At 38.4% G+C, this 72,089-nt stretch overlaps 1 pseudogene; it reads left to right on the top strand.

Annotated features, from left to right (window-relative positions):
• The first annotated feature begins 35,561 nt into the window (after positions 1 to 35,561).
• On the top strand, positions 35,562 to 38,008 carry LOC102905254 (neurabin-2 pseudogene; annotated as a pseudogene).
• Positions 38,009 to 72,089: the final 34,081 nt, after the last annotated feature.

Raw genomic sequence — 72,089 nt, 5'->3', positions numbered from 1 at the left:
TACAATGGTTGAATGCTCTAAAACTAGGAGCCAAAATAAATCTTTTCTTTTAAAAAAATAATAATTAGTTTATTTTTATTTAAAATTTTATTGAAAATGGACTTTTTCTCATACAATATAATCTGTTGACAGTTTTCCATCCCTTTTCTCCTCCCAGATTTTCTCCAGCTCCCCTTCCAAACCTCTCCCCTCCTAATCTACTTACTTCCTTTCTGTCTTTCAGCAGAAAAGAACAGGAGATATCTTCTAAGAGATAACAACCATATAAAATAAAATATAATAAGATAAAACAAAATCATCACATGGAGAATGGACCATGATGTGTGATGATCCTAATTAGTCTTCTCAATAAAAACCAGGAGTCAAATATCAAGGTAAAGGCTGAAACATCAGAGAAGGAGACCAGCAGCCACCAGAGAGTTTTTACCTCTCTCAATCCTTGGACTGAGGCGAGGGGTGGGAGGGAGTTGTGTGTAGGGGGTGGCAAGATCCTGTCTCCACCTGCCTGATATTCCTGTCTCCACCTCCCTAGTGCTGGGATTAAAGGCATGCACTACAGCTGCCCAGCTCTGTTTCTCATTTAGACTAGTTCAATTTCATGAGGCCCAGGATGGCCTTGAACTCCTGATCTTCCTGTTTCCTCCTCTCAATTTCCTGCTGGGATTAAACGTATGTGCCACTACTGCCTGGTCCCTATTGTTACCTAGGGGCTAGCTCTGCCCTCTGATCACCAGGCAAGCTTTATTTGTCAGAAGACAAGCAAAATATTATACAACAGGACCAGACAACCCAACAAAAGGAAAAGACCTTCAAGAGAAGGCACAAGAATCAGAGACCCATTCATTTATTCATCAAAATACTAAGCTGAAAGCTACAACTTATATGCAGTGGACCTGCTGCAGGTCCTTGTGGTCCCTGTGTTTACTGCTTCAGTCTCTGTGAGTTGCTATGATCTTACCTCAGCTTATTTAGAGGTCCTTGTTCTCCTGATATATCTCCATTCTCTCTAGCTCTTACATTCTTTCTGCCTCCTTTTCCAAGGGGTTTCCTGGGCTCTGAGGGGAGGGATTTGATGGAGACATCCTATTTAGAGCTGTGTATTCCAAGGTCTGTTTGTCTGTCTTTTGCCTGTCTGTCTTTTTGCCTTTCTGTCTGTCTGTCTCCCCCACCTCTCTCTCTCTCTCTCTCTCTCTCTCTCTCTCTCTCTCTCTCTCTCTCTCTCTCTCTCTCTCTCTCTCTCTCTGTGTGTGTGTGTGTGTGTAAAATGACTGGCTGTGGGTTTCTACATCTATTCCCATCTGCTGCAAGAGGAAGCTTCTCTGATAATGATGGCTGAATAACACACTAAATCTTGCCTCCTTTATGGTGTTTCTCATGCATTGTGGTCTCAGACATGCAAAGGTCAATAATATAGGTCCCTAAGGGAATCATCTAACCTGGAAGAACCTTCACTGAGCGTAGTGTCTCTAAGGAGTCCTCTGAATTTCTCTTTATGACATTTAGCCTTTCACAGCAGTAAGGTATATTCTGTATTGAATTAAGAGGGGGACATTTTGATAGTCACCTCCACCTCCTTTTGGCTTTCTTATTTACTTTATGTAAGTCATCGATGTAAGCCAAATTAATGATCTATATCAATGGAGTCCATATGCTTGAAATAGCTATGTGATGAAGATGGAATAATTTCATTTACCAGATGCCTCACATTGAGAGTTTGTATGTGATGAGGGACAGGTGTTAATAATCAACTTGAGAAAAAATGGAGGGGGGTCAATGAAATAGCATCACACTTAAACTGTTTTCTGTGGAGAAGATACCACTATTGGGAGGTTTTCGTGTTAATTTAGGGCAATGCATAATTGCTTCTGACAACTTTTGGAATGGGAAAGGTCATAAAAAGATGCTACTTGAGTTATAGCAAAGGAAGAATAGCATTGCAAAGAGACATTGAAATTAAGAATCAGGTTCTAGGCAGTGTCAGGCATGGACTCCTTCTCATGGTGGGCCTCAAATTATACCAGTCATTCGTTGGCCATTTCTACAAGCTCTGAGTCATCATTGCCCCAGCACATTTTGCAGGACAGGTTATAGGTCGAAGGTTTTGTGGTTGGGTTGGTAAATCAGTCCTTCCACTGGAAGCCTTGCTGGTTATAGAAGATGGCAAGTTTAACCTCTGCATCCTCCATTTCTAGGAGTCACCCTCACAGTTTCCAGCAAGTTTCCACAGTACAAGGTTTCCACATTGACCCCCAAATATCTCCAAATTCCAAGTGTCTCTCCCAGTACTCTCTCCCTCTGTCCCTTCTGCCCCAACCTGAGTCCTACCAGAAGCTGGTTGTCCTAGAGACCTAGGGTAGAATCAAACAAAAGTGGCAAAAAAGTCAATGAAATGATTCCTAATGGTATTCTACTATACTCATAGATCAGTGCCTAGCCCAATCATCATCAGAGAGGTCTCCTCCAGCAGCTGATGGGAGCAGATGCAGAGACCCACAGGTTAACATTAGGCAAAGCTCAGAGAACCTCTCAGAAGAGGGGGAGGAAGGATTGTAGAAGCCAGAGGGGTCAAGAATATGGCCCGCAGAATAAATTAAGCAAGGTTCATAGGGGCTCACAGAGACTAAAGCAGAAACCATGGAGCCTGCATGGATCTGCCCTATGTCCTCTGCATGTAAGCTGTGGTTGTTTAGCTTGGGATTCTTGTGGGACTCCTAACAGTGGGAATGGGCCAGTCTCTGATTCTTTTGCCTGCTGTTGGGACCCTTTTCCTCCTACTGGGTTGCCTCTTCTAGCCATGATATAAGGGTTTGTGCTTGGTTTTATTGCATCTTGTTATGATTTGCTGGTTGACATCTCTGGCAGGACTGCACTTTCCTGAAGGAAGACAGAGGAGGAGTGGATCTTGGGAAGAGGGGAGGTAGGTGGCAGAACTGAAAGGAGTGGAGGGAGGGGAGGCTGCAGTCAAGATGTATTATATGAGAAAGGAATACATTTTTTTTTTAAAAAAGGAAAAGTAATAAGGTTCTATTGGGTATGTGATAAACCTATCTGATTTTAACAGGAAGTTTATTTACATTTTTTTCTGTTCCTTTTGTTGTCAGTTGCCTATTTCTGGGGTGTAGCATGAATCTCGCAGGATCCTCAGCTGGTCTTGTTTCCTCAGACTGGAGGCCTCTGAGTCCTCATCCAGAATGGCTCTCAGATGAAATGCTGCTCAAAAGCCTGAAAGCTTAACCAGCCAAATGCTTAACCAGCCAAATGCTGAACCAGCCAAATGCTTCTAGTTTCTGGTCCTCACGCCTTATATACCTTTCTGCTTTCTACCACCACTCTCTGGGATTAAAGGCTGGCTTTCTTGGATTAAAGGTGTGTGTCACCATGCTTGGCTGTTTCCAATGTGGCCTTGAACTCACAGAGATCCAGAGGAATTTCTGCCTCTGGAATGCTAAGATTAAAGGCGTGTGCTATCACTGCCTAACTAGTGGCTTTTCTGTTATCTGACCCCAGATAAGTTTATTAAGGTACACAATATTTTGGGGAACACAATACCACCACACTGGGGCTTGTGAAAAACTTCAAAGCCCTGTATATTTGTGGTCTATGAAAGGCAAAGATATAAGGTATGGAGTTAAAACTCACAGAAAGATATGTGAGAATATTCATTTATACACTGCATTGCAACCTTTCCATCAATGAGCAACCACCTATACAGTGCTGAACCCATAAGATCATGGCAGAGCTGAGAAATTCCCATTGCATAGTAGAGTCATAGCTATCCTATCATGATGGTTTGAAACACATGAGTCACATGCTCCTGGGTAATGTGATATAAATCCACTGTGCTCCTAGTCTCAAATGCACAGTACATGCGATCATGTGCAATGCACAACAGCTGATGGAGATAATAACTGTTGCTAGCTTATATGTTTACTATACTTTTTTATTACTTCAGAGTTTATTTCTTCTACTTACAAAACATAAATTTGACTGTGAGACATTGTGCCATGTTTTGCTGCCAGCAGCCTCGTGCATCTTGTGTGTATTGTACTTCTTCGGCACATCAGGATGCTGTCTCTAGTGATTGACCCACCTCTCTGGGTTCCAGCGAGCACATTTAGGATGCTTGCACTATAGCAAGCTTCCTAGACCACGAATGCATCATTGCAAGGTACAAGCTTATATTATAGAAGTAAGGCTAGTGAGTTTGGATATGAGTGTAAGAAGCTAGATACACAGAAGCAAAAACTTGAAGTTCCTTTCTCTGTAGTCCTTGCAGATCCTTCCATTTCCTTTTGGTTTATATATCTACTGACATTTTGGAAATCACAGCCAAAAACAATTCATCTGAGCAGCAGCTCAAGGCAGAAGCCTGTCTCCAAACCCAAACTTACATTCTAAATTTTAGTCAAGCAAGAATGGCATATAGTGAGTACCACTAGACAGTGATTTTACTGCAACCTTAGAATGAGAACAACCTCATTCAGACTTCATTTTCCTTTGGATTCTTGGTTAACACAATACTGGTCTCAACTTACAGCTGAAATGAAACAAGTAGGCATTCATTTTGAGTTTGCTTCATAAAATTCCTAACATTTAGTCCAGATCTATAACTGAATCCTACATGCAAAATTTTCTATTTCATGCAGGAAGAGAAAGAAAATGCTAATAAGAAAGCAAGGAGAGACAAGACATGACATAGTTTTCCTTCTAGACATTGCTGTTATATGTCGTGAGCTGATTTCAGATGAAGGTGAAGGAAAATGCTTCTTGGTTGTTCTTATCTGTCTTCTCAAGCTCTTTAGCTTTCCTGTACGATGGACAGGCAAATATTTACCTTGGATGTCTCTGCTCTCCCTTCTAGTCCCAAAGGTGACCTCTTTGTAGGCATTGCCTGGTGGTTAATGACTGGCTAGTTTAAGGGCCTTGGGCTTTGCCTCCGGCCTTAACCAGCATCTCGTTAACTGGCAAGACATGTTTCCCTTCTGTTTCTTACTTTTTTATATTCGTAATAGAACAGAAGGTACCTTGGCAGAGGCAGACAATGTTACCCTTTCAGCATCTCATTTGTAAATAACCCTGTTATGAGTAATAGGAAGTGATCCAGCTGGTTGTAAAAAGACACACATTTAATGGGCAACTCCTGGTGGACTAATGGTTTTGCTGGAAAAAACATTGCACCTGCAGGACACATTGCTCCTGTGTTTGTTCTGAACATAATGAGGCTGCGTTCAGGCAGAGATGTGCACACGCCTCTCTGGGAGTTATAAACCTTGAAATATACAAAGGGAAAATTTTTAAAAAACAAATCTAGCACATTTTTCTCCCTAGAGGCAAGCATTATTTTGTCAGAGCATCATTCTTTCTTACAGTTCAGTAATTTCCAGGTGCAGGGTAGAAGTGCTTTTATACACAGTGTAATACCTCTTTAAAAATTTACAGAGGGCCCATACAATTTATGAATATAGTGTGGGAATATGGCCATTGTTACCTTTTATAGTCATTACCTTTGTGCCTTTCTCTGACACTTGAAGAGTATACTGAATATCACAGCTTATGGCATTTGTTTAATCAAAATTCAGTTGCTTTTTAATGGGATATCCTAATGTTTTATGCTTATTTAATGCAACTGAATAAATGTTTCTGGGGCAATTACCACGGTGATGTATTTATTTCATATAAAGCCAATATCCTTGAAGCCAGGTTCTATGTCTACATTGCTATCTTATTCCCACATCATAGCTCTGTGACTGCTGTCAGCTACTATAACATGGTAGTTAAGGGCACAAGAGCAATTGATAAAATGACAGTTCAGTGGCTTGAGAAAGCAAAAGCTTTTCTGTGCCTCAGCTTTTCTTTTTTTATTTGTAGATTTTGAAGTAACAGTATCTACTTCAAGATCATGAGTAGGAAGGAAGCTTCCGGGTGAGTACTGGTTTGATGTCTCCATGACCTGTGATGTTGTGTCTTCAACAGTACGATCTCACCATCAAGTTCTAGGTGATAAAGCACAATTGCCAATAGCCAGCATTCTACTTATACCTGTTACTGGGCTTTCTGTTTGGTGGACTTTAAAGAGCTGCTGGCCTTATCATACATAGGATAGTTTCATACTGCATATCTGATTTTCTCATCCTGGTTCCTTTCTTTCACAATCCTGACAAACGCCCACAAATGACACTTTCTTGGGAAACAAAAGGGCTCCTAAAAACAGATTCCATCATCATCATAGACACTATTATAAAACTGAAATTCATTTATTGGAATGAAGATAATGAGCTCCATTGAGAATTACTCAGTAATTTTGAGTCAAGCATCCTTGAAGGTTGCACTGGTAACCTCCCTCCCTGAACTGGCCATACCAGTATACTCAATGAATGACATTTGATCTGTTACCTACCAGCATTATCGACTCTTCAACCTCTGAAATCTTTTTAAATCTAAAGGGGAAACCAGTTTTTTTTTAATGGGCTTGTTCCAATCTTATTTAATTTTGCTTGGGCATTTGGGGGAAGGAAAACAATTTGAAGTGTTTTTCATGACGATGTAGGTGTTAATCTTTTCTAGAAAGATGAACTGTGATATTAACACTATAGACTCAGCTAAGACTGAGCTGGGGTGGGTGTTTTAAGGACCTGGTCTCCAGGGATTTTCATGGAGTCACTGTTGCTAGTGTTTCCCTTGGCTCTTGCTGCTGATCATGACCCTTCCCCAAAGAATGAATTCTTCGCTGTTTTTCTGGAACTTAAATTTCAGATGCAGTCGTAATTATACTCTTTATTTTATACTTTTTTTAAATTCTGTCTCATTAAATCAAATCTTAATGTTAAACTTGTCCTAAGATTCCTGTCTAAGACCCTTTTGGTCTTTTTAGTATGTTTCCTTAATTGTAAAAAAAAAAAATCCATAGCATTATTGTATAGTTTAAATTAAAGGAAGTCCACATCTTTTTAATGGAAATATATATTAAATTTATTTCTATTTTTTCACAAACAAATAACAGATATAAAGGTACTATTTCAAGATTATCCTACCAACAGCTTCAGAATTTCAAATTTAGGACTAAAACATGCTGCATTTGAAGGGTTGCAGTTATAATCTTAGCTCACATTGTGTGCCTTTGTGCCACAAGATAATTTTATTTCCATTTAAACTACAGTGCTTAAAAACTACAAGGTAAATTGTTTACTCACAACAGTTATATGTTAATTATAGACAGCAGTGGAGAGCCGAACTGAAGAAAAGACTGATTCAGAGTAAAGGGTGGCTGAAAATATGAAAAGGAATGCAATGTCTGTGTTTCCAGTTCCTCTCATTTAATTGATTTGTCACTAGAAAAAACACAGACAAAACATCCAGCTTTGCCTAATGGATATTATGATAATAAATTAACTCTTACTGAGAATAGTGTATCATGTCCTTTTCAGAGGAAAATACACAAACTAAGATTCTTTTTTTTTTTTTTTTTTTTTTGGTTTTTCGAGACAGGGTTTCTCTGTGTAGCTATGCGCCTTTCCTGGAACTCACTTGGTAGCCCAGGCTAGCCTCGAACTCACAAAGATCCGCCTGGCTCTGCCTCCCGAGTGCTGGGATTAAAGGCGTGCGCCACCACCGCCCGGCTCAAACTAAGATTCTTAAACTGCTATAATTAGATTACTTTCTCCATGTTTCTAAGGAGCCCTTTGAAATAGAAGCCTTCAGAAGTGATGGAAATGGAGCAGAGGCATGGTCCCCAAAGAGGCTCTCTCTGGGTTCTTTTTCACAAGAGTTCAGGGGAACTGGGTAATTGGCCCAAAGCCACGTGCTTCCGACTCGTGAAGTTGCTGTGATCACTCCTGGCTTCCTCAAACAAACACTTTTCTTTCTCCTCCTTGGGACAAACTGAAATTTCCAACAGTGGTGAACAAGACCTCTTTCATCCCTGAGGCTTTGCTGAGGCAAACAGCCAGTACCCTTGACATGACTGAGCTCTCCTGTCTGATATCCCCCCAGCTGCTGGATGAAACTCTGCTTTGAAATAACTGCAAGGAGCAGGGTAAGAAGTGTGAGCGCTGGACCTGTCAGAATTTAGAGTTTCTTTTCTTTTTATTTTTCAACCTCTTCATGCTGAATACCTGAACAATTTTGCCAAGGGAACAATGGTTTTCTGCCCACTGGACAGTTGAGGTGGGGATTTCCCCCAGCATACTTGTCAGATGCCATTTAGTGTTGCCCTGTCTGGGAACACCACAGATGGATGACGGTGAAGTCAAGAGGCTGGGACTTCCATTCTACATGAATCACTGTGCTAATTGGGCACCAGGTGGTGTGGCTGCTGAAGGAGACAAACATAAAGCAGTGTCTATCGAAGCTGTCAGCAAGGTGTGTGTGTGTGTGTGTGTGTGTGTGTGTGTCCTTCAGCTTTGACTCTGTGTGAAAACAGCCATGACTCTATTTCAAGATATATTAGAAAATTAAGATTTCTGATCCTAGTGCCTTGTTGAAATCCAGTGACTTCAGATATGAGTTTTTTTTTTAAAGCCTTTTTTATGGTTGCTCTCTCTCCCCTCAACACATGCTTATTTTCTCCTAGCTATATGGCAAAATAACTTTAAAGCTCGAGGGAGTTCCTCTTATCTGATCCCAATTATAATATGATGATCTTTACAGTTTGCTTTTATTTTCCTAATTATAGTAAATAGCAAGCAAGCCTGTTCAAATTTATCTTAATAAATACATTTAACCCAGTGTCATTTCTATATGGACTTGGGCCAGTACTATAATAGATAGCTTAGATGTCTGAGAGCCAGCAATGAGTGCTTTGGTCTTGGTAATCATTGTCTACACTGTCTGAATTTGTTATGTAATTACTTAATATTCTGCTTCATTTTGACTGTTTACACTTGGCCTTGAGCACTTGGCATTTTGCTCACAGGAAAGAATTAACAAACACATCCCTTGGCTGATAACTGTAATAGCACATGACGGTGTGAATCCTAATTAGACAATCTCATATCTCTAGTACATGAGGGTCAAGAGCTCCCAAGTATGAGAATAGTGTGTTTATCTCATTAATATATGTGGCTTTGGAATGGATTATTGTAATAATAACCTTTTTTAAAAAAATTAGGGCAATTAAAATTTGCAGGGTTTCTTTTTTATGTTGTGTAAATGTTATTTTTTTTTAAAAAAAAAGTAAGTTAATTTAAAATGAATGTTTTGGGGCTTTGGTTTCCTAAAACCTGTGGCTCTTTTAATAAATAGGCAGTTCTGTGGGAAAGGCAGAGTGTCAGAGATGTGACATTGTAAAATGAGGAAAGTCAAGGCTTATGTTAAGTGGGAAATCAGTTTGATATAAACAGCCCTATCCCCTCAGAGGATTATCTTGATAGTCTTTCCTTTTTCTGAACTGCAGATTCTCTCTTTCCTTCTCTCCTTTCCTTACTTTTTTCCTCCCTCCCTCCCTCCCTCCCTCCCTCCCTCCCTCCCTCCCTCCCTCCCTTCCTCCCTCCCTCCTTCTTTCCTTCCCCCTCTTTTAACAGACTTTCATGTAGCTGAGTTAGCCCAGTCTGGCTATGTTGTTTAAACTGGTCTTGAATTCCCAGTCCTCCTGCCTCCACCTCTTGAGGGTTGTGATTACAGTTGTGTGCCACCATGACTTATTCCTCTTGAATTTAATTTAAATGTTTGAGCTAGCAATCTTCCTGCATAAGTCTTCCAAGTACTTGGCTTACAGGTGTGTACCACCACACACAGTCTTTCTTTAAAAAAAGAAGTTCTGTATTTTATATGTATGGGTGCTTCGCCTGCATGTATGTCTTTGTACCACACGTGGGCCTGGCATCCTTGGAAGTGAAAAGAGGCCATAGCATCCCCTAGGGTTGCAGTTACAGATGGCTCTGAGTCACTGCGTGAGTGCGGGGGACCAAATGCTGGTCCTCTGGAAGAAAGTAGCCAGGGCTGTTCACCACGGTACCTTATCTCTAGCCTGCCTCCCATTTCCGAGCTGTGATTCCTCTACCGTTATTTGGAACACTGGGGCAGAAAATTACCTGGCTGACTGGTTTTCCTGTAGATTGAGCTTGTTGTAAATGAAAGCATCTGTAATTCAGCGTGTGGTCTGCATCTCCCTCTGCTTCCCGCTAATCAACAAGTGTCTAACATTTGCTGTGCTCAGCTATTTACCCTGGCTGCTGTGAGCAAAACCGAGGAAGTGCATTCACCCTGTGGGTAGAGTTGGGCTTTTTCCACTCCCCAGTGCAGAGTGGGGGCTATCGGAGGTGGGGAGCGCTCAGATACACTGGAATTTAAAAGAATTTGAACTCCAAGAAACCAATAAAAACAGTACAAAACATAAAAAAATATCCATGAGACTCTACTTAACATGACTATGACAGAATAGTTCAATATGATAGGACAAACAGTCCGTCTCTTACAGAAGAATTCTAAGTATGTTTAAGTATATCTTCAGAAGGTGGGACTTAGCTCTTCATCCATGGAGGGTAAGGTGTGTCTAGTGACTGGCTGTTCTCGTTTCATTCTACTGCTGTGATAAAAATACTCTGACCAATGGCAACACGGGGAGGGGAAGGTTTCTTTTACCTTTCTCTTCCAAGTTGCTGTTCTTCACGAAAGCCAAGGCCAAAACTCAAGTCAGAAACCCTAAGGCAGAACCGCTTGCAATAGCGTGTAACGGTATCTCCACCTGGGGAACTGACTCGTAGCCAAGGAAATAGAGCGAAGACCATGGAGGCATGCTACCTGATGGACGGCTCAGTCTCACAGGCTCATCATGCTCAGCTAGCTTCTTTTTTAAAATAAAATTTATTTATTCTATGATTTTCACATCATGTATCTTGATTCCAGAACCTTTGTATCTGCCTTCTGCCCGCCCCCCCAACACACAAATTAAAAAAAAATTCAAGAGAAAAAAGTGAAGAAAATAAAATTAGAAAAAAAAAGTTTAAAAAGGGAAGGGATTAAAATTCTTGTCATGGAAGCTGCAGTGCAACCCAACAAGTCACACCATATTCCCCTTTGTCCATATATTTTTACTTGCAAGTGTTCATTGCAAAGAGGCATTAGTCTGGTTCAAGGCTCCTAGTCTCCATTACACATTCGATGCTGGGCCCCCAATAAGACTCTTCTTGGGCATCCTGCTAGTGCCTTGTGTTATGGAGATCCTGCAGATTTGGATCTGCAGGTCAGGTCTCTTCACATGCTCTAGCAGATCATAGATGGGGTGGATGTTGGGGCAGGCCAAGTCCTAATCCTGGGTCTGTGCCTGGGCATCTGTAGGGTCTGTCCACCAGATGGGAAATAGGGACCATTCTCTTATGGTCACAATTTCGGGGCTGGCTCACTTACACCTGCGCTACCCATGTTGGCTCTATTGTGCTACCCTGGAAAGGTCAGGGATGGCTCTCCCACTTTTATGACCACAGGGCCGTCTTTCCCACCTGCCTTTGGCATTGATGGGAGGGTGCAGGAGAGCACTTCTCCCCTGACCCTGTAACCACAGACAGATGGGTAATGGGGTCAGTTTTCCCATGCTCACATTTTCAGGGCTGGCTCACTCACACCTGTGCTAACAGGGTTGGCTATGTTGTGCTGCCCTGGCAAAGTGCAGGGCCTGCTCTCCTAAATGTTGTAGCTAATAAGGGTCAGGAATGGCTCTCTCTTATAACCACAGGGCCATCAGCTAGCTTCTTTACATAGCCCTGGACCAAGGTCCTGACTAAAACCATGTAATGGATTTAAAGCATTTCCTGTCTTGTGAATACTGAGAGGAACTGGGGGAAACAGTTTCCAAGTTATTTTTGCAACTTTCTTTCAAATAAAAATTTATTCCAAACTAAAATTTTTATTAAAAACTATTTTTCTTTCTTTTGTATTTTTGAGATTATTGCTAAATTAAAGCATTTCTTCTTTTTCATCCCTCTAGATCATACCATATATCCTCCTCCAATTCTTCTTCAAATTCATGGTCTCTTTTTTTCCCATTAATTGTTATTGTATGCATATATGTATTTGTATGTACATATATATTGCTAAATACAACCTATTGAGTCCATTGCTCAAATATGTGCAACTAAGAGTTCCTGGTACAGAGGGGAATAAAAGATCAGTATAATAAGTGGAGATTGCTTTCATGAGGCATATGCTAAAAGTCCTTGAAGTTGGAAAGGACTTGAGACTTGATTACTGCTTTCCTTAAACCACATTGTAGTCAGAGGTTTTCCTGTGTCCTGCCTGGCCCACAATCAGGACAAATCTCTCTCACTCGTCAGTCCTGCAGCCGCTGGGACCCAAGTAAACACACAGAGGTTATATTACTGATGAATAGTATGGCCATTAGCTCAAGCTTTTCGCTAGCTAGATCTTACATCTTAAATTAATTCATTTCTATTAATCTATAAATTGCCATGTAGCCGTGGCTTACTGGTCTACTGGCATGTTGTTCCTTTGGTGGCATCTGGCATTTGCTTGCCTCTACTTTCTCTTCCTATCTGTCTGTTTGGATTTTCTGCCTGCCTCTAAGCTGCCTTGCCATAGTACAAACATCTTTATTTACCAACCAATAAGAGCAACATCTTTCCATAGCATACAGAAAGACATTCCCCCATCACCACATGACTCATATTTCACAATTACCTTCTCCCACCCTACTCTATTGACTAAGAAAGAATTCTCTATAGACAATGCCTCATCAAATTGTAGTACCAAAGCAAAAATAACTGAGTTAAATTCAGGACTCTTGGGATAAGTTTCCTCCAACCATGCCTCCTGGGCATTGTCCATTGCATAGGATGCATCTTCCTCCACTCTGCTGAGACTCTAGGTACCATTATTGCTCATCCATCCCATAGTACTCTCTGCAAGCAAATTGCCTGCAGTTTGAGCTCCACCTTGCACTTCTATGACATTTTACAAACTGCATTTCTTCTGAATCAGAACTTTGTGTTTATTTTTTTTTCAGTATGTTCTTTGTTTACCACTACTACAGAAGAAATTTGAAAGCAAATCAGAGGTAGCAAAACCATCTAAGCTTATGTGGCTTTTAGGCTAGATTTTTCATGACTTTATAGGAAAAGTTGATCCTTACTGTGTGCAGCTGCACAGAATCATAGAAAAAACTAGCAAAGCTGCCTCTTCCTTCAGGAGATTCCATTAACCATAATACCCAAACCAGGTAGTAATGATAGGAGTAACAGGTTCTACACAAACTAGTTTTTCTTAAGTGTAAGTTGTAAAATTACAGAATAAATATTTGCTAATGTAGGATGCAGTTTATTAAAAAGAAGAACTTTATAACTATGTCTTCCTTTTTAATGGCTCCAGTCTTTACTTACTCTGTATACTGCAATGTAAGTCTTGCAGTTCCTTATCCGTGTGCCCTTTTCTTTTTGCCTGTTACAATAGTGTAGAACTTGTCACTTTTACCCTTATATCCTAATGGAAATATGTCTCTATAAATGATGTTGAAAAGTATAATTAACATTCAAGAAGGCATATGAATAAAAATATATACCCACTTGATAAAATGGTAAGAGGAATGGAAGAATCGAAGAAAAGTACATTCGGTAAAATATATTCATAGAAAAAAATATATTCATAGATAAATAATCATCATGCTTATGTAAACTATGCAAAAATCATTGTGTTGTAAAAACTGAAAATTCTATAAAACATGCAAATAACACTTGTGTGCTCTAAATATTCAACTAACAAGAAATGTTTAGCAATCTGCTGGGTATCCTTCTGTATCTGCTTTCTCATTAAAACGTGAAAATATAGATGAATGGATGCATAGGTGAGTAGATATACATGCATACATTTTTAAAAATAGTATTATATGATGCTATTATTCTGAAACTTGCTTTTAAATTTTTATCAACCATGTATTACTAATCTTCTATATTAGTCTGTGCAAACCCTACCTCATTCATTTTTAACATTTGCATATTTCTTAGTGCAAACACTCTGTATGTTATTTAATTCTCATTGCATTTAGGTTGTTTTGTTGTTATATGGATGTTTTTTTAAATAGTTTAGTGCACCTAGTCTTCATATTTCTATATGGATATTAAGAAATGGAATTAGTTGCCTAAACAGTATGTGTATATTGAACTTTGATAGATGATGTCAAACACTGTTCATATTGAAATCCTCCATGCATACATCCAACAACAGTTTATGACCATGCTGCTTCAAATGCTTGATGGTAATTTTTACTTTATTGTTGAGAACCTTACCAAGTATTCACTTCTTTGTGAAGGGCAGACTTTGGGGTGGCCTATTGTTACCATGCCTGATGCTCACACCTACATACTTCCCTTTCTTTACATATGATAGAATTTATGGTTGCTTTTAGCCAATGTATATGTCAAAGAGGAAGTTACTTTGAAGGTTTAACTATCGTTATTCAGAGGAAACCTGTTCTTAGGCCTGACTTAGCAAAAGCTCTCACAGGACAGATCAGATCTTCTTTTAGTTGAGAAACTCTGCTATTGGGACTGATAAAATACACAGTCATGTTGGAGAAGTATGTTTGGGAGGAACTCTGAAGAGTCCCACAGGAATTGTGAGTGGCTTCTTAGACTTAAGCTGTGACCTCCAGTGGACAGACAGCAAGGAAACAACCACATAAAAGGGAATTTCACCAACACCCCAAGTGAGCACCAGTGAAGCCCACAGAAGAGACACAGGCAGGCTGGCATCTGAGGTGAGGTCCCAGCTAAGCTGCACTATGCTTGGACTTTGACACATAGAATGCTGGTCAAAGAGGTAGATGTTGTCTTAAGTGACTACACTTGTGATCATTTATTTTTCAGTAATAAAGAATGTGTATATCTTCTATAAGTTGTTCCTCCATGTTTATGACCTGTCATTTCTTTGGGGTAGCATTATTTTTGTTTTTTTTTGGAATTCTTAACTAATGGTAAAAAATCATTATTTGTGTTCTGCCTTTCTTTTCTCTTGGTTAATATGGAATTTAAAAATTGATTTATAGTGAGATTCATTAATATATTCCAGCATGTCATCCACATGCTCTGACTCACATAGGATCTGTTTCCTTGTAAGCATAAAAACAGTCACATTTCCTTCTCACACTTTCAATAATTTTATTCATTTAGTTTAAAATATTATCCTAAGTCTATTTTGCATGCAAGATGAGTTAGGGCCACAGCTTTAATTCTTATTAGGAAGTCACTTATCTGATAAGAACTTAAATCACTTGCTACTGGTCAAATAGTCCATGAGCTGCTCAGGAATAAATTCAGTTTAATCATTTGAACACAGCAATCAAGTGAGATTTTTGATGTCTTTGCTTTGGAGATGAAGAAACTGGGAAATGGTGATGTGAAATGACCATCCCAAAGCCGTAGGCTGATAAGAATTCAGCCAAGCTTTGAACCCAAGAGTTTTGGTTGCAGAGTCTGTGCCCTTAAGTACTGTAAAGTCTTACTGCAATATCTTAAAGAAGAGGAAACAGAGGAATGAAGACAGGTAAAGGTGTATCCAAGGAAGATTTCTTTGTTCTATGATTTGGGGCATGATGAGTAATATCATGAGCTGATAAGAATGGGGGCGGGGGGATCCAGGTGATGAATTAACTCTTGATTCTTTTTAGTCCTTTACAGTAAGTAACAACAGTTCTGAAACAGTAGAGAAAATATGGACTTTTGTATTCTTCTGGGCAAGGACAGTGCACACAATAAAAGGAATATTGTATCTTGAACTATGTCCCTCATAACTTCCCCAAATCCCTCAAATAGGAGCATCTACTAGGCATTTCAAATATCAGAGATTCAAAATAGTATTTTAGTAATGTTGAAAATAGCATATATCTTTTAAGTAAACTCAAATATGTAATATATTTATGATTGCTTCCAATAAAAATTATTTGTGACTGAGCCGGGCAGTGGTGGCACATGCCTTTAATCCCAGCACTCAGGAGGCAGAGCCAGGTGGATCTCTGTGAGTTCGAGGCCAGCCTGGGCTACCAAGTGAGTTCCAGGAAAGGCGCAAAGCTACACAGAGAAACCCTGTCTCGAAAAACCAAAAAAAAAAAAAAAATTATTTGTGACACTAAATATATTCTTTATTGTCAATGATCTGACTACTTACATGTGGCATACATATCCATAATATTTCATAAATTTGTGTCAAGATAGACTTTACATTTAATTTTATTCATGTGCATTTGCAATCTCAATTGTTGTCCCATATAATTATAGTGAAGCAAAAGTATCAACTGGTGATGCCATAGCCATCATAATGTCATGAACATGTATTATTTGTGTGTCAGGGTATTGCTAATGTAAACAAGCTCACTGCACTGAAATCATATCAAATATATCTCACACAATAATGTACAGGATATATTTAATAATAAAAAACGATATTCTGCTTCATATATTTATATTAGTTTTATCATTATTTTGGAATGCAATTCTCATTAAAAACTTTATTATAAAACAGTATGCTGTGTTACACTATGCTAAAAGGGCCTATTCCATCCCAAGTTTTACAAGCTTTGACTTAGTCATGTTCTCTGGTGCTCCATTTAATCTTGTGTTGGTTCGTCGGGTCCTAGGAGCAGTAGGTTAATATTACGATGCTTATTGTTTCATGGGGTTATATGGCACTTTCACCCATGCTATATAGGTCAGATGTGTAGTAAAATATATCATCCAGATTTTTGTAAACATATTCCATGATTTCTCACAACAATAGGATTGCCAACTGATGCATTTTTCAGAATAGCTCCCCATAGGTACATGATGGATAACTGTATTTCAAACAATGCTAAAAGCATGATTCCTCTGTTTAGATGTGGGAACAGTTCTTCAAATACTAGGTGTTAGTTTTGATTTGTTTTTTTTCCATATTAATTATACATATGGCACTTCCTGGGAAATACTGAGGAAAGGAATGAATAAATAGTAATAGTTCAATGAGAGAAATTTCAAATATTTAGGCTCTTTAAGGATTCTGTTTACTTACCTCTGCAACGACAGATGGTACCATTAATGAGGACACTGCTATTAATTTTCATTAACCCTGGGTTTTTAGAGATTTGTGAGTAAACACTGAAACACTATCTGCTATAAAAAGTTAAATTTTCTTGCAAAATGAAAAATGTCAATGGAATTTTTCAGCTTTGGTATAAGGTAAGTTAAATGAAAAATCATTGATTATCATTACTATGATATATAATCTGGAGAAGATAGTCTCAGAATGGGAAAATTTTAACTTTGGAAGAGGCCTCAGGAATAGGACAGATTTAAGGCATTGGCACCAATAGGCTGAATATGGTATGTGTTAATATGGCGTGTGTGTGCGTGTGCATGTGCGTGTGTGTGTGCATGTGCGTGTTCGTGTGTACGTTGTGTGTGTGTGTGTGTGTGTGTGTGTGTGTGTGTGTGTGTGTGAAATAAATGTGGATGCCATCAGCCTGGTGGTGGTGTAGTGCTAATCATTCTGTATCGTGTCACGTGCTCCTCTCTGGGTGCTCATCAGTTCCTTCTTTGTGGTGGTTTGAATCAGATTGCCCCCCATCAGCTCATATACTTGCATGCTTCGTCACCAGTTGATGAGCTGTCAGGGAAAGGTTAGGAAGTGTGGCTTGTTGGAGTAGGTGTGTCATTAGGGGTGGGCTTTGAGTTTCAAGAGCCAAAAGCCTACAGCAGCCCCTCCCCCTTTCTGGCTTCCTCCCTCCCTCCCTCTCTCCCTATCTCTTTCTGTCTGCAGATAATAGTGTAACTTTCAGCTACTTCTCCAGCACCATGCATGGAATGCTGCCATGTTTCCTGCAGTGATGATAATGGCCTCACCTCTGAAACTGTAAGCCAGCCCCCAGTTAAACGCTTCTTTTTATAAGAGTTGCCTTGGTCATGGTGTCTCTTCTCAATGACAGAACAGTGACTAAGACACTCTCATGTACCTGCCTGGGCCTTTGAAGATGGCTAGACTATCATTCTGGCCAGTTCAACTTATCTTCCAGTTAAGGACTTCTGCCATGAGATGTTTCAATCTGTGTTTAAGCCTCTCCAGAATGGTGAGTAGAGAGCCCAGTGACTTTCAAAAGGAGCTTTCCTTGTTAGTTCTTTGAGACTAAGCAGTAATTTGATTCCCAGTCACTGCCACCCCATGCAGCAAGCCTAATGCCTCCTCCACACACCAAAACTTCAGAGAATTGATAAGATCCATCATGCCCTCCATTTCATTCCAGAGCTTTTCTTCTCAAGGTTAAACACCCTCAATTTCTTTAACACCCCTCATTTGGCATTCAGCATCCTGATGATCCTCTTTTAAATGAATGTAATACCATTTGTCAATGACCCTTTCAAAATTTGTTTCTGAACAGGAATGTGGGGATCTATCTACATGTGGTCTGTCCAGCCCAGAGTAGAGAGGGGCTATTAACACTCATGTTCTGGGCATTATGAGTCCATTAATGAAATTGAGGGCTGCATTAGCAATTTCTAAGTAGTTAGTAACAAGGCTGGAAATGATGGCTAAAACATGAAGCGCAGCTTCGCCACATTCAATGTAAGAAGGACACAGCTTAGAAGTTAGTTAAAGCAACAGAAGTCCATTTTCACATCAGGAAGATTTCCTTCTTCTCAAAGTACACTGAAGATTGCTTAAGCAACTGTGTGTGCATTTAAACCCGAGAAGAATGCACCAGAGCCCCAAGGGATGTATGAATCTTGAGACCTGTCTTTTTTCATTTTTCAAAAAATTGAACATATCATCTACCTTTGTATACTAAAATTCTGCTCTGATACATAATATAATATTTGTTTATTTAATTTTACTTATATATAATATACACATCCAAGTTTTATTTTTATTTTCTGACATACAATGCCATCTTTGGAAACCTGTCAAAGGAAATAGGTATTTTAAGCTGACTTTTGCAAATAAAATAATCTTTAATGCAAATTGCCTGCTTCACTTCCTTTGTTTGATATTTTTGATATTCTCTGAGGAAATATCTGTGATCAGTGTTTCTATGTAAGACCTTGTCTTATTCAGATAGAGCAAAATGTAAATAACTGTTTTAGCTTCAAAACTTTAGACTAGAGACAGGTGTTTCCAGGACAATAACTGAATTTTCATATCTAGCCTTCTAAGTCTTATTCTTCTCTCTTCTCTACTTCTATCTATCTATTTATTTATTTATTTATTTACTCCCTTATTCCTTTATTTATTGAGACAATGTCTCTCTATATAGCCCTGGCTGGTCTGGAACTCTCTTCATAGACTAGGCTAGCCTGCAACTCACAGAGATATACCCACCTCGGCTGCCTGAGTGCTAGAATTGAAGTGTGCATTACCATGCCCAGCTTCTTCTTCTATTTACCTGCCCCCAAAGGTGACTATACTCTTGGGACTATAGAGATGATTCAGTTAACAGCACTTGCTGGATTCTGTTCCCGAAGTCCACAGCAGCTTACAATTGTTTTTAAACTCCAGTTTCAGGGAATCTGTCATCCTTATCTGGCCTCCATAGGAACCAAGTCTGCACATAGAGCACATACACAATACAGGACAAACAATCATACATGTAAGTTAAAATAGTAAATAGCTTTTTAAAAGGTGTACTCTAAAGTCAGTGGAGTTTGAACTGTAGGACACTATTTCCAAATAAGAATTCCTAACTTTGGTTGGAGAATACAACATCTGAGATTGTATATTCTCTGTCTCTGAAAGCCTTGAAGCAGTGTGAACCATGGACCCTAGAAAATTTAGACTTAACTATCCTCTCCTTTTCCCTTCTACACCTGCTAGTGTTTTGTCCTTGCATTGGTTTACTTTGGGGTTGTAGGACTTTGCCTTGGTGTTTGGCCATTTGATTGTATCTCATCATTCAGCCTAGGGGCTATGCCTTTTCTTCCCCACTTCTGTGAGTCACCTTTTCCATGGGGTCTTTTCCTGTTTTCTCAGCCTGGGTAGTGTTCAGGCTAAGATGCTCAGGGATGGATAATGCTGTCTGCTGCTTCTAAGATTGGGGTGCTTTATCTACTGTTCTCCAGCACATAGGATAGTCTGAACACTGTACCTGTCCCATCTCATGTTCTTCAGTGCCATCTCACCTTATCTGAGTGTTCTTTTTAATTACCAGTACATTAGTCCGGGTGTGCAGCTGAATAGAGACTTAATCATTCTTGCTATCTGTCTTGATCACCCTCAGAGAATATCAAAAGCCTTATAACAAAGAAATTATGTTTTCCTACAGAAATGAGAATTTAATCAAAATTTCAGTAGAAGAAACAATCCCCCCCCCCCCCCCCGCTGAAAGAAAAGCAAAGGTAGAGCCTTTGCCATTTTTTCTGGCTTTTCCTGAGATTTTAGAACCTCACTGCACATTCTTTTTTATCTAACTCATAGAAACATTCCCCATGGCTGGGCAGTGGTAGCGCATGCCTTTAATCAATCCCAACACTTGGGAGGCAGAGCCTGGTGGATCTCTGTGAGTTTGAGGCCATCCTGGTCTACAGAGCGAGATACAGGACAGGAACCAAAACTACACAGAAACCCTGTGTTGAAAAACCTAAAGTAAAATAAAAATGAAAATGAAATATCCAGGACTTCAGCATCATTACTGGTAGCTCTACCAATAGTCTGGCTTTCCTAGCTTAAAACATCACCTTCAGTGGCACCTGCTTCCCCCTGGGCTTCGGGGTTCTCTGTATATAAACTTGATCCTGGCCAGCAGAAGGAAAGGATGCTTTAGTCATCGGACACTTCCATAAGGTACAGTGCAGTGTTCAAGTGAATATTATAAGTGTGTGTTGATGAAATGAATCAACAAATTCTTGAACAAAGTAGTTATAAAGTCAGGGATGATAAGTGAAGCTGGAGTGAGGCTGTGTCTTGGGAATAGTCACTAAAAGTTATGATCAGGAGGCACTTGATGGAATTGCCATTTAAATTCAAATAGTACTTGCCCTTTTCATGTATGGTAAATATAAATAAATAAACAATCGTTATAAATTATACATTTTCTAATTGCAACGTGCACCTGTTTATATTAATAATGTTCTCGGAGTCTTTTAAAATACCATTTAACATTTGAACGCTACTTCATCCGTTATCACTTGAAAAGACATTAAGTTTCCAAAGCAATTTAGATTGTGTCTAAGATTTTATTTTGGAAATTATATCATAAAATTAAATAATAATTTATTTACATATTAGATAAATCACATTTATTAAAGCATTATATAAAACTGTTTCAATAGACTTGGCACATTATACAAGTTATACATATGCATATAGACACACACACACACACACACACACACACATATACACACACTTCCACTGACACTCCTTCACATACATAGGGACACAGGCTAAAGTTAGCTATGTTATCTTGGTATTTGTGAGTATTCCAGGATACAAGATGTCTTGAGAGTGTCCATATTGTGTTTGAAGGATGCTAACTAACAAATTGGCATCGTGCCTTGCCCTTTCCTTTGAGAGTCATGAATGTGAACATTGCTAGAGATAGCACCAGCAATTATGCCCATAAAAATAAATTCTGATGTGGCCAGAAGTACAGCTTTATGAGGGTCTTTGATTTGTTTCCCAGAGGTCAAGTTCAATCTTGGTGGCTTTCTGTTGGAACGCTTTAATTTTCATTTAGAAATCCCTACTTCCTCCAAGTGTCTTGCTCATCCTATCTCCCAGCAAATAAAACTCCAAGCAATAAAGTTTGTTAGTGAGGCATACTCTGTAAAAATGTGATGATTTATTATTTCAGTGACCTTAATGATAGTTTTAGTCTAGTAAATTTTTTATTACAGTAAATTATTTATTGCAAGAGAGGCATGTAAGTCAACAAGGAATGTGAAAATAATAGTGCAGAAATTTATGTTTTGATTTTATTTTTGAGAATCTTCTCTCTGAGTATTGGTCTCCCCTGCCTTGTACTTCTAACAAAAACCCTTCCATTATATGAGGTAAATATTCAAAATAACATGAGGTTGTAAAGAGGGCAGACTTTCCACTCTGTTTCCAGGGGCTTTATGAGAGGACTTCTTGACACTCTTTATGTTTGTTCTAGAGCCAGCTAACTCTCCAGCTTATGGCCAGATGCTCCTTTCAGTTGCCACTGACCAGAAAAGATCATGATGTTTGATTACCAAAAATAAAAAAATTAAAAATTAAAAGCAAAACAGCCCATAAAGTCTTTCAGTAGATTATCAAGAATATGCCTAGAGACCCTGGGACAGAGGAATCATAAAGATAAAATATTCTTCCCTTCTACTTCTTATCTAGTCATTTAGAGCACAGACTGAGAAACCAAAATTCATCAACATGGAGTAAATTATGAACTATTCAGGAATACAGAAATGTATATTGTTACTTCCTACTGTACAATAAGAGCACAAGATTTTGATATCAGATATTATATTATCCTGTAGTCACATTTGAATGTTTTCATGAATGTAACAAATAACTTTATAATCAAATGCTTTTAGTTATTCTTTTATTTAGTAGTTGGTTACTGCTAGTTAATATAAGTAGTAAGTTACCAGAAAGTTTCTATTAACTAGGTTTGTCAGAGACCATAGCAAATAAAATGATTAACTGTAAAACATGTCAATAGTAGACAAATTTCTACCCTTTAAGAAAGAAATGTTATTTTTTAGATATCCATAATTAGTTTTTAGGGACCAATGTGCATTATTTTTCTACTACTTAATGACTCATTTTTGTTTTTGTATATCAATGGAAGGAAAAAAATTGTTGTTTCATTGGAACACAGCAACTATTCAATACATATTTATTGAATGAATAAGTGGGTGGCTGAATAAATGTATTCCTTATTTTAGTGAAGCACATTTTTATGGCCTTAAAAAACAGTACACGATTTGCCCACTTTGGTAGATCCCACTTATCTGTACATGTCTTTTATCTTTCCGTTGCTTTCACAGGGAAAGCTAATTGGTTGTCATAAAAATCTGACATGACAAACACTTCTCTTCAAACATTTAGAGCTCTCACACCCTCTGCCATTTTATCCACTGCTCTTTAATCTCAGCGTGTAGTCTCCTCTGGTGGTTTGCTGTGCTTGTTTTATTCTGATCATTTCATTTTAAGTATCATAAGCCGTCAAATGATTTTCTGAAAGAAAAAAAAAAGTCCTGTTTGTTACAATGAATAGTTCTATAGAACACTCTCACTTTGAGTGTGTGAGACAGCCCGAACTCTCCTTCCTTATATACTATCAGGTTTCCACTCACTTGTACTATCTTGATTGAGGAGATATTAGTGAACTTTGGTATTTCATGGTGAGTGTGTTCTGTCTGTCCAGACTTTTGTGTGTAGACACCATTGCTTTGTTTTTGCTTGTTTGTTTTTGTTTCTTTTATTGAAAATATTTTTATTCACACAATATATTCTAATTACAATCCCCCCTACTCCTCCCAGTTCCTCTTCATGTCCCCTCTTTCTGTCTCTTCTTAGAAAACAAGCAGGCATCTAAAGAATACTAATAAAGTAAAATAAAATACACTAAGATAAATAAAAAACAAAACAAATCAGAATAGGACAAAAGAACCAACCAAGAAAAAGAGCCAAAGAAAAACACAAGAAATGCACATAGAGGCAGAGACACACGTGTTCACATACACAGGAATCCCATAAGACACCAAACCGAAAGCCATAATATGCTTGCAAAGGACCTATAAAATACACAAACAAACAAATAAACAAATGCCTTGACTTAGCATAATGAGACAAAGACCCTCTAAAGATGCTACCTGAGTTCATCTTCTGCCAGCCATCTACTTCGCCGGAATGAGGCCTACCCCTTAGAATGGTTTGTTTCCCCAGTGAGACTCCCTTGGAGAAAATTTTTTATTTGCATATGGCTGTCAATTCAAGACAGCTTCTGGGTTAGGGATGGGACCATGCACCTACTTCTCCTTTCAGCTCTAAGATTCCATCTGGTACAGATCCCTTTAGTTCCTGAACATGTGTCTCAGTCTCTAGTGAGTTCATATGTGTGCCAGCCCTGTTGTGTTTACAGGCCTTGGTGTCCTCCATCCCCTCTGGCTCTTTCACTCTGTCTGCCTCCTCCTCTGCAGAGTTCCTGAGCCCTGAGCGGAGTGGTTTGATGGAGGCATCCTGTTTAAGGCTGAGTGTTCCCAAGGTCTCTCACTCTGCAGATTGTCCAGCTATAGGTCCCTGTATTTGTCCCCTCTGCTCTAAGAGGAAGCTTCTCTGATCATAACTGAGCAAGGCACTGAACTACGAGTATAGTAGAGTGTCCTTGGGAGTCATTTCATGGCTGCATTTTGTTTTTGTTCTTGATTTTTGGAACAGTAGTATTTGGCTGACTCCTAGGTCCCTGGGCTATCTAGTCTCAGGTGCTTGATCACCAAGCAGTGTTGGGTATGGGTTCCATCTCATGGAGTGGGCCTTAAGACAACCCAGATGTTGGTTGGTTACTCCCACCCCACGAACATCATGCCACTAGAGCTCCAGTGTACCTTGCAGGCAGCTCACTCCTGTAGACCAAAGGGTTTGTGACTGGGTTGGTGTTCACCTTTCTCCTTTTCTAGCATGCAGAGTACATTCCAGTACCATTCAAGTACCGTTCAGTCGAACTGAAGGCTCTGGGTAGGTACTAGCTTGATTCTCTGTGTTCAATGAGTTATAGAGGCATTGTCTTCAGCAACAGCGCTTCATCATCAGTTTGTAGGGAGCCGCCTAAAAGGCTTGGCAACAGCCTGGGTTGTTTGGGGGTATCCATGGGAACCCTTTGGCTGGCAACTCAATTAGATGTAACCCACTCTGGGTACTGGAAGCTTCATTTGGTGATGAGAGGTGTCCAGTTAGGGCTCTCTCTCCCCTGTTATTTGGTGGTTTTATTTAGATCACCTCAGAATATGTATGTATTATGGGAAGCTTCTACTGTATTAGGTTTCCATATGGCCCCTCAAATGGCCCTTAGTATTAACTGTACTTCCATGTATTCCCTCCCTCCCTGTTTGATCACCCATGGCAGAAATAACAGTTAGGAGAGCCTTGAGCTGAAGAGAACAGTGTTTTCAAAACCCCTGCTTACCTTGTGCTATTGCGGGCAAAGTTAAAGGAGCTAATTATCTTTAGCCATTAGACAAACACAACTTAAAACTATAAAGCAAGATACCATAAAACAGAACAAAATGAAAAAATGAAATCCTCATCAGGGTTGCCAAGAAAATAGATAGGTAAGACTCTACGACCTGATAATGGGCATGTAGAATGATATGATCTCATAATAAAACAGTCTAGAGTTTCATAAATAGCTGAACATCTATTTAGCTTAAGTTCCAGCCATTTCACCCCTAAGCATTTTTCTCTGAAAAATAATATATCCATTCAAAGATTTATATATAAATGCTCATTATAGCTGTATTCATAATAACTCAAGACTGGTAACCACCCAAAAGTCTATCCAAAAATCAACATAAAACCTGATACTTCCACTCAATTAAATACTGCTCAGTAATAAATCAGATGAGTACTGGGTAAGTGCTACAATGTAAATGAATTCCCAAATAACTATATTACATTAAATAAGCTGCTCAAAATAGAGTAAAAATGACAATTAACCCATATAAAATTATTGAAAAGGAAGAAAGCACATCAATGGTCATCTGCAAGTCACCAAGGATGTAAGAAGAGGTTGTAGGAGCACTACGTGAAGGCATAGGGGAGGTTTTGGGAGTATTGAGTGGGTGTGCATTATCTTGATAATAGTGATGGTTTCTGTTGTATTCCATATGTCCAAACATATTGACACATTGAATTATACACTCTTTGCTACAAGTATTAGAATGCTTCTCCAGAGAGACTTGGCTGAGTGTTGGGAAGAGATAATAGGAATACTGCATAGAATGTCTGGTAGATATCTGGGCATGGTGGCTCATGCCTTTAATCCCAGCACTCAGGAGGCAATGGCAGGAAGAGCTCTGTGAATTCAAGGCCAGCCTATTCTACAGAACAGCCAAGGATATACAGAGAAACACTGTCTCAAAAACCAAGGAGGGGGGGGGGGAGAACCTCTGGTAGGAAGTATCTGTGAAGAACTGGAAAATTGTGAGTTTTTTTTATGTGAAAAAAATTAATCTGACTTGTAGCTTGTATTTTCAACTCTTCCATTTAGAAACATCTACTTTGAAAAGCAAAAGAAAAGTTGCATGAACCAAATTTTGCCTTAAGTGCTTTTTTTCCCAAGAGCAACACTCTGAATATTTGGGGAAATGCTTGCATATTGGAAGTGAATGTTTTGAAAGCAGAATTAGCATTTTGTCAAAGTTGAAATGGACTCATTTTCTTGAAGTTTACTTTGAGAAAATTAAGTTCTTAGTTATAATCACTTGTGAGTGAAGCTGATAAAACACTCTGTTTGTATTACCAATTGCCTGGAGTGGAGAAAATATTACGTTAGCACTTAGAAAATTGGGACTCATAGCCAACTTATGTAATTTCAGTGGATCTCAAATAATCCTCTATTGAGTAATTCAATCAACTTTCTTAACTCTTCTTCCACTCCATAATTAAGTATTCTGTATTCTTAAGTAGAGGGATTTAGGTACTTTCAGGCCATTTGAATTTTTTCCCTGTAGATAGAACTCCCCAAAATTCTACATATATGAGTTAAATAATGAAAAGGAAAATATTTCATTTATAAGTAATGTAAGTATAATAACTATTGCTATTATTCTATTTATCTCATATTTTCTTCAATTTATTTTGTCATTCTTTCAGAGCTGGGATCGAACTCAGGGCCTTGTGCATGATAGGCAACCTCTCCACCACTGATTAACATACTTGGCTACCATCCATATTCTTAACAATTTTTTTTCCATACGTTCTTAGTATAAATCTTATTTCAATGTCAAATGTTCCTTATGACATGAAAGTGGCTCATTGCTCTTACTCAAAAGTCTATACAGCATTCAAGTATCAGTTTATTTGGAATCTGAAGTGTGTATGTGTTTTTAAATCATGGTCCCCCTAAGAATGTCATATATACATTTTGTGAGGCTTCTCTATATTAGAAGGGCTTAAATAAAGTTGTGACAAATAAAACCATGAAAAATGTGGAAACAGCCTGTGGAAAGTGTGAGGAGGAGAGATTCAGGGACCCCACTGCTTCATCTTATATAAATCTGAGGGCAGATGTCCAGTTTCTTATTCTGTGCCCTTTCCCCTGAGATGGAATGCCATGCAATTGTCCTAAAACTCAAAACAAAGGAAGCACTCCACCAAGAAAGCTATTAGGAACTAATTTGACGTTATATATCAAGGACATTAAAAAGTCTCCCCTTCAGTGGTGTAAACTCACTTAGGAAGTCTTCCACTACAAAACAGCTGTCAGTGCTGGAGAGATGACTGAGCAGTGTAGAGCACTTGTTTTTGCAGAGGACCTGTGTGGTGATATTTTATTTGTGATTAAATGTGATATTTTATTTGTATGTTAATAAATTAAGTTGCCTGGATATCAGAGGTCAAATAGCCATTAAGCAGAAGTCTGGCAGTAGTTGCACACACCCTTAATCTGATCACATAGCAGGCAGAGTCTCTGTGTGGTCAAGGACACAGCCAATGTGGTGACACAAGCCTTTAACCCCAGTACCAACCATAGAGACCTGGAGGTCTGTACAGACAGGCAGTGACGAGGAAGTCATGTTGATGGGCTTAGAGCCAATGAGAAGGCAGAGCAGAAAGGCAATAAAACACAAGTCAGGCAGGACAAAACGCTCTCTGGGGAAGCGAAGGTGGCGAGGTGGTAAGATAAGATAGTCATGGCTCTCTGATCTTTTTGGCTATTATCTCTGTGTTTGGCTTTATTTACTAGACTGTTTAGAATTTCGTCTACAGACCTGGGTTCAGTTTCCAGGACTCATGTGGGAAGGCTCACAACCACCTGTGACTCCAGCTCCAAAAGGATCGAACACCCACATACATGTATCATACATTCACACAGACACATATGTGTACAGAAAAATAATTGGAGGCAGTTAATCAAAAGAGATGCCTCTAAAGACTATGAAATACTTCTCTTTCTGGGGGAAAACATAGCATCTATACAATGCAATTTTACCACCATTAATTATTTCTGTTTCTCATACATTTACTTTTCTTCTTTGTGCTGAACTCTTCTTTTTAACACACATTATTCCTTCCCATTACATCTATTGCCTTTATTTCACAATCCACATATTTATATTTTTATTTAGCATTAATACTCAAAGATTTTTAATTTATTTCTCGTGAATGAATTTAACAACAAACATGGTAACTGTTAACTAACAGGTAACACAATGCAAAATGATGGCGTTAGACCTAAGTCAATCTATAATAGCCTCCTTAGATCCTTTTCACTTTCATTTGCAAACTTTCATGCTAACAAATTGCAGACCACATCACTCTACTGTGCCTTTTTATCTCATCTGCATACCCCTCATTTTCATCAGTCCACATTATCCTATGCAAATAGCTCATTTTCTGCTTTTTAAAAATAAAATGTATCACTTCTGGGTCTCTGTGTTTGCTTAATTTCCGACCATTTCCATTAGTACATATTATTTTTTAACAAACCATCTTGAAAATGAATATCATTGTTTTCCTCCAATTTGGTCGGTTGCCTGGGTTTGGCTGGGTGGTTTTCAAGTATGGTAACAGGTAGGTGATGTTTAGCTAGGTTAGGCATCTCTCTATATATGGTTAGCATCCTCGCAGCATTTAGTTTTTTTTACATCATGGTAGAATTCTGCAAAGCCAAGAAGGTTAAGCTGCCCAATGAAGAGTGGCCAGGCTGCCTATGAACAGTCAAATAAGGAATCACAAAATCATATGGTGCCAGTTCTGTCTTATTCTATTCAACAGGAGGGGGTCTACACAATATGTGTTGATACGGTTCTTCAGTCCACCTTGGAAAGCAGCTGGCACAAGCCCCAAGTCCTTTAGAAGCTTGTGCGGTTACTCTCCATTCCTTGAAGCCTCCATTTTTTTTACACCCTGATAATACTTTTAAATTTACTTTTAAATTCAAATTAATGTGTTTCTATCTACTTTAAACTTAATAATTTATAAGACAACCTGAAGAGCTTTGTGGATGACTCAACCTAAGCCAACTCTTTGTGCTTAATTGTAATTATTTTCATTTCTACATTCACTCACATATCCAAAACCTATAGCTATATCTTAAGACATAATGAAATATAGCATGTAAACACAAAAAAACAATAAAACGTAAAACCACGTTACACAAAAATACAAAACTTTACTTCATTACTTTGTCTTTTTACCAACCTGTCCTTGTGTTTTGCAATACTAATAAACGTACTCTTTGAACACAGGAAACTAGATTCTAAGATACTCCACATCCCTCTTCTGGCTGCTTCCTTAAGGATTCCTCCTTTCTCTTCCTTGGCTTCCCAATCTCCCTTCTCCTTCTTTTCTTCTCTTCCTTTCCCTCCCTTTTTTGTTTTTGAGGCAGGCTCTTGCTATGTATCCCAGGACCTAATTGATGATTCTCTAGCATTAGCCAGCCTCTTGAGTGCTGGAATTGCAGGCATGTGGCACCTTGCCCAGATATGATTTTCTCTTTCTAATCTAGATCTCAAAGTCTGACATTTTGATCATTCTGTCAGTCTTAATTATTGCTATACTCTTCTGTTCACAACTGCTGCCCACCATGTAAAAATACTTTGGATTGACTAAACAGTTCTGAGTCTTTATTATTTCCCAAATGAAAGTCATTGAAAAATGATGCATCAAGAAGACTCCAGTCACCTTTAACATGCTGTCCCTGATGTATCTCTGTTTGTGTAGACCATTCTGAGCTTATTGTGAAACTCAAGTTTACTTACAGAACAATAAAAACTCACAGCTACCATTTCAGCATAAATTCATTTATTTTTTCCTATATTTACAATCACTATAAGATGAAACCTATGTTGTTTTCTGATTTATTTTGACCATATTCTCCTGTAAGAAAGAAACACTACTTTGTTTTCTGTGACTTACTTTCTCCTGGGTTTCTTCTTATTCCTCTTTATTGTTCTTCTCAATTTCTATTGTGGGCTTATTTTTCCTACCCATTCCTTAAGCATTTACATGCTCTATGTTGACCCCATCATCTTTCAATTACTTTTTCATTGAAGTTGAAATTTCAATGACATTCATGGTTTCAGTATCCATTTATGTGCTTGCTTTCTAACCAAAAATTGTGCCCCAAACACAAGAGCCACAGTCTAGCCACTTCTTAGAAATACTATATAGATTTCTTACAAGAAATTTGAGTTCTACATGTTCCACAATCATTTCACCTAAAAATTTATTTTTCAATTGAATTCTCTCTATATATGAGTGACACAAAAGTCTTGACATTGACAGAATCTCAAAATAGGAGTCATTTTGGCTGCTTCTTCTTATTCATTTCTATATTTAATTATTCCCAGAGCCTCATATTGATAAAAGTAGTTTTTTTTACCTCTGTTACATCTATTTCTCCCAGTTATGGTGTGATTTTATTCGTACTGAAATGTGATTTTATTTATATGTTAATAAATAAAGTTGCCTGGGGGTCAGAGCTAACAGCAAGCCATAGCAGAAGCCGGGAGGTGGTGGCACATGCCTTTAATCCCAGCATTTGGGAGGCAGAGCTATGTGGATCTTTGTGTGTTCAAGGATACAGTCAGCATGGAGACACACACCTTTAATCTCAATACCAACCATAGAAGACCTGGAGTTCTGTATAGACAGGCAGTGATGAGGAGGTCATGTGGTTGGGTTTATAACCAATGGGAAGGCAGAACAGAAAGTCAATTAAAAAAAACAAACACACAGGAAGTAGGCCTCTTTCTGAGGGGAAGGACAGCAGTGGCAGTGAGGGTAAGAAAGGGTTCTTAACTCTTAGCTATTGCTCTAACCTCTTGGGTTTCAACTCTGCATTTGGCTCTGTGTTTCTATTTTAAGACAGTTACATCTATACCCAGTATCAGTTGTAATTTCATCAACTGATAATAGTTGGTGTTTTCTATATGAAAACATTTCCAAGTAAATAGGCCCTTGTAAATATCATATGTGATCAGGACTCTTAAACTAACTCAAAATTCATGATTGTACTTTAACTAGTATAATTTGGGGCCATAAGTCATTCATGAAATGCAGAACTATAGTTTTCAATTTCTACCAGGGAGGGGAAAACCAGTAATTGTGAGAAAAAGATTATAAATATGCAGTAAAGATAGATTCAGAAAAACAACAACTCTGAATGAGTTGCAGTGTGTTTAAAAATACATAGTCTTGGGAGAGAGAAGAGAAAGAGTATATAGAGTATTAGATTAAAAATATAGTTTTAAAATAATAAAATCCTTTAAAAAGGTGTGAAAAAGTATAATAAGGCACATAAAGACTGAAAATACACAGAGAGTCTGCATTCTGTATGTTATTGTGTTGTCTTTAGATTTTTATGATTGCTAATGAAGGAATGACAGCTGATAAGACATATTAGATCATGAAAACTTCTGGACTTATATATTTAAAAAATGTCTTGACTTCAAAATGGAAATTGCAAGGTATGTTACTTTGGAGAAGAGGTTATGCTTTTATTTCCACAGGAAATGAGAGGCTGTAGAATTATTCAAGGTTAAAGATGATCAGGTTCGATCAAGGAAGACTCCCTGAAAATCCTGGCTACAGACATAAAAAAATAAACCTAGCAAAACTACAAAACACATAATGTGTATTTAACCTGGTCATGCATAAAACAAAAAATCATCTTTGGCTGACTAGTGCAATGCATAGTCTGTACTTGTTTTAATACAAATATGTATGTTACCTTAAAAAGTTTATGTATTTTCACAAACAAGGGTACAAGATACCAATAAAAACAGGTGGCCCATGTGATCCAGCATCCCTAACAGCTTCAAGGCTACTGACTGAGATGATCTAGCATCACAGAATACTCCAGCCAATAACTAACATTGATCCTGATTTTCTCTAGGTTTCTCCAAAGATACCAGCACCCACAGACAATAGGAAGTAGTCTAGAGAATGACACACACATTTCCAAAATATTGGTTATAAGTGTTTGTTATCACTTAAGGGAGTTTGGTTATAAGTTGTTATTGATAATCGAAAAAAATACCCTAAAACTAAACATGGGAGATTAGATCTTAGGGATCTTGTTTTGAATAGAAAAAAGGGAGATACAGAAATGATAGGATAAAAAGGTAGATTATTGAATCTACTTTTAAATGAAAAAACTACTAGTCTAAAATATTTCACATTGGTATGGGTTTCAGTATATTGATACAAATTTAAAATTAATTTTGCTTTACTATATGCATATTTCTACTCTCGTTTGGGCTATTGTGTTTATACAACTCATTTAAAAATGCAATGTATAATTAAGAAATACAAATTAACAGTCATCTATAATAGTCAAACTTATAGTCATAGTAGGTATGTTTTCAAGGTTGTATACACATATATTTAGATAGATATATGGTATTCAAACACTTCAAAGACCTACAGAATATGGCATTTAATATGCTTAATAACCTAAAGTTTTTCATGCTGGTGAGCTATATCTGCTCCTGGTAGCACCAATTTACTTCAGACAACACAATGTGTAGCCATAAATTTTTCTGGTCCCACCTGGCCCCATGGTCTCATGTTTCTCTGGTCTCACAGCTGCTTATAAAATAATCATTCAGAGGCTTAATATTAATTGCAAATTATATAGCCTATGGCTCAAGCTTCTTATTAGGTACCTCTTATAACTTAAATCAACCCATAACTATTAATCTATGTATCACCACATGTTCCATGGCTTTATCTGCACCCCACTATGTGTTGCTCCTTGGATGGTGGTTTGGTGTCTCACCTTACTCTCCTTTCTCTTTCACTCTTTCTCTTGCATTTTCCCACTTAGCTCCATCTTGCCCTGCCATAGGCCAATGTGGCTTTATTTATTAGCCAATGGGAGTAACATATATTCACAACATACAGAAAGACATCCCACAGCAATAACGGGCATTGAAGAAACTCCCAAAAACTTCCCTTGCCTTTGTTGCTGACAGTATAGTGTCCAAACTAGACCAGCAGGATGCAAAAGAAATCAACTGCGAAACTTTGTGAAGACAAGGTAAAAAAAAAATCCTTCAAAGTTCCCTCAAAAAAAGTCTGTCAGATATACTAGGCCTATAGGCCAAAGGTGGATGGCCCAATGTTACAGAAAATCTTTGGGTGACTGTCTAGGCAGCCAGATGTCCCTGTTGTTAGGTAACATTTCACCCTTCTGGGGTCTTTGATGGAGTTGAAGGCTATATATTCATAGTTAAAGTTTTCCTTAGTTATGATAAAAGGTAAATTAAATATAAAACTTTAGACTCATAAAGATAAAATAGATAATAGAATATTTTCTCTAATTTTGCCAAAATCAAATGGACTAGGTTTTATAACAGTAATTCTTACTTGATAACTGTTTGGTTGTATATAATTTTCCTATGTTAAAGTTAAAACCTTCCTTTCTAATTAGACAAAAAGGGGAAAATGTGGAATATTCTTTTATATTGAGTGAATATATGTCACTGTGATTGGTTTAAAAATGAAGCTGACTGGCCAACAGGATAAGGTTATGTGGGAGAGCCAAGCTGAGAATGCTGGGATGCAGAAGCATGGAGTCAGGAAAGTCAGTCACCAGTCAGACACAGAGGAAGCAGGACGTGTACAAAATGAGGAAATAAGCCATGAACCCAGTGTTAGACCTTAGATAAGAAATATGGGTTGATTTAAGTTGTAAGAGCTAGTTAGTTATAAGTCTGAGCAATCATCAGAGCATTTATAATTAGTACTGAGTCTCCATGTCACTTATTTGGGAAATGGCAGACAGGAAAGAAAAGCCCACCTAAAATCAATAAGAACAATTATCAGGTATTGTCTAAATAAAAAGAAATGGTTTTAACTTTGTCACAAGATTATATACAAGAAGAACAACTATCAGGTAAGAATTACATTTACAATGTCCAGTCCATTAGTATTTGGCAAATTCAGAGAAAGTAATCTATTATCTATCCTGTCTTGGCGAGTCCAAAGTTTTATACCTAAACCATTTTCTATCATAATTTGTATTCCCATCCTAAAAATATCTTTTTAGACCTTAAAACATTTTCTTAAATAAACAACCTTAGTTTTTATGTCTCTCAACCTCATAAACTTTACGTCTCTTTTGTAAGTTTCTTTTTTGAATTTGGTAACAAAGAAAACAGTGCAGCTAACTTGTCTTCAACCCCATCAGAGACCAGTGAAGGATAAAATGTTACCCGAGTAAATAGGAAGTGTAGAACAAGGAACTTCCAAAACTAAGGAAATGACAGAATAGCTAGATGCATCTGAATCAGCCAGTAAGATACCCTTTCATATTATGGTAAATTACAGATTGTGGAAACTGTTTATGAATTATTTCTAATGGCTGTTGTACAAAATATTGACACAAAGTGGTGCTGTTTAACATTTATTATGGCAAGACCCTCCACTGATATCTTCTAACAGGTTGAGAATTATTACAAGTGGATACCATGAAGGCAAACTTTTCTTTGTCCTGTTCTTATAAATCAACCACTATAATAGACAATCCTTTAGGAAATAAAGAAAGCAAGGGAATTTGAGACTATAAAGAGTCTATTGGCTGAATCACATTACTTATGGCTCTTGGATCTGTTACCATTCTCATTTTCCAGATTTCTTTTGAATAACAAATATAGTAGAATTCTAAGGATTGGTCAGTTCTTCAATATGTTGAGCATTTAGCTGTTCCTGTACCAGGTGTTCTACTGTCTGTAATTTTTCTTACATCAAAGGCCATTATTCCACCCACACTGGTTTGTCAGCTAACTATTTTAAAGGTAGGTCTTAGGTACCTTTGAAAGATCAACAGCTAATGTGCCCTGCTTATGTACAACCTAATGGTCTGTGACTGTTCCTGATAATACCTTTTAATATTTTTCCCAGAAGTACTCTTTATGTTATGCTTTGTTTCTGAGATTGGAGGAATGTTTCCATTGCAGCAACAAAAATCACATCTCCATAATGTTATGTCAGTCACATAAGGCTTTAATTTTCCTATCTGTCCTTCTGGCCCTACACACTCAACCCATCTAGTACTTTGTTTTACCTTAGATAAAGTTCCAGTCCCTAGAAGTTGAATATTTACCTCCTGAAGAGGCCAATCTGAATGCCAAAATGTTGTTGAAATTATTGTTACATCTATGCTCATGTGTTCCTGGGTCCTAAAGGCTCCCTCAGGGGAGGGAGTGTGAAGGTGCAGTGTCAACGGCACAGACATCAGGAGTCAGTTGAAGGCAAATATTTATTTTTTTATTTCATTCCCTGTTTATTCAGTAACAGGGAATGCCTTTTATACCCACTTCCTCCTCCTTCTCCTCCTCTATAGAAGGCCTTTTGGGATTTCTTTCTTTGGGGGAAGGGGGGCGGTGGTCCTGGCTTAGCCAGCTGCCTGCTGGAGGGGGCATATAAACCTAGCACCTCCCACCATGGTAATGGAGCTTTGGGGGACCAGAGGTCCCCTCTTCAGCGCCTCCCGACACTGCAGTGTCTATGAAGCAGGCTCCCAGGCACTGAAGTCTCCTGATACGCTGACAAGGCACTCAAGGTGGCCCATCATAAGAAATATGGCTCCAATGTCCACCACTTCAAAAATATGTTCCAGCAGATGGGCACCACTGCAGGACTCCATGACCAAGGCCCATGAGCCTCTGAGTGAGGCATGTGCCTGTCCCTCCTGAGAGCCAGTAGCCTGAAAGAGGAAGTGGACCACAGCACCCTGATCAAACAGGACACCAGCATGTCTGAGCCCTTAAACCGCTTCAACTCCAATCCTGGCCCTCAGTGCAGGTGGTTCCGCACCCACTGTCAGGGCTGCAGGAGATGCTTTAGCTGTTTGAATGGAGCATCCACCCGACCTCACGTGGCTACAAGGAGGCCAGGGCTTGGCAGCTGCTGAGGCAGGAGTGTGATGGCCTGCAGCACAGGAAGCTGAATATCATGGTGCGCTTCTACAGCAGCACCAAGGCTCTGGACAAGCTGGATGCTGATGCTGTGTCGCCGATGGTAAGCTAGCTCAGCTCAGTGCAGTTTTTGAGAAAGCCTAATTGAGGACTGTCCTTCACAGTAGCTACCCGCCTCCACTGGGCCGCAGGGGCACCTCAGGTCAACTAGAAGCTTGTCAGTAAGTGGTCTCGGGTGTTGCAGACACCACTGCTCCTTCCTGCCCCATTGGGGATGCTGTGATGAGAAGGAGCATGGTCCTGGAGGGCAGCAGCCCCCCCCCAGCACCAAATGGCCCCTGCCTGAATGCTGCTTAAGCTGCAGGAGGTACACAAGATCAAGCAGGTGAGGGTTGAGGAAAGTGGGCAGTCTGAGGCCAAGTCGGCTCCTGGGGAACTGATCCAAGCCTAAGTGACCATTCATGCAACCTTGGAGAATACCAGCACCTCGGCCACCACAGTCAGCCCCGTACTCAAGGAGCCCAAGGCCAAAGTGGTTCCAAGATGAGGCCGCTTCAGTGGCAATACCAGAGAGGGGAACAGACAATGGTTGGGTGCCAGATTTGGCACTTGAAGAGGTGGGTGAGTCCTAGAAGGAGGACTTCTCACAAGTGGACTTGGTAGACTTAAATGCCTACAATGGACCCAGGGAGGACTCTGAGGGCAGTGCCCTGGAGGAGGAGGAGGAGGAGGAGGAGGAGGAGGAGGAGGAGGAGGAGGAGGAAGAGGATGAAGAAAATGAGGAGGATGGGGAGCCTATGAGTCAGAGTCAGGATGTGTGGAGATTCCCAGTCTCTCAGGGAAAAGGACCAACCCCAAAAGATTCATTTCAGCACCACAGTGATCCAAGTATTCAGCACCTACTCTAATGAGGATTATGACCGACAGAATGAGGATATAGATCCCATGGCAGCCTCTGTGGAATATGAGCTAGAGAAACATGTGGAGAGGTTGGAGCTGTTTTCTGTGGAGCTGGAGAAGGACTCTGAGAGCCTGGGCATCAGCATCATTGGCATGGGTGCTGGAGCTGATATGGGCCTGGAGAAGCTAGTCATCTTCTCCAAGTCCATGACTGAGGTTAGCACAGCCCATCAAGGATGGAAAGATCCAAGTAAATGATCTATTGGTGGAGGTGGATGGAACAAGCCTGGTGCAAGTGACCCAGAGCTTCATAGCCTCTGTTCTCAGGAACACCAAGGGCTGAGTGCAGTTCATGATTGGCCAGAAGTGGCCTGGAGAATGGAGTGAATTAGCCCAGCTAATTCAGCAGACCTTGGAGCAGGAGAGATGGCAACTGGAGATGATGGAGCAGAGATATGCCCAGTACAGAGAGGATGGGGAGGAGACAGGAGAGTATGCCACTGATAAAGATGAAGAACTGAGTCCCATGTTCACAGGAGGCAAGATGGCCATTGAGGTCTTTCAACTAGCAGAGGATGAAGATGCACTGTCCCCTGTGGTGATGGAGCCAGAAAAGCTGGTGCACAAGTTCAAGGAGCTCCAGATCAAGCATGCTGCCACCGAAGTGTGGAAATCCATCAGCTGAAGCAGAAGTTGCAGAGTCTGGAGCAGGAGAAGGGGTGCTGGCAGGTGGAGATGGCCCAGCTGGAGCAGAGTGTGGAGGAGAATAAGAAGCAAATGGAGAAGCTGGAGGGCTACTGAGGTGAGGCCTAGTGTCTGAGCTAGGCTGTGAATAAGCACCTGTAGGAGACTCAGGCCCAGTATCAGGCCCTGGAACACAAGTACAGCAAAGCCAAACATCTCATCAAGGACTACCAGCAAAAGGAGATGAAGCTCCTGAAAAAGAGACTGCCCAGTGTTGAGTACTAGAAGAGTTGGAATTAACTAGGTAGGAGGAAATGAACAAGTTTCTGGACAAGATCTCAGGACTAAAAGGATACCTGCAAACACTGAGAAATTCCAATTCTACTTAACAGGAATCACTCCTTGACTAGAAAATAATAATCCCCTCCCATTATGCTCAACCCCTGTTCTCAATCCCTACCCTGGCCCTACCAGCCTGGGGCCTGAATATCTCCTACACCTGCTTCCCATCCCAGGAGGGATAGAGCTGACCCTTGAACCAGAGGCTGGATCTGGTCCTACACTGATTTCTCATGTAACCTTGGTTGAGATAGGGGATGGTTGAGAGCTAGCCTAGGGAAAAGGATGAATCCAAAACACCTCTAATCCACTCCCCCTTTCTTAGGATGGGCAATGGCTCTCAACATCTCCTTGTGCCTCCCCTCTCCCAGGTGCCAAATAGCCATAGTGTACTCCTGGACCTGTCCTGCAGCCACTCAGGGGTTCAGGTTTTCTTGGTTTACTCTTTTGGAGACTAAGGTTGCTTGCTGTTAGCCTGCCTTCTAAGTGAAATCAACTCAGTTTCCCCACTTTAACCACAAATTAGGGCTTGAACCAAGGGAGGTGAGACCCCCCTCAGGTATCCTCCCCTTTCAAAATCCATCTCATTTTACTACTTCCACAAAACCTGCCCCAAGCCTATGCCATTTGGGAAATGGATGTTACACATTATGCTCCTTTTGGCAATCTTAGATATGTTCATGTGATAATAGATATCTGTTCCTCCTTTGTTTATGCCCTTACCCTTTATGGGGAGAAAGCCATCAATGTTATCAAGGCCTTTAAGTTGACCATGATAATTATGAGGGTACACTGGGCACTTAAGACTGACAATGGCCCTGCCTAGCCTCTTAACAATTTAATGACTTTCTGGGGTCTTGGAAGAGTCTCATACAACTGGAATCACCTACAATATGCAGGGACAAGCCATTGTGGAGAGCACCAACAGAGTTCTTAAGGAGTTGTTGGCCAGGACTATCTTGTCAGAGGCTAGGGGAGATCCTCACCTGGCATCCTCTTCCATATGAACTATCTCAGTTTTGATGACAAGGGGTTCAGCCTGGCCTACAAGCACTGGGCATCTCTGCCAAGGAATGCCCCTGCCCCTGGTGAGATGGAGAGATCCTATCTCCTTCCAATGGCAGCTGCCAGCCCCCTTGGGAAAGGGTATGCTTGTGTTTTTCCTCAGAGTGCCACTATGACAATATGGGTCCCAGCAAGAGATATGCTTCTGGCCACAGATCATCCTGCTTCCACCAAGGAGGAAATGACCCAGGATGGATAATGTATATACTCCTCTTTCTTCCTCTCATTGCCCCTGTAAAGAATGAAGACATGTGGACCTTAGCTCTTCCTCATTTTGTGTGAAGCATTTTGAGATAAGGAACATTAGTTTTGCAGGCTGCGAGCTAGCTGAATATATTATAGGCCCATGGTCAGCTAAGTTTCTATATTTTTCATTACAACTAACACACAAAATTTCCCAATTAACTCAGACAAAGGCAGAGGTTATGGCCTTTGACTCTATTTTTTGAAAAGATTTGGTATAATATAAAAAACCTGTTTGATCCCTCCTGGATTGTCACTTATATTTTGATTGGCAGGGTAGTGGTTTTAATCTTTCTCCTTTTTTAACAAAATGGGTGGCCACTAAGGAGATTCTACATGTGTTAATGGTTCTTAGATATCCAACTCATAGCCCTCCACAGGAGGTTATGCATGCCTGAATTTCTGAAATCCAAAAGGCTACTGCCTGATCCTCCCCACCTGGGGTGACTCCCCAGGGATGGACACTCTCAAGGGCTGATAGTCAAAGACCAGTAAGAGCTTGTTTGGCAAGCCAACCTAAGACAGGCACAGTCCAGTTACTGAGCCCCTTGAGGCCAGGCCAACAAGGCAGGAGCAAAGAACTCAGACTCCCACTGGGCATCCATGCAATAAAATAAAAAGGGTGGATAATATGTTGTAGGACAGGCCCACATGGTAGAGGAAATTGGCTCAAACCAGTTGCCAAGATGTGCACATAACATACTTCCTTTTGAGCCAACTTGGAGTCTGGCTGAGGGCCTAGCAACAAGCTCTGGCAGAGGTCCTAATGGTGCCTAGCTAATGAGGGGTGACCACCAATGTCACCAGATCACTGTCAGAGCTCCTGATCATGCCTAGCCAATGAGGGACAAACATTCAATGTCACCAAGTATGTCTAAATTTTTCTGTCTGTGTCTGAGTATTTTTCTTATTTTCAATAGTAAGCCTTTCCAAGGCTTGTGTCTTATCAGTAAAATTTTCATATATGGCACAGTTATCAAGCCATAAGTATAAAATATAAATTACCAAACTGACAGCAATTACAATCTGCATTATGTCAATCTCAGCTAATTTGGTTATCCCTTCATTTATTTTTTTTCCATGTTCAAGCTATCTCTAGTAGCACTATACAGAGTCCCAACTCTTTGCATTGTGAGATTTCCCATTCTTAACATGGGAAAGATTTTTCTTTTTAACATTATTACATAACTCTCTCCTTAAGAATTTCCTAGGTGTCTCACCAGATCTGCCAACTTCACAGTTTGTCTGCAACAGTGACAGCAGCAGCAAGCTCAAAGCCCCTTCCACAATTCCAGAGCATGAGCCTGATCTCAAAGAGTTCCTATGAATGGCATCTTAACCTGGAGCAGAGCCTCATGAGTGTGGCAGCACTGGCTGGTGTGGCTTCTCTGTTTGTATGGTTATTCCCCACACTGGAAGGCCAGAGGTTGTTTTTCCATCTGCTTAGCAGATGCACCTGGATCTCCTAATATTTTTTCTACTGTTATCAGCTCTGTGGCCCAGCAGTCAGGTCCCCACCCCTCAGGCTGCAGCCTCATGGGGTTTCTGGTCCAGTTGGCAGAGAGCTGCTGCCACCAAGTGTACTTTTTAACTAAGTACCTATCAGTCGATTTACTAAGATTTGGGGGTTAGATGTTGGTGTGAAAACCCTATACTTCAGTGGGGCTGTGAAGCAACCAACTGACTTTCTTTTTGCCAGAGACCCAGCAATAGAGCATGACTCCAGCTTTCCCAAACTCAAAGCCCCACAAAACTCCAAGTCTATCCTCCTTCCTGCATATCACTGTATCCATCTTCCTAGCTGCTCCATACTTTCTATGGCTAATTCCTGTCAATAGTTGCTAGCTTCACCCCTTGGTGAATCCAAGGTCAATTTTATTAACATAGTCTTGGGTTTTATAGTGAGGATCTTAGGAAAGAGAAACCCACATTTACTGTTGAATAGGTGCACACATTATGCAAATCAGTGTGAAAGCTTCTCAAAAAATTTTAAGGTAAAACTATCATATGACCCAGCTATACTTCATCTGCAAGGACTCTATTCCTGACAATAGAGATACTGCATGTCCATATTCATGTGGACTTGACTTACAATAGTTAAAGCAGCATTTTTATTTGACTTAAGGACATTTTGGGCCTTCAGCTATCTACTATAATTGGCTTCTGTTTTATGGGATTCCATGCCATCTAAAAACATACTATACACACACTAGATTTACTGATGGAGTGTGGTAGTTGGAATGTAATTGGCCCCCATGATATAGGGAGTGACACCATTAGGGGGCGTGGCCTTGTGGAGAAGATGTGGTCTTGTTGGAGGAAGTATGTCACTGTGAAGGTATTCTTTGAGGTCTCATATATGATTAAGATACCATCCAGTGTTACAGATCACTTTCTGTTGCCTGCAAGATGTAGGACACTCAGATAGTTCTCCAGCACCATGTCTGCCTGCACTCTGTCATGTCTCACCATGATGATAATGGACTAAACTTGTGAACTGTAAGTGAGCCACCCTGATTAAATGTTTTCTTGTATAAGAGTTGCTGTGATCCTCATGTCTCTTCCCATCATTAGAAACTCTAGCTAAGACATGGAGGAATGACACTTCCAATAAGACAGAGCTCTTATCCTTGGGTATGTCTTATTTTTCAGTGTCTGTCCCTGTAATGCCATTTATATTGTGGATATATCTAAATATAACTATGTGCTTTCAAAATATTTTTTTCTTTTTTTTTCCTCAAAGTTTTGCTATTTTGTGGTTTAAAATTACAGCATGGATAATTCTTAAAAATAGTTTCATCTTTATAAGAAGGCTGAACTGTCTAATAAGAATGTAATTTTTTTCACCAAGAATTAGAAGACCAAAATATGTTAGTCTAAGAAACTCTTTGGAAATCATCTTTTAATTCATTCAAGGGCTAAGTTACATGGTGGGGTTTGAGAGGAGAGTCAGTGTGCTATTTATAATTTCCCCTCTTGAGTTAAAACTCCCAGATCAATAATCTGATATGTTATTAAAATTCTACTAGAAAAGCCTCTCATGGGTTGCATGTTGTATCCCTTTCCAAACAATATTTTCTAGAGTTGCCTTTTGTAAATATATTTACTTAGATGTGAAACCATAATCATATTTACAAAGTTGAATGCTCAGATCTTAAAATAATTAATGGTAGAAAATGTCATTTGGTAGGGAATAAATGGTTTTTAAAGCTCTCTTGGTTGAATATGACCATTTTTAAAACCAAGCAAATATAAAGCAAGTATTAATTTGTTAATTCATGATACCTGGGAAAACAGGTCACAGAAATAATTCAAATATAAAGATATATCAGACTGCAGCATTAAACAGACTAATATTTATTAGAATTTTGCCCCATATACTTTACCTCAATATGGCTTTTAGTTAGACTCTTGTAGAAAATGAATGTCTACCATTGACAGATAGGGCTAGTTTCCTGCCTTTTTTCTTCCATATTTATTCCCTGATGATGAGGATATTGGTAGGATGAGCAAACATTCCTTTAACATAAAGAAATAGGTATATAGAGGTGGTAGGGTTTCAATAAGAAATATCATACCATGGGCTTTGTATTTGAATATATGGTTCCTAGTTGTTGGCATTCTTTAGGAAGACTCTGGAACCTTTGGGGGTAGTGCCTTGCTGGAGGAAGTAGGGTACTGGCTTCAAGGGATTGATTTCTTCTACTTCTAGTGTTCTCTTTCTCTTCTTCCTGTTTGTGAATAGAAATATGATCAGCTAGCAGCTTCCTACTCTTATTGCTTGCATCCATACTTCCCCTGGCATCATGGACTATTCCCCTGGAACTGTAAGCCAATATAAATTCTTTCCTCTCCATCTTGCTTTTGGTCATGGTGTTTGCCACAGCAATAGAAAAGCAAAGAGGACCAGAGCAAATGATTATGACTATCTTAATGGTGAGTTCTATATTTTAGAAATTTACTGTTGACCATTATGATGGTTCCTTTCCTGAGTACCCCAACTCTTGACTATCATTTGAATAAGCAAAAGGATACACATGTTTTACACTGAAATTGAAGTAGACTGAGGAAGACAGGAGAGCCATAGCAGAGTGAGACTTTAGTTTAAGAGATAAAAGCCAAAATCTGTAGTATGTAAGCTAAGGTAAGCAATGAGTAGTTGAAAGGCTACAAAAATAATTATCCCAATGAACACATGGAAAGTTAGGTTTGTTTTCCTTTTATTACAACTCTCTTCAACTGGCTTATGGCTTTTCTTGGTCATTGTCACATTTTTGGGATATTTAAAGGCAAGCTATATATAGAATTGAAATAAAACAAACCAGAAAGGACAATGGTGTCATGTGTAGGCATTTCTCAACAAGTCTTCAGTGGAAGAGGAATGATAGAATACAGGATGGGAAATTTAAACTACAATTACTTTGAGGAGAAGGAAGAAACTGGCTGATAAATTGTAAAAATATGTGTCAAACATCTTTGTCACCACCATCACCACTAATGATAATGCTGTAAATGCATAGGGTGTAGTCTAGTTTTAAAATCATTTTGCCATAGTATCTTCTTATCTACTTATTGAAAATTCAACTATTGAATATAGTTAAAAATTACTTGTTTCATAAGGAACAAGTCTAATAATAAAATAGAACACCTCAGCTCAATCACTTAGGAAAATTTGAGTGACAAAAGACCATATAATGATGATGATAAGTATTATAAATAAGATATAGTTAGCATAATTTACTGAGAAGTTTTCTATCTCCTCTCTTCTCTCTATTTCCCTCTCTTCTCTTTCTCCTTTCTCTCTGCCCCCCTCCTTCATAGAATCATACTATGTTTTTCAGGTTGGCTTCAAATTACTGATTTTATGCAATCCTCTTGCCTCAACCTCTTCAGTGGCTGGGACTAGCTGGGACTATAGGTATGTACGATCATATCTTGCTTAGTTTTCTTCATATTTATTTCTTATACATTCTCATTTACAAAAATATACATACAAAATACATTAACTTATAACTTTAATCTATTCCTCTGAACAAGCCTATGGGTTGGAAATTCTATTGGTATACATTGTACATATATGGGGATAAATGTATCTGTAGTACAAATCTTAACAGGTCTTATTAATAAAATCAAACCTGAAACCAGGTATTGGGGTGAATGCTAGAAGATCAGAGAAGCAGAAAAAGCCACAGTTTCCTCACCTTGACAGCTCCTCAGCTGATCCTATTTCCTCAGACTAGAAGCCTCTGAGTCCTTATTCTGAATGGATCTCAGATGAACTGCTGCTCAAAAGCCTAAAAGCTTAACCAGATTTAGTTTCTGGTCTTCATGCCTTATATACCGTTCTGCTCCTGCCATCACTTCCTGGGATTAAAGGCTGTTGTTACCACCCTGGCTGTTTCCAGTATGGACTTGAACTCACAGAGATCCAGGCAGATCTCTGCCTCTGAAATGCTAGGATTAAAGGGGTGTGTGCCACCATTTTCTGCCCTCTATATCTAGTGGCTGTTTTGTTCTCTGATCCCAGATAAGTTTATTAGGGTGCACAATATTTTGTGAACACAATATCACATGTATCACAAGATTAAATCATTTCTTCCAGGATATGGTGAGGGATGTGAATGCAGAGTGAATTCGGACTTTTGAATTTCAGCAGGGAAATGATGCTGAGTCTCCTCCCCACAGGACCATAGCTCATTCATGTTCTCTAGGCAGTTCAGAGCTGCCTCTCATGAATTAGAATATTGAGGTAATCTCTGCTTTCAGTTGTATGCAAGGGGAAGCACTTCTTGCTTGCTTTATAGTCATCATATTTATAGTCACTAAGTGTTCATAATATTTGTAAGTGGGGATACATTTAAGTGAAATGTCATATTCTCTGGAAGTGCAATGTATTTTTGTTACTTTATTTCAAATTCATCACAGAAGTCATTTTTCTTCCAAGGATGTCTGCGTACATTCGCTCAGAAGATGATATTGGTGAGCTGATTCTATGAATATTTTTATGCATAATGTTTAACTGTACTAAATATGTATTTGTGAGAAATAATTGCACTTCATGGTGTTTATGGATATATGGAGAGCCAAGTATGCTTTTCATTCTTCTCCTAACCGGTGGACTTTCCCTTCTCTACAAGCTGTTAGTCACTTGATATAGGAAAGGGAAAACAGACTCTTATATGAGTGAAAATTTCAATATCTGAATACTGAAAACAGAATTTACCTTTATTTGGTGCAGACCCTTTTTTTTTGCAAGAGAGATGAATGCTCTCACATAACTGATGAGAAAGGAAGCTTACAGTTTGTTGTTGTGTTCTGCGTTGATTACATAATAGAAGTCAAAGCCATGATTGGAAAGGCTCTACATGTTAAAGGACAGCATCTTGTCCTTCAAATATTAATATTAAACACCATTATGGGCTTTGTGTAGCTGTCGAACTAATTTGAAAAAGAGCTGCAAACACACCAAGAGTTCATGTAGGTTTGATGATTAAGGGGAAAAGTAGAAAAAAATTATAGAAAAGACACAAAGGGGAAAGAGTCTGAATCAAATGCAGTACACGAGCAGATGTTAAAGTTAAATGGAGCGGAAGAGCCTCAATTTAAATTTATTCAAGAAATTAGAAATAACTACTCATTATATGTCATAATGTGCCATGAAAATGTTCAAATTCAAAAAAGCTGCTGATGAGTTAAGAATGTAGCAGATAGTGTCTGGGACCTATGATCAGAGCACAAGAGAAGCCCAGGAACAAATGGGAAGAGGCAGGTCAGTATCAAAGAGGACCCTGCTAAGCAGGGCGCCCATAGTCTGTAGGAAGTGCTTTGATAAGTAGTATGTGTAAGTTGTACAGGAAGGACCACTGGAGTCCTCCTCTGTTAACACACAACATCTCTCTAAAGCAGAAAGACAGAACTTGCACTGAATTGGTTTGACAAGGCAATCACCAGAACTCTGGGGAGCAGGCTGCTATTCAGACTGTTGCCAAATGTGGAACCTGTTACAGCAGAATGTGGAGGAGCTTAAGGACTATTTAAGGTACAGTGAAAACCAGCATGTCTTTTTTTTTAGTTTGTATATATACTTGCATGTATATATCAAAAATTTCATACATATATGCTATAAGATAATGCTGTTTGTTTATTTAACTGGTTTAATAAAATGCTGATTGGCCAGTAGGCCGGCAGGAAGTATAGGATAAGCAGACAAGGAGAATGCTGGGAGGAGGAAGGCTGAGTGAGGAGACACCAGCCTACCTTCCAGGGAGCAGCATGTAATGGCACACAGGTAAAGCCATGGTAAACATGGCAACATATAGATTAACAGAAATGGGCTGAGTTTAAATGTAAGAGCTAGTCAGTGGTAATCCTGAGCTAATGGCCAGTTTTAATTAATATAAGCCTCCATGTGTTTACTTGGGGGATGCGAGTGGGAGAGATTTGTCACGACCTCTGGCAGGCTAGAGGTAAACTTCCAATTACACATATATACAATGCATCTTGATTATATCCAGCCCTCACTCTTCCCTTCCAGTTCCCCCAATTTTTCCCTTATCATATCTCCTCCCTAACTTCATGCCTTCATTTTATAAATTTTAGTTATCATGTATATATTTAACCCACTGAGTCTAGTTATTACTGCCAATATATGACTATGTGTGGGGTTATCCACTAGAGCATGGCCACACTCCTGAAAAATAGGTTCCTGTGCCTCAGCAGTCATCAGCTGCCAATAGCTCCTCAGCTAGGATTGTGGACTCCCCATCCTCATGCAGGAAGTTTTCAATCGGCTTACTTTTGCATAGATCTTGAGTAGGTAGTCAAAGCTGTTGTGAGTTAATGTGTATAACAGTCATTCCATGTCCAGAGGACAACATTTCTAAACACTCCTTCTCATCCTCCAGTTATTACATTCTTTCTCTCCTCTTCCACAATGTTCCTTGAGCTTGGAGGTGGGGATTAATAAAGACATCTATCTGTGGCTGAACATTTCTTGTCACTTACTATTAACACTGAACAGTCAAGCCTCTCTGCACAAACATCTACTCACTGCATTAAGAAAGGTCTCTGAACAAAGTTGAAAGCAGCACAAATCTATTTAGAATTATTTAGGAAAAACAACATTAATATGTTCTCCCCTAGGCCCTATGACTTCCATATTCATGGATTTTGATCATATTTATGATATAAGGCATGAATTTCTTCCTGCAGAGCAGGGCTCAAATCCAGTAAAAAGAATGATTGGTTGGTTAAAAAAAATGGAATAAAAGGGTAGATTATTCAATCTCCTTCTAAACTAGAAAACAATTACTAGTCTTAAACATTTCACATTGGTATGCATTTTTGTATATTGATACAAATTTGATTATTTTTGTATATATATATAATATATAATATATATATTATATATATATTCTTGTTTAAGATATTGTACCTATGCAGCTCATTAAAAATGTAATATATAGGGCAGTGGTGGCACATGCCTTTAATTCCAGCACTCGAGAGGCAGAGGCAGGTGGATTTTTGTGAGTCTGAAGCCAGCCTAGGCTACAGAGTCAGTTCCAGGAAAGGTGCAAAGCTACACAGAGAAACCCTATCTTGAAAAAAAACAAAAAAATGTAAAATTAAGGAATACAGGTCAGTAGTTAGTCATCTATAATAAACAAACTTGTAGTTATGTTAGGTATGTTTTCAAGGTCAGAGATATATTTTAGATAGGTAGAGGGTTTTCAAACACTTCAGAGACCTACAGAATATGACATTTAAGATGTTTTAATAACAAGGCTTTTCATGACAATGAGGAATGTCTGTTCCTGACAGAACTGATCTACTCCAGAAAGGATGATGGGCATTAATGAACCTCCATATGGCATTTGGTTTTATTGTGGAAAATTGAGCCACTGAGCAAGAAACTGCTCTTACCTCAACTGCTGGTAGTATGCTGTCTGAATTGGACAAGCAGGACACAAAAAGAAGTGACTGCCAAATTTAACCAAGACAAGGTAGGGCAGTCCTTTAAAATGTTTGCTTCACAGAAAAGTTTGTCAGGTTTTCTAAGTCTCTAGGACAAAGATGGATGCTCCAATGTTCCAGGCTGTTCAGGCAGCCAGATGTCTCTGTCGTTTCTTAGTTTTGAAAGTTGCTTGCTATACACTTTCTGTTTAATCAGATAATATTTTATCCTTCTCAGGTCTTTGATGGGATTAAAGGTTAGATAATTACACTTACAGTTTTCCTTGTTACCAAATTCAGAAAAAGATGTATAAAATATATAAGGTTGAGAGACATAAAAGCTTAACTTTTTTATCTAAGAAAATGTTTTGAGGTCTAAAAGATAGTTTTGGGTTGGTAAAATGCAAGTTTGGATAGAAAATAAATTAAGTATAAAACTTTTGACTCAACAAAATAGGATAGGTAGTGAAATATTTTTCTAAACTTGCCAAATATGGATAGACTGATCATTGTAAATGTAATTCTTACCTGATAATTGTTATTATATGTAGTTACTATGTTAGAGTTAAAATCTATCCATTTATTTAGACAAAAGGGGTGTTATGAGATATTTGTATATTATTTGAAGATATATTTCTGTGGTTAGTTTAATAAAGAGCTGAATAGCCAATAGCTTTGCAGTAGGAATAGGTGGAATTTAAGGACAGAGAGAGGAAGTAAGAGAAAAAAATCTGGACATGCAAGAGAGACACAAAGAGGAAGTAGGAGGTACAAGACAAAAGAGGTAACATCACATGATAGGATGAAGATTAATATGAATGGATTAATTTAAGTTATAAGAGCAAATTAGGAACAAGTCTAAGCTATGGTCCAACCTTTCATAATTAATAAAAGTCTCCATGTCATTATTTGGGAGCTGGCTGTGGGGACAGAGAAAGATTCACTGCATTAACCCACCAACAGTTTTGCTACTATTGCATCAATAGGCACTTGTTGACCTGCAGGTTGATATGGTAGTGCAGGGTCCAGCCCTGAATAAGGGTACTGGTGTCCTTTCTCCCCCAGTTACCTTTATCTCACCTTCCAGCACAATGAAATCTAGCCAGCAGATAGAGTTTTCTGGTTAATTCCTATGAGTTACTTCTTAGAGAGGCCCCAGCTCATCTTAAACATCACAGGCTACTGCCATTGCTCTCTGTTGTCCACCACGAGTAGGTGGTGAAGTCTTATTGCTGAAGCCTTTCCTAATGTGCATTGAGAGAAGCTCTCTGTCTTAGAAAGTGTAAGTTTGTACATAGTGCTTAGTCCTTATTCCCAACTAGACTTGCAGAAACAATTTGCAGAAGATATAAACAAGAACCTGAATTCATTAATAGAGTTTCAAGGGATTCTTTTTTTTTTTTTTTTTTGGTTTTTCGAGACAGGGTTTCTCTGTGTAGCTTTGCGCCTTTCCTGGAACTCACTTGGTAGCCCAGGCTGGCCTCGAACTCACAGAGATCCGCCTGGCTCTGCCTCCCGAGTGCTGGGATTAAAGGCGTGCGCCACCACCGCCCGGCTGAGTTTCAAGGGATTCTTATGCACACTGTCTTTAACCTCTTTAGAGAATTTTTGGATGGATGGAATCCTTAGAAAAATCAAATTGTAAGTATAGTCATAAATATATTGCCAGAGATAAATAAAAGATTCAGATAATAAAGAAAAATTAAGAAAAGAACCTCCTTATCTTTGGACTTCTTAAATAGAGAAGCTTCTCCTTAAGCCCATCTTTAAATGGATGTACCATTTCTTAACTGTGGAAGGACTCAGGCAAGAAGATCCAGGAAGTTCAGATGACCTTACTGTCAGCATTGCGGTCATACAGTTTGCTGATGACTCTATACCAAATTGTCTCAGGGCTATTTGCTGGCAGCTCTGCCTAGTCCCATTATAGCACCTTCACTCTTTTTGTTTTTAAAAATATAAGTGGAGACTGGCAACTTTCTTACATTTCTGGAGACTTCATTTCTGCTAAGCAGGAGGGAACTTGTGGTGCATCCAACAGAAGATGTTATCTGAAGAAAAATCCAAGGGTTGGCTAGGGGTGGGAGATAGGGACAACTCTGCTTATTGATGACTATGACAACTGAAAATGATAAGACCAAAAGTAAGCAACAGGACATAGGGATGCTGTTGAGTAAAATAAAATGACTTCCTGATAAGTACTTAGCACATATTTGGTGAAAACCACAAAAAGTATAATTGGAAGGAGAGTTACAAGACTTTATCTCTTGCTTTTTATCTGAAATTGATGGGTGGAAAGAAAAACTAATAAAGTTGTCACATAACATTGCAAAGAGAGAACCAAAAATAAGGACCAATAAAAAAAGGACACAAGAGAAAAAAGTCTGTAATTTTAGATGAATGCATAATAATGAGTAATGTTTCTGTTTTGGAGTATTTGTGTAGTAAAAACACCCAGTTTAACATATTACCAAAATAAACTTAAATATTTTATCTGTGAATGTGAAATGTTATAGCTAAGCCCGCAGCTGAGGTTCAAATAATATAACATGGCATCAGAAGGGAGTAATTTGATTAAATAACCTAAGTCTAATCAAAACAGAGAGAACAATTTTATGGAATATGGTTAGATATCTACTACTGAAGAACAAAACTGGAATGGTTCTGAGCCATAAATTGAAATCAGGTAATTTAACAAATCTTGCAAATATCATTCCCACAAAACTACATTATTTAAAATACATTTTCTCTGATATTATTATTAATGTTTTTATACTTTAAGAATTACATATTACTGAATTGATATTTAATAGTGAATATGTGCTTTAAAATTGCTTGTCTCATTAATATTATATAATAGCACCTTACTATGTGATTATACTTTTTCAAAAATTATATTTTAATTGTTGTATAATATTCTGGAAGAGCCAGAAAGGTAGTCAATTAATTATTTCTCACTGAACATTTATATTCTATATACTTTTTCTGCTATAAAGCTATGGTAAAGATATTTTAATTAGAAAAGAATTCTGAAAAAATAACTATATGTTTCAATGTATTAGCATGTTTTAAATTTCTAGAGAGAATTTACACAATCATTTTAAGAACTACTTCAATAGTCTCACCAAGTTGTGTGCCCACCACAGTGTATCTTTTCCTGTACCAAATACAATAACAACACTGTTTTGTGTTCTACTAATTTGGAGGGTAAAATAAGGCCTGGCTCTAGTGTTAATAGACAAGCTTTGATTTATATTGAGTTTGGCATTCTCATTAGTACTCTTTCATGTCCATATATGTCATGCACACAGGTGAGAAATTTGTCATTTTGCCTTTTAGCCATAAAATTCTTGGTTTCTTTTCCTTCCCTATTTCTATGTCCTTATGACTTAGCCCAATCTTTGGTGTGTGCTGTTCATTGAAAGTGCTCAAGTATTGACGTTTGAAATTAAATATTGCATTTAACTTTGACTTTACAATTTCTACTTGTGTGGGTTTGGTGAGGCAGAACATTTACCTATGAAAGTTAGCAAAGGCCTAGGATTTAGAACAAGCTGTTCCTTCAAGGCTCAGGATAATACCCAGAGCAAACAGATTCCCATCTTCATGCAACTCTACTTGTATCACAGCTGAGAGACTCTAGAAGGCAACCCGCCCTGGGTGTTACACTCTCTGAGTACCAAGTCATGCTTGATACCACAGGGTACTCTCTAACTGGGAGGGAACTGGAATAAGGAGCCTTGCTAGTTCTGGACAGTTCCTCCTTGTCTCAGGATGTTGTGTTCTAGCACATCCTAGTTATTTCATGGGATATATACAGGAAAAATCCATAGAATTGAGTAGATCCAAGTTTGGAACTGACCCACATAGTTGTTTTTTACTGAGCAGGTTATATTGAGGAATATGCATGTACATACACACACATATACACATACATATACATACACAATGCATGTAGCAACAATTCATTTTAAAAAGGCCAGAAATTTTAAAGAAAGCAAGGGAGGTATATGGGAGGGTATAGAGGGAAGGAAGAAATGATTTAAATATATAGGTGAAATAATCAAAAACAAAAACAAAAATAAGGATATGAAGTACACAGATGTAGACAATGTGCTGAGACCCATATATCTAGTAAATCGGGGTAGTAAGATTCAGACCACAACTGTAGAGCCACAGAGCTTTACTTCAAAAACACTACATTTTATGGGTTTATTTCTGAGGTTTCAACAGCAAGGGAAAATGATTAGTGGAATGATGTGATGCTCTACTACTTGGTGCCAGGATTCTCCCCTGGAAAATATTTGTAAAGTGTAAACAGACATTAAAAAAAAAGAAAGGAGATCAAACATTGAATTATTCTTGTGTGGAAAACCACTAAAGGTACTAGGTTTCATAAGGAGGCATTTACCAGGGATCTTGGAATGGCATAAAATTTGTGGCTTAATACTTAGATAATAATAGAATTGATAACAGTTGGCCTCAAGCAATCTAAGATTACTATGTCTCTTAAAAGACTTCTTGCCATTTTTTCATTTATGATCATTTCAACTCTCATTTGTTCTTTCCCAATTTTTAAAGGCATTTATGTTAAAAGTACACAGAATATTACAGCATCCCTTTCTACTTGCCAAGATTGTATATGTTTCCCAACACAATCAACTTTATTTTATGTATTTGCTATCATTATTGTTATTATCAGTATATTTTTTGAAAGGTGGCTTTGCTGAAGTTCCCAGGTTGACTTTGAGTATCAGAGTAGGTGGAATGATTATCTAAACAATCTAAAGATATGGTTGATGTTATGGATCAGAATATAATTTCATATTTTAGTCTAGAATTTGGATGGAGGTGATAGAAATAAGTCTATTTATTTAATCAAGAAACATTTATTGAACAATAGTTATTATGTATCAGGTCCTATACTGGGCAGAAGATTTTTGTCAGATGCCATCATCCAGGGATACTTAAGGTACAGGATATGCAGCTACTGAAGAAGCCGTTACATTTATTATGGACCCACTCACTTGTCAGAAATTTCAGTGCACTCAACTGAGATGATGGGATGGAAAAAGCTCCCAATTAAGGAATTTTTAAAAATGGGCAATGGTGAGGAGAAACAAACAAACAAACAAACAAACACAAGGAATGGTGCAGAAAGTTAACGAAGCCCAGATTAAACGCCAAGTAGGAGTGTCAAGAAGTGCTGCTAGGGTGGTGGCTGGAGGCTGATTGTCTGAAATCCTAGAATCGACTTGAAGTTGGGGGATGATACCATCAGCTTTGCACACATGCATGCACACACATACACACACACACACACACACACACAGAGAGAGAGAGAGAGAGAGAGAGAGAGAGACAGAGAGAGAGAGAGACAGAGACAGAGAGAGAGACAGAGACAGAGAGAGAGACAGAGAGAGAGAGAGACAGAGAGACAGAGGACAGAGACAAAGATTTGGAAGACAAAGAGACAGAGAGAGACAGATTAAGAGACAAAAGACAAAGAGACAGAGACAGACAGAGAGACAGAGTTAGGGACAGGCAGACACACAGAGAGACAGAGGCAGAGAGACACAGAGAGACAGAGTTAGGGACAGGTAGACACACAGAGAGACAGAGGCAGAGAGACACAGAGAGACAGAGAATTAGTTTAGGTCAGGGTGAGGAAGGAACAGTAGATAGAAGTGAATGGATTAAGGGGATATAAATACTTTGGGAAATCAAATGGTGTAAGAGGGGAGACATGTAGGATCAACACTTAGATTGTGGGTTAAGGATGCTGGTATAAGTGTAGCTTTGGGGGTGGGAATTAAAATGTACTCATTCTCTGCCTCTTACCATCTTTTCACTATTCTTCCAAAATGCTCTCTGATCCTAAGATACTTGAATCATGTTTTAGATGAGTCAACTGGGGCTAGGCATCCCATGATCACTTGTTATCTGCATTTTGACAAGCTGTGGTATTCTTTCATTGTTTCTATATGTATCAAAGAAAAATTTTCTTTCATGAAGGGTAAGATCTACACGTATCTATGGGTATAAGGATAAATATTTAAAGTGCCATTAGGAATTATGCTGCGGTGAGATTGTATCTCCTAGAATGACAGAGAAGCTTCACTAAGCATACTACAACAACATGGCCTCAAACATTAGAGCTGAAGAAATACAGCACTAGGGATCATCTTAATATGGAGGGGGAAATCTCAAGACACCCATCCATAGACAAAGAACTACAGGTAACTAGGAAATGCTGAGAGCAGGAGATATAGTCTTCCCTAGGGATGAGACACCTATTTAATTTTTTAACTCTAAGTGGTAAATCCTGAAATCATATACATATAAGTAACACTAGATGGACTAGCCAGGATGTATTTATACACTTAATAGTGTGTGTGTGTGTGTGTGTGTGTGTGTGTGTGTGTGTGTGTGTGTATAACAAATACAAAGAAAACAGAGGTCATGATTTTGAGAAGGAGGATGGAAGGGGGTTACATAGGAAGATTGTAGTAAGAAAGGGAAAGTTAGAAATGATGTAATTATATTTTAACTTAAAAATTTTATTCAAAAAATTCTTCAAAACAAAATGTAATAACAAAAAGTACAAAGGGATAGTGTAGATGGAGGATGAGTTCTTTTGAGCTGCCTCTAATGGATCTGAGCAGAGAGGTAACTAGATGGTGTTGTGGGATATTTTGATTGCACTCTGATACTCCTGAGATTGCCAATAAAATTTACCTTGAATCAGAGTACAGAGATAGCTACTAGGGGACCAAGATTAGCTATAGAGATTTTGGAGGACCTAGGACATATAGAGTGATACAGGAAGTAGTGGGGAGGGGCTTAGAAAGATTTGTGGGCCCTTTTGGATTGAGGAAGGATAGAGGAGGCCCCTTGTTGCTTCTCTGATGAATCAGGTTTTTACCCTGATATCTGACTCCCGAGTTTTATTTAATAATAGAACAATAAAAATAATAATTTTATCTGGCATCCAATGTGAAACAAGATCATGAGGCAGCTGCTCAGCCCTGGCTTTCCAGCTGCTGGAATCACTACTTGCAGTCTGCTCTGTCATTCTGTTCCCCACCACCTGAGTTTATCCTGCATGTCCCCCTGTGTCTGCTTTACAGACTGCTTGCTCCCTTTTCCTGATGGTTGTGGGCATTCCCTAGACCCCCTACCCAGGCTGCCACAGCACCAACCAGGCTGACTCAATACCTGTTTGCATTCACTGTTTTCTGTTGCTGCTGCTATTGCCATTCATCCTTAGGCCCAAGTTACACTGAGCAGCTGCAGATGCTCTCAACTTGAGTGCATCACAGTGGCAGGACACTGCAACGCCAGTGCCTGCCATGGTAGTCTGGCTGCTTAGGCACCCTGTTGCCCATCCCCCCACAGCCAAGCACCACTGTCACAGTCACAGCTGGCTACTTTCTCACACCTTCACCTTTGATGTTGCTGTCAGCAGAACTCATGAGACATCTGGGAATTCCTAAGGGGGTAATTATTATTTTTTTTAAAGTTTTTCCCCATGTTAAGAATGGGGAACAGTATTATGATGCAGGGGAGTTAGGTCTCTCTATGGTTCCACAATGGATGATTCAAAAATGCAAAAATTAAATGAAGGGATAATCAACCAAGTTGGGATTGACATAATGCTAATTACAATTATTATCAGTTTGGTAATTCATTTATTCCTTAAAAATGCTTTGATATCAGTGCCAAATATGAAAAATTGATGGGTAAGAAACAATCCTTAGAAAGACCTACTAATGAAATGAAAAAGTGTATTCACACACAGACCGAGGAATTTAGAGCAGAACCTACTGCATCGTTGCATTATGAAACTGCAGAGGAGTGGCCCCAGGTTATTAGAAAACAAATCTTAATTTATCCTCTTACCATACAAGAACAACTAGTTGATAGGTACTCCCAAGGCTATGTAGAAGTTGACTGGGATCCTGTAGAAACTGAATTTGAAGAGATTTGAGGAAGCAGTCATTTTGTAAGGTATGCATTCTCCTTTTGTGGAGCAGATGTTAAATTAATGGGCAACTCTGAACAGAATTATCCCACAAAACTGGAAAGATTTAGCTACAGCAGTATTGGAAACTGACTCTCAGTTACAATGCAAAACATGGTGTAGATAGAAAAATGAAGTAGAGCTGGAGGTATTGAAATTTCCCAAGACCAGCTTCTTCTTGAAAGCCAGAATGATGATTTGTAAAGAAAGTTTATATTTGATGACCATACCTTGGCTTTACATAGTACAGCAGCTTTGAATCTTGAAACAGGGTTGAAGAATCAGGAAGGAGGACTGAGTCATTTACTAAAATTATACAAGGCCCCCAAAAAGCCATCACTAATTTTTTTTTACAAAGATTGACTTCAGCTATAAATAGAACGATATCAGACCCAGAAGCTAGACAAATATTAATTGAATCTTTGACTTTTGAAATGCTAATTCAGAATGCAAAATGGTGATTAGGTCATTAAAGGCAAGATCAGTAGCCATGGATGGGTGGATAGAAATATAGCTGGTATTGGATCTTACACTTATAATGAAACTTGAATAGGAGAAATGATTTCTAAAAATTAAAAAAAAAATCAAAATATCAGATGCTTTAATTATGGTAAACAAGAGATTGCAGACAAGGAATTCTTAGAAACCATGTTTCCCCCTAGAGACAATTCAAACAGAAGGCCCTAGACTTCTGGAATATGCAGAAGGTGTGGCAAAAACTAGCCTTGGATTACTGAATGCTTCGAACAACAAGGAACACACAAGGTAACTCTCTGACCCCAGGAAGTGCCTTAGGGGGCCTGTCACAGGTCTCAATAACAAATTTGGTTCAGTCACTCCATATCAGCTTTGAGGAAACTCATCCACAGAGAAATTAAAATACTTAACTCTTATTGTTTAGAACCATAGTGCTCTGGATGACAGAACAGCTTAAGTACATAAAACAAAATTTTCAGGACAGACCATAAAGCAAGTATTTTGGCAAACATATATAAATGATCAAAGGCCAAAGCTAAAACTACAATAAATGGCATTGTAATTGAAGGTTTACTAGATATAGGTGCAGATGTAAAAATAATTTCACAAACATCTTGGTATCCAGATTGACCTCTTCAGGATGTAAATACTCAGCTTCTAGGCATTGGAACTTTATCTCAGGTAAAACAAAGTACAGGTGGGTCAAATGTATAGAACAACATGTAGGGAAATTAAAGTGATATATGGCTAACAATGCAATCAATTTATGGGGATGTGATTTGTTACAACAATGGAAAAATCCATATGAGCATTTCTCCAATCTGAGAAACAAAACATAAAATACAGAATGCTTCTTGGAGAAACATAAAAAGGTATTATCAAGAAAAGTCACCAACTATTCAGGTTGTACATAAACAGGGCACAATGACTGTTAATCTTTTAAAGGTACCTAACAGTCCTACCTTTAAGTTATTTAACTGACAAATCAGTTTGGGTAGAACAATGGCCTTTGACATCAGAAAAATTACAGGCATTAGAACAGCTGGTATAGGAGCAGCTACATATTCAACATATTGAAGAATCGATCAGTTCTTGTAATTCTCTTATATTTTTTATTAAAAAGAAATCTGGAAAATAAAGAATGGTAACAGATCTAAGAGCTAGAATTAAGGTGATTCAGCCAATGGATCCCCTGCTTTCCTTAATACTTAAGAGATGGTCTACTATAGTGATTGGTTTAAAAGACTGCTTTTTTAAAAAACTATACCTTTACAAGAACAAGACAGAGAAAAGTTTGTCTTCACAGTGCCTACATCTAATAATTCCTAGCCTGTTAAAAGGCATCAGTGGAAATTCTTTCAAAAGGGATGTTGAACAGCCTCACCTAGTCCCAATGCTTTGTACAATAGCCATTGAAAATAATTAGTAAACAGTTTCCTTAACTTATAATTTACCATTATATGGATGATATCTTACTAGCTGATTCAGATGCATATACCTTCTAAAAATGTTTGAAGAAGAAAAGAAAATTTTGTCTTGTTAGGGATTACAAATTGCTCCTGAAAAAAAATACAAAGAAGAGATTCTACCAATTATCTAGCATATAAAATAGGTTTACAAAAAATTTAACCACATAAAGTACACATCAGGAGAGATCAATTATAAATTCTTAATCATTCTAAGAAATTGCTGGTAAATATTATCTGGCTATGATTCACAGTTGGATTAACTACTCAGGAACTAAGTAAATTATTTCAAATATTATAAGGTGGTAAGGACTTAATTAGTCCAAGAAAATTTTCAGTTCAGGATGGGAGAGAATTGGCTTTGGTAGAAGAGAAATTACAAGATGAACATGTGGATCTCTTGGATCTAGAGCTTGGTTGTATCCTGGTCATACTACTTTCTCCACATTCTCCTACAGAAATTATTATATAGAGAGAAGATAATATTTTAGAATGGATGTTTTTATCACACAGAGTAAAAAATTAAAGACCTATATAAAAAAGTTTTTTAAATTGATTATAAAATGAAAATTATGACTTTGCCAAATTAACAGGAATAGTAAAATTCCTGGTACCAGTAAAAATTGTGGTACCTTTTAGTAATGCTGAAATTGCCTTATATGTATTATGAGCAAAAAAAATGGCCATTGGCTAAGAGCTTGCAGTAATTTCCTGGGAGAGATCAGCAACAAATATCCCAAAACAAGAGGCTTCAATCTATAAAAAGTACTAATTGGAATCTACTTCATATTATAAGAGAAGCACCAATTTCTGGAGCCCCTACATACTATACTGATGCAAATAAATCAGAACAATCAGGTTGTAAGTCAGGAAATTTGTGTAAAGTGGCTCAAATACTTTAGTATTTTATTCAAAAGTCAGAATTATATGCCATTCTCATGGTATTATTAGATTTTCCAAAAACACTTAACACAGCTACTGACTTTCAATATGGAGAAAACAATGTTTTATATATTGAAACTGTTGAACTTATTCCAGATGATTCAGAATTAAACTTGTTATTTATTCAGTTATAAGAAATAATCAAAAATAGAAATAATCCCTTATATATTATTCATATCAGATCCCATACAGGTCTACCAGGCCTTCTAGCACAAGATAATGATGAAACTGATCAGCTATTAATAGGAAATATGCTAAAAGACCCAGAAATTCTTTTTTAAAAACCACCATGTTAACAGCAAAGGTTTCAAAAAAGATTTTTTTCTATCACTTGGCAATAAGCCAAGGAAATTATAAGGACATGTCCTATTCATTCTTTGTATAACCAAACTCCATTACTTATAGAAATTAACCCCAAAGGTACTCAAAGAAATAAAAATTGGCAAATGAATGTGTTTCATTTTGCATAATTTAGGAAATTAAATTAGGTGCACCATACCATAGATATGTATTCAGGATTTCAATGGGCAACTGTTTTAAGTTCTGAAAAAGCTGATGTAATGACATATTTATTAGAAATTATTGCCATTATGGGTATATCTGCACAAATTAAGACTGACAATGGTCCAGCATATGTCTCTAGTAAAATGAAACAATTTTTTTGCATATTACAACATAAAGCATATTACAGGTATACCACACAATTCTTCAGGACAAGCAGTTATAGAAAGATCTAATTGCACTTTAAAGATGCTTGATAAACAGAAAGGGTAATAAAGAACACCAGAGATAGATTATACACTGTTTTATTCACTTTAAATTTTGTAAATGGTAATAAGGAAGGAATGACAGCTGTGGAGAGATATTGGATACTTAAAAAACAAAACAAAACAAAAAACAATGGCTGAATTAAATCATCCTGTGTACTTTAAGGATTTACTGACCTCAGAATGGAAACCAGGGTATGTGTTACATTGGAAAAGAGATCTTGCTTTTGTTTCCCCAGGAGAAGAAAAGCTATGGATACCATCAAGTTTGATAAAGATTACATTCAAACAAGGGAGACCTCTTGATTAGGAGAGGTGATAATTCATCAAACAGCATGGATATTTATTCTAAACTATGTTATAAGGCTAACCAATGCCTTTCATTTGAAAACAATAAAACCTGCCAAAAGGGAAACTCCCCAAAGTTAGAGTTGGGGCAGTTTTTGTTTTATTCTTTCTAGGAGAATAAAAGCATCCAATTAGAGAATTTAAAGATCATTGGACACATGATTCATCTGAAGAAAAAGGAAAAATAATCCAGAGAAAATGTCCCAAGGAAAGGAATAAATTGGTCTAATGGTATAGCACATTTCAAACAGAATAAAATTTCATAAATCTCCCCCAAATGTTTTTTTCCTGCTGTTCTTTACAGACATTTGAGGCAAATGCTTTGCAGTTTCCATTCAACTGAAAATCAAAGCTGGCATTGGATTTGGAGCTTGGCTCTCTTCTCTAAGTCCAAGAATACTTGTTAAAGGAAAATCCAAAATCTCTGTCTCATGTTAGAAGAACCACTTGGTATGGGACAGAAGACAACCAAAATTGAGGGATTATTCTATTGTTACCAATTTCATAATTCTTTGATTTTATTTTGACTCTTTAAAAATTTTCTTAAGGTATAAGCATTATCTCAAAAATCATAAAATTAATATACAAATATTTAAACTTTCTGTCATGATATTAACAGTCATATAGAAAATTAACTAATTCTAGAAATAGGCTTCATCTCACTTCCTGTATGTGATTTCAGGCTTGAGTCTGAAACAGGTAACTAGAAATTAAGTTTGCATTCCCTGGATATACTGCACAAATTGTGGTCCTTTAATCTCCCAGACATTTGCTGCATATACATTTAAAATATTTATGTTTTCTACAGTGACATTGACCATTTATAGCAGTGGCCCTCGGGGTCTCTAAGAAGATAATGGGGTCCCACAATGATGAATCCACCTGCATTGTGGTAATGCCAGTAAACTGACAACCACCACCCAAAGATCAGTTTCAGACTACAAGCTGCTCAAGCCAACCTCAAAGCAGTTAGATAGACGGTCCCACCATAGAGACTACTCCAGTCAGGACTTCAGATAAGCTCTGCACTTTCTCATCTCACTGAGACTGGACAACAGCTAGCTCTTCCCAGACTTGACCATTTTATCTCAATTTTCTGAGTGTCCCCTAAAGATACTATCACCCCCAGACAACATCATGTAATTTTAAAAACACCGTAGGGTAACAGGGCCAGCAAAAGAAACCCATTCTGGATCATAAACCAGAGGCAGTCAAAGAAACCCACCTTGACCCTGGAAACAGAGCCAGTGAAAGAAACCCACCCTGGCTGTGGTGATATTTTATTTGTACTGAAATGTTATTTTAATTTTATGTTAATAAATAAAGTTGCCCTGGGGTCAGAGCTATTAGAGCCATAGTAAGAACGTGGTGGTTAGAAGAGCTAGGTAGATTTCTGTGTGTTCAGGGATACAGCCAGTATTGGAGACATACGCCTTTAAGACCTGGAGGGCGGTACTTACAGGCAGTGATGAGGCAGTCATGTGGTTGGGTTTACAACCAATGAGAAGGCAGAACAGAAAGATTATTTAAACAGGGACACAGGAAGTACCTCCCTCTCTCGGGGAAGCTAGGAGCACTGCAGGAGGTAAGATTTTATCTCTGAGCTCTGACCTCTCGGCTTTTCTCTTTTACCTTGGCTCTGTGTTTCTTATTTTAATAATACGATTGGTTACATCTACATCTGGCGCCCAACGTGACAAGAATCCATTAAAAACTGCTTGGGGCCGGCTCCCTAGCCGGAGCAGCCGGCTCCCTAGCCCCAGCCCAGGTCTGCTTGGGCTCAGGCCGGACTGTGAGCTGCTTGCTTAAAGCCAGTGCTACAAACAGCTCAGGCCTGCCCTGCTAAACAGGGCCCCTGGCTGTAAAGCCAAGCCTTGACTCGGCTCAGAGGGAACAAGTGGCTGGCTTTAAGCTTTAGCCGGCTACCCCTTCGCTTTCACTTTCACTTTCACTTTCACTTTCGCTTTTGCTTTCTCTCTTGCTTTCTCTCTGTCTTTCTGTTTCTCTCTCTCTCTCTCTCTCTCTCTCTCTCTCTCTCTCTCTCTCTGGATTTACACCTAGGACTCTAGGTGGCTGTTTTGAAATTCGCTCGGATTTCTACTGTTCTACGCAGATTTGGTAAGTCATAAAGGAAACTATTTAAAAGACAAATTTTTTCCACATTTAAAAAAATGGGTTTCCTGTGTACATTGGAAGAAAATTGGGTTTTGTTTGAAATTTTAGGCAGTCTGACAATGGAACAACTATATGAAAAGATTAGTATTATGGGAATTATGCAGTTAATCACCATGCTTATTCTCATTTTACTATTTAAAAAGATAGTCGATTTAAGTGCCAGGATAACAGCTTTAGAAAAACCTGTTAATTTTAACAGTGAAGTTGGTTCAAGTTTGGATCATAAGGTTACAGAAAGAAAGCCTGTTTTCACACAGTCATCCTTAATTTATCCTGTAACCGTACAGCAGATGCCTGATCAAATGGCTACACAAAATATCTGGGCTCCAATTGAACTGATGGATTTTAAAAGGTTTAAGGAGGCAATAGTATCTTATGGCATGCATTCCCCATATGTAAAGCAAATGTTAAACTCTTGGTCAACATATAATAGGATTATACCACAGGACTGGCGGGACCTTGCACAAGCTGTTCTGGAACCCAGCCAGAGAATTCAATTTCTGACTTGGTTTAAGGAGGAAGCTAGAAACGTAGAAACACAATGGAGGGATAAAGGAATACAAGTTTGTCAGGATCAGCTTATTGGAGAAGGCCAATATGCTTCAATACAAACACAATGTTTATATGATGTTCAAACCGTAATTTTATGTCGAATGGCAGCCTTGAATGCATGGGACAGAGTTGATGAACCAGGAAAAAAACATGAGTCATTCACAAAGGTTATGCAAGGCCCTAAAGAATCTTTCACAGATTTTTTAGAAAGACTGGCTTCAGCAGTAAACAGAATGGTCTCAGGATCAGAAGCTAGTAAGGCAATAATTGAAGCTTTGGCATTTGAGAATGCGAATGCAGCATGCAAAAGAATAATCAGGCCGTTAAGGGCAAGATCTGCACCTTTGGAAGATTGGATTAGAGAAACAATTAATGTTGAGGTTGATGAGCATGATACGTGGGTAGGAGAAGTAATTTCAAAAGGTTTGAGGAGTGTTAGATGTTTTGGGTGTGGAAAGCAAGGACATTTTAAAAGGGACTGTAAACAGGTCAATCCTAGAAGCAATGTTTCTTCAAGGAACAATGGCAACAGAATGCCCCTTCCTTCTGGAGTATGCAGAAGGTGTGGTAAGGGAAAACACTGGACCAACGAATGTAGATCAACAAAGGACAGACAGGGTAATCCTTTGCCTCAGTTTTCGGGAAACTCCCGGAGGGGCCTCATGCAGGCCCCCATAGAAAAACCAGTTCAAACCTTTCCTGCAGCTGTAGAGGAAATCCCTGCTCTGAGCGATTAAATAACCAAATGACTATTGGAATAAATCATGCTGGTCAGGATGATGAAACAGAGAGAATAGAAAATTCAGGAGAAAACATAAAGAAAATTTTTTGGCAAACTTCTATTAATGAACAGAGACCAAAATTAACGATAAAAATAAATGGTGTTTTGTTGTCTGGTCTGGTAGACACAGGTGCGGACATTACCATAATTGCACCAGAATTTTGGCATCCAGCTTGGCCTCTTCAGGAGGTAAACGTTCAACTGTTAGGAATTGGGACATTATCTGGAGTGAAACAGAGTGCAAGATGGCTGGAATGTATAGGTCCAGAAGGACAGAGAGGAAAATTAAAACCATATGTCGCTAACATAGCTATGAACCTGTGGGGTCGAGACTTGTTGCAACAATGGAATACTCAGATTAAAATCCCTCCAATCTCAGAAACAAATCATAAACTAGCACATGTTTCTGAGAGAAATATTAGAAGGCATTATTTTGAGTGGTCACCAGCCATCCATATAATACAAGAACAGGGCACAACAACTGATAATCTTCCAAAAATACCAACAGCTCTACCTTTAAAATGGTTAACAGACAAGCCTGTATGGGTTCAGCAATGGCCTTTAACAACAGAGAAACTCCAGGCTTTAGAAGAGCTGGTAGAAGAACAGTTAAATGCTCAGCATATTGAACAGTCAACCAGCCCTTGGAATTCTCCTGTATTTGTTATTAAAAAGAAATCTGGTAAATGGAGAATGGTAACAGACCTTAGAGCAATTAACAAAGTAATTCAGCCGATGGGCTCTCTACAATCTGGAATTCCTTTGCCTACTCTGTTACCAAAAGGATGGCCTCTCATAGTTATTGATTTAAAAGACTGTTTCTTTTCAATACCCTTACAAGAAAAAGACAGAGAAAGATTTGCTTTCACAGTGCCTACTTATAATAATTCTCAACCGGTTAAAAGATTTCAATGGAGGGTCCTCCCACAGGGAATGTTAAATAGCCCAACTCTGTGCCAATATTTTGTACAACAGCCATTGGAAGTGATACGTAAAAAATTTCCTAAATCTATAATTTATCATTATATGGATGATATTTTACTAGCTGACTCAAATGCAGATACTTTAGAAAGAATGTTTGAAGAAGTAAAGAAAATTTTGCCTTGCTGGGGATTACAAATTGCTCCTGAAAAAATACAAAGAGGAGATTCTATTAATTATTTAGGATATAAAATAGAGCTACAAAAAATTAGACCCCAAAAGGTGCAAATTAGGAGAGATAGACTACAGACTCTTAATGACTTTCAAAGATTATTTGGAGATATTTCTCATCTACGAACTATTGTTGGGGTAAAAAATGATGAACTGACTAATTTGTTCAAAACCTTAGAAGGTGACAAGGACTTAAATAGTCCAAGAGAATTATCACCTGAAGCTGAGAAAGAATTGGCCTTGGTAGAAAAGAAAGTACATGAAGGGCACGTGGATCGTATTGATCCAAAGCTGGATTGCATTTTGGTTATTTTACCTTCTAGGCATTCCCCTACTGGAATATTAATGCAGAGGGAAGATATTATATTGGAATGGATATTTTTACCAAATAAACCAAATAAAAAATTAAAAACTTATGGGGAAAAAATCTCTGACTTGATTTGGAAAGGAAAATTGAGACTTCGTCAATTAGCAGGAATAGACCCAGCAGAAATTGTCGTACCTTTAACTAAGGAGGACATTGAAAAATTATGGACAGAAAGTGAACCTTGGCAAAGAGCTTGCAGTAATTTTTTGGGAGAAATTAACAGCAAATATCCCAAAAGCAACAGAATTGATTTTATAAAGAGAGCTGATTGGATCTTGCCTCGAATTGTACGGCAAAAACCCATATCTGGAGTTCGTACATTTTATACAGATGCCAACAAACAAGGAAAGGCAGGTTACAAATCAGAAAATTTAAGTAAAGTGGTACAAAGTCCTTATAATTCAGTGCAAAAATCAGAATTGTATGCTATTCTGTTGGTATTAATGGATTTTTCAGAACCTCTCAACATAGTAACTGACTCTCAGTATGCTGAAAGAGTGGTATTACATATTGAGACTGCAGAATTTATCCCTGATGCTTCAGAATTAACTTCACTATTTATTCAATTACAAGATACAATCAGGAAAAGGAGTCATCCTTTATATATAACTCACATCCGATCTCATACTGGTCTGCCAGGCCCTCTAGCACAAGGCAATGATGAGATTGATAAATTATTGATAGGAAATGTGCTGGAGGCCTCAGAATTTCATAAAAAACATCATGTCAATAGTAAAGGTTTAAAAAAGGATTTTTCCATAACCTGGCAACAAGCCAAAGAAATAGTAAAGAAATGTCCTACTTGTTCCTTCTATAATCAAACGCCATTACCAGCAGGATGTAACCCAAAGGGTACTCAGAGAAATGAAATCTGGCAGATGGATGTGTTTCACTTTGCAGAATTTGGAAAACTGAAATATGTACACCACACTATCGATACTTATTCAGGATTTCAATGGGCAACTGCTCTGAGTTCTGAAAAAGCTGATTCTGTAATCACTCATTTGCTAGAAGTTATGGCCATTATGGGTATACCTGCACAAATCAAAACTGACAATGCTCCATCATATGTCTCTGTTAAAATGAAACAGTTTTTTGCTTATTACAATATAAAGCATATTACAGGTATACCACATAATCCTACAGGTCAAGCAGTTATAGAAAGGTCAAACAGAACTCTAAAGGATATGCTAAATAAACAGAAAGGAGTAACAAAAACCCCCAGAAATAGACTGCATAATGCTCTATTAACTTTGAATTTTCTGAATGCCAATGAGAAAGGAACAACAGCTGCAGAGAGACATTGGGTAATAGAAAAAACTACAGAATTAAATCAGCCTATATACTTTAAGGATGTGCTGACCTCAGAATGGAAACCAGGGTATGTATTACGTTGGGGACGAGGTTTTGCTTTTGTTTCTATAGGAGAAGATAAGCTGTGGGTACCATCAAAATTTATAAAGGTTCGATTTGAACAAGAGAAACCTCTTAATTAGAGGAGGTGATAGTTCATCAACCAGCATGAACATCCAATTTAAACTAACTTGTACATATAACACATGTCTTTTCATTTAATCAGATAATAACTTGCCAAAAAGGAACATCCCCAAAATTAGTCTTGGGGGAAGGTTTTTGTTTTTGTCTTTTAGGAGAATGAAGGTTAAGGAATCTGAAGAACACAAGACAAATGAGACAACTGAAGAAAAGGGACAAATCATCTATCCCAGGAAACAGAGTATATTGGAGTATATGGCATATGGGTATATATTATCTAAAAAATTTTATGTCTTCTTAAATGTTTGTTTCTGCTTTTCTCTAAAGATTTAACACTATTGGTTTTCTAATAGTCCCAATTCAATTAAAATTTAAAGCTGACTTTGGAGTTGGAGAATGGCTCTCTCCTTCTTTAAACTCAAGCATGTTGTTAAAATGAAAATACAAACTCCCTGTATCATGACAGAATAAAAGAGCCATTTTCTGCTATGGGACAGGACAAAAGCCAAATTAATTAAGGGACTATTCTATTACTAATCTCAACTCTTTGATTCTATTCTGATTCTTTAAACTTTTCTTAAAGTATAAATTTTATATCAAAATTTACAAGATTAATATATATATACATTTTAAACTTTGTTAAGATATGAATGGTCATATAGAGTACTAACTAATTCTAGAAAAAAGGCTTCAGTTAGCTGCATATATATGTCTTTGTGTTCGAGTCTCTTATCAGTTTTCTGCAGGAAATCACGGCCAGGCCTAACATCAACTGAAGTCTCCGGAAAGAAGATGGGGCCCCACAACAACAACAACAACAACAATTCCACGTGGACAATAATAATATCACTAAACTGACAAACATCATCTACAGATCAGCTTTGAACTACAAGGTGCTCAGAGCAATTTTGAGATGACTAGCTGAGATGATCCAGTCTCAAAGACTACTTGAATAAGGACTTGAGATAAACCCTGAACTTTGGCTTTATACACAGACTGGATAATAATGAAGGATATAGTTACCTTTCCTAGAATTTGACAATTAACCTAAAATTTTTCTTTCAGGATAAAGATAACTTCGCCCATACCCAGCAGCAAGCAATTTTAAGAATACGACGCCCACATTCCCAAAGAGGTGGTGTGGGGCGGGTAGTTTTTTTGGTTCTTTTTAACGGGTTTTGGGTCTGGGATAATTTTCATTATTTAGGGGGGTAGGTTACAAGTTGTTGTCAAGGGTTAGGAAAAAGGCTAAGCAAAGGAGATTAGATTTAAGGTTTTTGTTTAAAAAAAAAAAAAAGAGAAAAGAAAAAGACAATTACTAGTTTTAAATACTTTACATTATTACCAACTATTAGGATATAAAGAAATGAAAGTTAGTAGTTAGATATTACAATAGAAATTGTAGTCATATTAGATATGTTTTAAAAATTGAGCAGATGTATTTTAGACAGGTCATCTTCAAACCCTTCAGAGATCTACAGAATATGGCATTTAAAATGTTTTAATAACTTAGAAATTTTTCTTTTTTGAGACATGTCGGCTCCTGGCAGTACTAATCTACTTCAGAGAAAATATGGGCATTGAAGAAACTGCATATGGAGTTAACTTTCATTGTGGCAAAAGTTAGCCACTGGACAACAAAGTATCCTCAAATCAACAGAAAAAATGGACAGACAGAACACGAAACAAAGGACTACTGATTCTTGCCAAAACAAGTGTGGTTATGGCTTTATCAGACGGCATCTTCTGAGGCCAGGACAATATGGCACCATCCCTGAAGTGGCCTTCACAATCTGGAAAAGGTACAGTGCCCTTTTCTTTGAAGGCAGCTGAACAGGCAGTGGGCCGATGGCTTCTGTTGTGCAATGGAACAGCAACTGAAAGCTCACGCCTCTCAATAGTAGACTGGCATTTAATAGAGGGATGTGGAGAAGGGCATGCTTAGATGAAGCCATATATACACAGCCAAGAAGAATGGACAGCTGAATTCAAAAACCATCAACAATTTCTAGAATTTAAAATCCTGAATCATGACATGACACTAGTGGAATTCAGGTGTTTCTGGTACATGGACTGCTCTCACCCAGTGTGAGGTTGAACTGTTGACCTTGTGTACAACCTACTTCACAAATGAGTCTGTCAGATACGCTAAGCCTATAGGCTGAAGATGATGCCCCAACACTGCAGAGAAACCTCAGGTGACTGTCCAGGCAGCTGGCTGTTTCTGTCAACTCACAAAATTTTTGGAAGCTGCTTTTGTGCACTTCTTGTTTTTATTTTTGTTAGCTAATATTATTTCCTTCTTGGGTCTCTGAGGGAGTTGAAGATTAGTTAGTTATAGTTGAAGATTAATTAGGATAGAAAGTGAATTAGATACATTTTGGACTTACTAAAATAGGATAGATAAGGGAATTATTTTCTCTGATTTGTCAAATACAAATGGACTAGACATCGTTTAGGTATTTGTTACTTGTATATATTGTATATAGTTATTGTACTTTTGTATATAGTTTTTCTTTTGTTAGTTATAACCTTTTGCCTTTTTTCTTTTTATTAAAATAGAAAAGGGGAAATGTGGTGATATTTTATTTGTACTGAAATGTTATTTTAATTTTATGTTAATAAATAAAGTTGCCCTGGGGTCAGAGCTATTAGAGCCATAGTAAGAACGTGGTGGTTAGAAGAGCTAGGTAGATTTCTGTGTGTTCAGGGATACAGCCAGTATTGGAGACATACGCCTTTAAGACCTGGAGGGCGGTACTTACAGGCAGTGATGAGGCAGTCATGTGGTTGGGTTTACAACCAATGAGAAGGCAGAACAGAAAGATTATTTAAACAGGGACACAGGAAGTACCTCCCTCTCTCGGGGAAGCTAGGAGCACTGCAGGAGGTAAGATTTTATCTCTGAGCTCTGACCTCTCGGCTTTTCTCTTTTACCTTGGCTCTGTGTTTCTTATTTTAATAATACGATTGGTTACATCTACACCTGGCCCTGAAACCAGAGTCAGTGAAAGAAATGAAATACTTTGGCCCTGAAACCAGAGCCAAAGAAACACACTTTGGCACTGGAATCAGAGCTAGTGAAAGAAACACACCCCGCCCCTGAAACTAGACCTAAAAAGCTAAAAAGGGTTAGCGAAAGAAACAAACTTTGGCCCTGAAACTAGAGATAAAAGTCTCAAAAGTGCCAATGAAAGAAATACACTTTGACCCTGAAACAAGAGCCAAATCTGCCATTGACCAATTGAACACAAAACAACCAATCTCTGAGCAGGAAAAAAAAAAAAAAAACAAAACAAAACAACCAATCCCTGAGCAGAAAACCAACCAATCCCTGAGCATGAAATCGAGTCCATCTGAGCTTGTCCAAGCTCAAGTGGATTGAAATCTGACTAATTCCCTCCATGAAAATCTTCTCTGTGGAAAAACTCCACCCTTAAGAAGCCCTATATAAGCCCTTCTGCCTGTTCACTTAGCAGCTGTCCTCCTCCACTCCGGCAGAGGCAGCCACTCTTCTGGATTCCTCCCTCCCAAATAAATCTCTTGAAAGAGTTTTGGGTGAAGATCTTCTTTCGCTGCTGGGGAGCAGAATCTCATCTGAGAAGCTCTCTTGGGGGGCAGAGCAGAAGAAACAGCTGCTACCTTTGTTGGGAAATTTCCTTAGGGGAACAGAGCAGAAGCAACAACTTTTTGCTAGAGCTGGAGCAGCCTGCTACTTCAGGGGTTTCCCCTCAGCAGAGTGAAGCAAAAGTAACAACTTGGGCAAGAGATGAGAAGAAATGGATATCTCTGCTGGGAAACTCGATTGGGAGCAGAGCAGAGCTCATCTGTAAAAGCTCTCTCTTGGAGAGGAGCAGAATTGCCACATCCCGTGGGAAGACCATCCTCCACTGGATTCCAGCTTCAGGCATAACCTGACTTCCTGACAAGTCAGGATACTTTTCACTCCAGAGCTGTAGGTATACAGAATACCTTCCCTTCAAAGCTTCAGGTATAACCTGACTTCCCAACAAATCAGGATACCTTTCTCCTCACAGCTGTAGCTATCCAGGATACTTTCCCTTCAGAGCTGCAGGTATAGCCTGGCTTTCCAACATGGCAGGGTACATTTCCCTCTGGAGCTGTAACACTTGCAAACACAACACCCACATTCCCAAGAGGTGGGGTGGTTGCTTTTTGGTTGTTTGGTGGATCATGGATGTTCATCATCATTTAGGAAGTTGGTTACAAGTTGTTATTGGTCATAGTCAGGGAGGAAACTAAATGAAGATTAAATTCAGGGATCTTGTTCTGAAAATAAAAAGGATGTTATAGGAAAAATGGGATAAAAGAGTAGATTATTTAATTTGCTTTTAAACTGAAAAAGTAACTACTAGTCTTAGATACTTTACATTGGTATGGATTTTTGCATATTGATACAAATTTAAGGTTATTTTTGTTATACTGTGTATATATTTCTATTCTTATTTAAGATATTGTACTTTTGCACCCCATTTAACAATGTAATGTACATTTCTAGTCATTGAAATTATTATTACAAACTATTTAGGATAATTAATAAATACAGGTTAATAATAATATAACAATTAAATTTGTGGCCATGTTAGGTATGTTTTCAAGGTCAAACAGATATAGTTTAAATAGACAGATGGTCTTCAAACACTATAGACCTATGCAATATGGCATTTAAGATGTTTTAATAACCTAAAGCTTTTCATAACAGTGAGACAGTTCTGCTCCTGGCAGCACCAATTTACTTTGAAAGAGGCTGATGGGCATCAAAGAACCTCCATTTGGAATTTGCTTTCATTGTGGCAAAGTTAGCCACTGAGCAAGAAACTGCCCTTGTCTTGACTGTCAGGACATAAAAGAAGGTCAAACTTTACCAAGACAAGGTAGGTTAGCTCTTCAAAATTCCTGCTTCACAGAAAAGTCTGTCAGGTGCTCTAGGCCTGTAGGTTGAAGATGGATGCCCAACATGGCAGAGTAAGCTTGAGTGACTATCCAGGCAGCCAGCAGTCTCTGTCATTTCTGTAGTTTTTGGATGTTGCTTGTTCTGCACTTTCTGTTTACTCAGGTAATAGTATATCTTTCTCGAGTCTTTGATGGGGTTGAATGCTTAAGTTGTTTATCTAAGAAAATGTTTTGAGGTCTAAAAAGATAATTTTGTGTTGGTAATACAAGTTAGAATAGAAAGTGAATTAGGTACAAAACTTTGGATTCACAAAGAGAGGATAGATGTTGGAGTATTTTCTCTAAATTTGCCAAATGCAAATGGCCTGGACTTTGTGAATGTAATTCCTACCTGATAATTGTTCTTATTGTAT

Source organism: Peromyscus maniculatus, chromosome 9 (genome assembly GCF_049852395.1).
Source record: "Peromyscus maniculatus bairdii isolate BWxNUB_F1_BW_parent chromosome 9, HU_Pman_BW_mat_3.1, whole genome shotgun sequence".
Taxonomy (NCBI): Eukaryota; Metazoa; Chordata; class Mammalia; order Rodentia; family Cricetidae; genus Peromyscus; species Peromyscus maniculatus.
This window is presented reverse-complemented; position numbering and strand designations above follow the sequence as displayed.